Source organism: Triticum aestivum, chromosome 6B, assembly GCF_018294505.1.
Source record: "Triticum aestivum cultivar Chinese Spring chromosome 6B, IWGSC CS RefSeq v2.1, whole genome shotgun sequence".
Classification (NCBI taxonomy): domain Eukaryota; kingdom Viridiplantae; phylum Streptophyta; class Magnoliopsida; order Poales; family Poaceae; genus Triticum; species Triticum aestivum.
In genome coordinates this window covers 29,524,420-29,596,508 of record NC_057810.1, presented here as the reverse complement: position 1 = coordinate 29,596,508, position 72,089 = coordinate 29,524,420, and the positions used below count along the sequence as shown (strand labels likewise).

The window sequence follows — 72,089 nt, the reverse complement described above, 5'->3', positions numbered from 1 at the left end:
AAAGTCAAACTTTATAATCAAGTTTGATGAGAAATATATCAACACGTACAAACACCAAATCAATACCATACATACATCACCTGAACCACATAATTATTTCTATGCGAGACATAAATTTCCAAGAAACATAGTCAAAGTACTATCTTCAAGACCGTGTCATGTCATAAAAGATTTTGGGGATTCACATTTGATTTACAATCAAGTAAAATAGACATATTATGTCAGAAATAAGTAAAAATACATTACCTATTTTTATTGTTAAGATCCATTTTATGGTGCTCAATAATAAATTAAACAACTTAAAACATTGCTCTGAAAAAAATCTATCTTATATTTTAGAGACTATATCCATATCTAAATTGACAGGGTGTTTAAAATCGTGAATAAATTAGAGTAGAATGTGAAAGATCTAGGTAAATTAAAATAATTATTTAGTTTACTTACCTGTCAAAGTCAATTTGTTGTTTTGTTGATTTTACTTCAATATAAGTAATTCCTTCTGTTATTCAATTGAAACTATTATTTAAAATTTTAAATGGTTCCATAGGTATCAAAACAAGTTTTCTTATAATTGTATTATAACCTTAGGGCATTTGTCATGTGAACCCTAATTATTAATGGACCATAAGTATCCATATTCATAAGTATACATCTAAAATCGCATAAAAACTAGCTATATATATAGGATCTTAATCGGAAATTTTGCCTAGTGTATTGATACAACATCAGATATAACTATGGAGATCTGTACTTAACTATGTGTTCTTATACCAATACCAAGCGCAAACAATACACATGATCACCATTAATATGGTGTCTTTGTGTAAGGTGTAATTATCAGTTTATCACTAGCCGCTCAGTTGTAGATGTCCTTTTTTCCAAGGACTCGATTTCTTTAAGACATTGAATATATATACTCAGTATAAATATTTCAATTGGATACTTTGAAAGTACGAATGTGATTTGCGACAAAAAGTACTCTCACAATATACATCTCTTTTCAGATTTGATATAAATAGTAATAGGAGTTGTTGGTCAAAGTTGTATTTTGATGATCTTGCAAAAGTTCAAAATAACAACTTCTAGATTACCGGACAGAGGTCTACACAACTAACTGAATTGTATTATTTTCGATCACAACATATAAATATCTATGAAAGCACAATTTATATTTCAAGCACAAAATAAAAAAACTTACAGTGATGCCCTAGCATTGTTAGGGCCACTGTCCTAGTTTTCAAAAACAAAAATAATAAGGAATCTTACCCGCAAAAGAACAATAATTTGGAAGCTATAAGTAATGTGACCATGAACATGCTGAGTTCGATCCTGCGAATATGTGGAGTTCGATCCTGCACTAGGAGAGAATTAATGGTTGCCATCATCTTTGAGTTAACTCAGCATATGCATGATGCTTCCATTCATCTGATTCATTCTAGTGCAAGCAACAAGGCGTGCTCGAATTTTTGTCTTTCCTCGTCGCCGTCCCAACAGGATGCCGGCGGTGCCAAGGTGAGAGGCGAGAGCAGGCTGGGGCGATAGCCCGCGAAGATGTTCCATTGGCAGTTGGACGGCATTTGCGGCAGCTTGATTTGTCGGTCACATTGCGGACAATCAGCGTCCGGAGACGGCTCCGGTGAGCGTCCTCTTGTGCCATGCTTGAACAAGACATTGTAATCCCTGTAGCACAGTGTCATCTCACCGTCATCGAACCAGACACTCCTCGGTTGGAAGAAATAGTAGTTGCCATCAACGCGGAAGCTGTAGCGTAGGTCCCAACGAAGGTTGTCGCTCTCGAGCTGCTGGTCGTGGTGAGCAGGCGGTGACGAAGACATGAGTACCCAGAACTGGATCTTCCGGGCAGTGGTCTCCGTGCCGCTGAGGATGTCCACGGCGAGGCACAGCCTCCCTCCCATCTCGCAGGAATTCACCAGCGGGTCCCAGGCCGAGTGGTACTGGTCGGCCTCGAACGGGAGGCGGTGCGTTCGGCGTGCCTCGGTCGCGACGTCGACCTCCAGCAACCCGTCGGGGTTCCGGCGCTCCCCTGGGCCTGTCTTGCCGGTGGTCACCAAGTAGAGCTTGCCTTGGACGAGCACCGGGAGCAAAGTGGACAGCAGGGGGCACTGGGAGCGGAACGAGCTCTGGCGCCATCGGCCGCCGCCTGCAGCGCCGTCTAAGGTGCACACGCACAGGTCGATGTCTTTCCCATGGATGGAACTGAAGGGCGAGCACGTGAACCGGAACAGCTTGTGCTCTGTAGTGGAGGGGCTGAACCCCAGGGCGAAGATGTGGTAGATGGTGCCGCCCGTGAACCCCATGGGTGGAGGCGCCTTGGGGACCCTCGCTGTCTCGCCGGTAATGGGGTTGCAGATGAACGCCGGCGCCTCGGCACTGTCACGCGCGAAGCAGAGAAGGCCATTGCAGACGTTGGATAGGCTGTAGCCGCTGGGGATAGTGACGCGGTGCGGCATGGCCGCGGGCTTGGACGGGGAGGAGACCCTAAAGAACGTGGCCTCGTCGGGCCTGCCGGGCTCCCGCGTGAACCTGACGAGCAAGGCCTCCGGAGGCGCGGATTCCGGCGGCGGAGCTGGAGCAGGTTCCCCCATCGTTGGTATAGATCGAGATCGGTTTTGCTGCTGGCGGTTTCCCCGGGGAGGCACGTACGTCTGAAGCTCACAACCACAATGGAACAACATATATAGGCACAACTAGTCGCCGACATAGATTTGATTACAATATATCTGAATCCGTGATCGTTTTCCGTCAAAATCTGAGTCGGACAAGGAATCAAATCTACTGCACGTCCCGTCTGGACAAACTACATGGGACACGTAGTATTCTGACAGAAAAAAGGTTATACAACAAACTATGGGGTACACAAGTATTATCATCATAGTTCCTGTGAATAATAAGCCAATAATGCATCAGTACACGTGAGGTTAGGGCATCTCTAGCCGATCCCCTAAACAATAGAGGCGTAAATGGCCGAGTAAACTTTACTGAAGTATTTTTACTCTTTTAAGTTTTGGTCGTTTCTAGTTGATCCCATACATTTAGATTTTTTTTTGTCAAATTCATTTAATTTTCGGCCACCGAAATAAACTTCTCTCATGTATTAACACACTTCACCAATTCTTCGCTAAAGGACCCATCCAAAGAAAACTATATAAGAAAAATTGGACACTTCAATCGGAACCCAAGTGCCCTAAATGCTCCCACTAGTTCATTTAATACTTTCTCTATATCTCCATAGCCCACATTCTTATTTTTCTTTATCGGCTTCTTGAGTTTGCACACTTCGTTCTTCTTCACCTCGACACAATTGGACATTGGGTCGTCTCTAGTCTCAACTCTAGCAAGTAGTGAATGAACATCTAGCAAATGTGTCTCTAACAATAGATCGATGTATTCTTTTTCCAAATACCAAAACTTGCATCCTTCCTATAATTTTGGATAAGTCCCAAATTGCGACGAATCCGAAGAACAACCGCAAAATAGCACTACCCTATCCTTTTCGCATTTGAAGAACACCCATCCGGGATGTTTCGGAGTGCTCGGTACAAGACCAGCCGCGGGGAGTGATCACACTTGATGACTAGCATCAGCGAACCAACGAGCCACTGTGCTAGTGCCTAGCCGGCCGATGTCCGAACGTGGCTCTGCCAGTGGTAGGTCGATGAGTAAGATCCCAGCGCCGAGAGGAGGAAGACATACTGAGATGTGGTGTGGAGTGGTTGAGGGGGCTGCGTGGTTCAGTCCCCATCAGATCCATTAAAAACATGATGGCCCCGGCGGCTGGGGTGCGCCAAATCCCCCAACAGCGGCGAGGGCCATAGATCTGCTGATTTAGGTGCCGTCGTCGGTGAGAGAGGACGAAATACAGGAGGTGGAGCAGCGTGGTGGGTCCTTGGGCGCGGGTGGGGGGGGGACGCGTGATGGCCAACGGAGGCTAGAGGAGAGCCCCCAGAGTAGATGCGGCGAGAGTGGGGTGGGTGTGGCCGAGGGGAGTGGGGGTTGCTTTTGCTCGGGTGGCCGAGTAAATATAGGAGCCCGCGGTGCTAAGGAGTAATTTTTTACACCTCTATCCAGTTTACGACTTCGGCTAGGTGCTGGTTAGAGGAGTAAACTTAAAATTTTACTCCTCTAACCAGTTTTAGAGGTCAGCTGGAGGTGCCCTTATACACAAGAAACAAGATAATACTGACTAGAGGTGCAATGGCCAAGCTATTTTCAAAGCGGGTGGAGTAGTTAATCTTAGCGTCAGCAACTCTACTGCTATGTACAGAGTAGACTGACTGCTTTGAGTTAACTAATCTTGATGGAAAGTGATCTAAGAATTTGCAGCATGGCCGAGATGAGATATATCCTAAAATATACAGGAATGAGCAGGGAGAGAGAAAAATGCTATTTTCATGTGCTTGGAAGTTTGAAGTTAAGGCACTTGCTGAGGAAAAAGTAAGAAATGGTCATAACTTGGAAGTGGTCCAGTCAAGTCAAAATGATGTTGAGAAAGAAAGAAAGACTGTAATAAGGGAAGTCCAAAGAAAGGGCATTGGATAAGCTAAATTTTGACAACTTAAATCAGGAAGAGAGATGAATGAGAGAGATCCCAGTCATAGCAATTTAAGGGGGGAGAAGAGAAGCTTGATTACAATGCTAGTGATTCAATAAACTGCAATGCATGGCCCTCTAGTCCTTTCTCGCATCCCTCTCCTCTCCCCCGCTCCGCCTGCCGGCGGCGCGGCCGTTGCCCCCCTGATGGCCGGCTCTTCGCCGACCAGTCGTGCCCCCCACCCCCGCCTGGTCCCCCGCCTGCGTCGGCAGTCCGCTACCCCGTCTCGTTCAAAGATGCGCTGCTCTCCCCACCTACTCCTGTAGATCTGCATTCAAGCGAGCTTGCAGCCCGTGCAGCTCAGATTCACTCCATCATCGTCTCGCATTCAAGGCAGGATGGGCTAAGCGCTCCGTCGGGGCATTGCCATGCTTCTGCTCGCAATCAAGGAGGGCTGAGATGGCAGCAAGTCAGGAAGAAATACTGGTGGCGGGACGAGAGGAAGCAGTTGGGATGCATTGATGGGAGGGGTTCGCGTGCTCCTCCGCCGCGTCATCTCTCCCGCATCCAGCACCTCTTCTTAACGAGGGCCGCGGGCTGCTGTTTTCGCTGCCTCTCTTCCCGGCATCGAGTTGCTTCCTGTACCAACCCGCCTAGGTGCCTTCTCTGTTCAGTTTCCGGCCACGTCTCCAGCCAGTGTGAGCTGAGATCAGGCGCCCCAAGCAGCTTCCGCCGGCTGCCCGGCCGCCGCCGGTCATCCCCGCCGTCCCAGGTTGCCCGTCGTCTCTGCCTGCCGGTGCGGGAGTTCCTGGGAACGCCGCTACCAGCGCCGCTTTCCTCGACGCGGTGGTAGCTGCTCCCGCCGCAATGGTGAACCCTGTGAGTGATGTCAGCCTCCGCCCCAGTATGGTGTCGGCGTCGGTTCCCTGGACGCCGGCGCTGGCGGGCGCGGAGCGCGACTTTGAGCCGCACGCGGTGGTGGCCACGGTGCTGGGCAACAGGCCGTCGTTCACGGTCCAGGACGTCTCCGTTGCTTCCTCGATGCAGTTTGGCATCACCCGCGACAGGATGCACGTCCCCGTCTTCTCTTCGGGGGGACTTCCTCACCCGCTTCACCGACAGCTGCATTCGGGATGTCGCACTGAGCCATCCATCGCTCCTGCGCATGGCGGCGTTGTGCTACTGCTGTCTGCCTGGTATAGGCGGGCCGGGGCAACCTTCATCAAGCTTCCCTTCAAGGCAAGGGTTTGCTTGGAAGGGCCGCCGAGGGATGCCTGGATGATGGCTGGGGTGGAACAGCTCTTCCCGCGCCGGCCATCGTCGACCATATCAAAGACGGCGTGGCCTTGGACGAGGAGTCTGCCTGCTGCTGCGCTTGGGTGTGGGTGCAAGATGCTTCGAAGATTGCGACGAGGGGCAACCTGACGGTGGAGGAGCCACCACACCCAGCCATGCCAGAGTTCCACAGGCAGTTCCTCTCCGGCTGCCCGGACAAGTCTTCCACCGCCCACCCCGATCCAGTAGGCATGCTGGCCTACCTAGTGTTGATCCACCTCGACCGTGTCCACGACTACCTACACCGCGCAACCTGCATCCAGTGACGAACGCATGCGCAGCTTCAACCGCGACTTCAGCGGCATCCCGTCGGTGACGTCACCGGTGCAAGAGGATTGCACCAAGTGGCACTACCGTTGTCCGTTGGAACCTGTACTTTGAAGATGGCACCTTTCCACCCCGGCGAGGCCCTGTTGACTCGCGTCTGACCTTTGGAGGAGGAGGCGGCGGGCAAGGTGGTGGCGGAGCTGCTAACTCGGCTGGTGGAGGGACCGCCTGCGGGAATGGGCTGCCATGAGGCAGGCTGGGGATGGGCTGGCTTGCCAGGCCATGACTGTGCTGTGCATGCTGGCGAGCCACCTCAGTGCTCTTGTATAAAACTGCTGCTTGGGGCGACCTGTTCCAGCAGGCGGTTGGCGGACAAGCCAACAAGCAAGATGTCAACCATGGACAAGGTGCTCCATGTGCTTCTGAAGGAGGGGCTCACCGCCGCCATGGACCCCGGGGATGTTGCCTTGGAGAGGCTCTGGGTGGCCTGCAAGCAACCCTTACCCTCTGGCTTTGTTGCGGCTTTCTCGTCCCTCCTGGCGGCCACTGGTTTAGCTAAGGGGGCCATTGGGCTTGAGAAATTGCTGCTGGAGGCAGCCGCTGCCTGACTAAAAGTTAGTTTGCAAGTGTTGGTCGTTCTTCTAGTTTCCAATGTTAGTTTTCTTGCCAATTGCTGTGTGGCTTGAAGTGCTGCCAAAGATCCTGGGTGGCTTGATTACGTGTTGTGGCTCTGTTGTGGTGATCTATCTAGCTATTCTGAAGTTCAAGTTCAATCCCTGCTTTTGCTTTGTCCGCCTGGCCCATGAGGGCTACCCTGTTGATTGCTATTTGCTGGTACTGGTTCCCCCAATGGATTACAACTTATTGAACTAGAATGTTCGCGGCATTAATAGTCCCACGAAGCGCAGGGCCATCCTCATGTTCCTTGCTGAACACCAATGCAACATAGTGTGCCTCCAGGAAGTCAAATTGTCAGCCATCACCAAGAATATTTTCAGTGAAACTCTTGGCCCCCGGTTCAGGGATAATTTCATATACAAGCCTACTGTAGGAATAAGAGGAGGGATTCTGATTGCCTGTACATCTGATTTCATCATCACACATGAGCCTCTGGGTGATGGAGCCAACTCAATTACTAGGCAGATAGTGGATAAAAACAACAATGACATGTGGACTATCTCGGCGGTTTACGGCCCACAAGAGGATTCAGACAAGGTGATGTTCATTGATGAGCTCAAAGGTTTAAAACAGTTTGCTTTGCCTTGCTGGATGGTGGTAGGCGATTTCAACTTGATCAAGAAGGCCGATGAGAAGAGTAGAGGCAATATAAACTTGCAAATGATGGGAAGATTCAGAGGGGCCGTTGAAGACCTGGAGCTAATTGAATATCCCCTGATTGGTCGCAAATTTACCTGGTCTAATGAGAGGGACAATGTTGACAGGGTGCTCGTGTCGAAGGATCTTAAGTTCCCGGCGTATCAGCTCACACCGACATCTTCATCCATCTCTGATCACTGCCCTATGTTCCTCAAGCCTATTCATCAGAAGCATTTCAAGGGGTTTCGGTTCGAAGCTTTTCGGCTGAAGAAACCAGATTTGGTTGACGTAGTTAAGGGTGCTTGGGACAGAGGGGTTTCTTCGACTGATCCGATCTGAGTGCTCCACACAAAATTGTCAAGAACAGCTCGGGCACTGAAGAAGTGGGACAGGAAGGAAACCAGGCATTCTCGTGAGCTCTACAACGTCGCCACTCAGTTGATCTTTTTACTTGATTTGGCGCAAGAGGATAGGGAACTCACTGAGGAAGAGAGGAAGCTGCGGAAGGAGATTAAGCTCAGATTGCTGGGACTTGCGGAAGTGGAGAGAATGAGGTGGCGCCAAAGATCAAGACTCACATGGATTCGAGTTGGAGACGCCAATACAAAACTCTTCCATATAAGGGCCAATGGACGAAGGAGAAAGAACCACATCCCAGCGCTTAGAGGTCCAGCCGGGCTGGTTCACGATCACCAAGACAAGGCTGGAATGCTTCTCAACTATTACAAGTCACTGATGGGGACTGTTAGGCAACGCCAGCTGCAAATTAACTGGGATTTTTTTGGAGATGCCAGCACTCGATTTGTCCCACCTTGATGGCATCTTCTCCATGGAGGAACTCAAGGCTACGATTTTTGATTTGCATTCCGAGAAGGCGCCTGGGCCAGATGGATTTATTGGTGGTTTTTTTAGGCAGTGTTGGGATATAATTAGCCATGATTTGCTTAATGCACTAAACCAGCTCCATAGTTTGAGGGGAGCCAACTGGAACCTGCTGAACGCTGCCCATATCGTGCTACTGCCCAAGAAGGATGGGGCTGAGCATGCGTCTGATTTCAGACCCGTCAGCTTAATGCACAGTGTTGCAAAGATTGCTTGAAAGATCCAGGCAACCCGCCTTGCTCCCGAGTTACCACGGCTGATTTCTGCTAGTCAAAGTGCATTCATCAAAGGCTGAAGCATCCAGGATAACTTCCTTTATGTACAGAATGTGGTGAAGGAAGCACACTCTAAGAATTTGCCTCTGATATTTCTTAAGTGAGATATTGCCAAAGCTTTTGACTCATTCAACTGGGGATACTTATTGGATGTTCTGAAGGGCTATGGGTTTGGGCAGCGCTGGATGGATCTCCCGGCCATTATGCTTTCTTCTTCAACTTCCAGAGTTTTGCTCAATGGAAACCCATGAATCCCCTTTTCCCACAGGCAGGGTTCGAGGTAGGGCGATCCCCTCTCACCCATGTTATCCATCCTAGCAATGGAACCACTGCAATGGATGTTCGCCAAGGCCACCGAGGAAGGAATCCTTTCCCAGATCAAGCAGAAGGATATTGGGATTAGAACTAGCCTGTATGCAGATGACGCGACACTATTCTTAAACCCAGTGAGACATGAAGTGGTGGCCACTCAACGGATTATAAGAAGATTCGGAGACATTACTGGGCTAATGATTAATCTGGAGAAGTGCGTAGCCTACAAGATAAGATGCAATGATACTGACCATGCACAAACTTTGGTGGATTTTGGGGGTTCGGAGGGTTCTCTGCCATGCAAGTATTTAGGCCTCCCACTTAGTACAAGGAAGCCGAGGCGGGCAGAGATGCAACCAATCCTTGACAAGGCCAGGGCGAGGATCAAGCCATGGAAAGGAAAGATGGTGAATAGGACTGGAAGACTAGCCTTGATTAACTCGGTGCTCACTGCAATCGCGACTTATTACCTCACTTGCTTCGCTGCGGACAAGTGGGCTTCCAAAAAGCTGGACATATTCAGAAGAAGCTTTCTTTGGGCCGGAGAAGAGGAGGTTAGCAGAGGGAAATACATGGTCAATTGGAAGCAATGCTGCACCCCCAGAAAATTTGGAGGCCTGGGCATCAAGAACATCGAGTTGTACAGCAGATCGCTAAGGTTACGGTGGCTGTTGTATGAGTGGGACTTGGTTGAGCTACCTTGGAAGGGAAAGCAGGTTCCCTGGGATCGCACGGACAAAACACTTTTTACCGCTTGCACTTCAATCACTCTTGGGAATGGGAAAATCTCCCGGTTCTGGCACAATCGTTGGCTTGCGGGAGAATCTCCAAGAGACATCGCACCTGACATTTTTAAGCTGGCCTGGAGGAAGAACTTGACGGTCTCTGAAGCCTTGACTGAGGGAACATGGATGCGAGGCGCTCAACGGATAACTGCAGAAAATCAAATCCACCAATTCATTTTGTTGTTGGAGAAGGTTCAGACAGTACATCTAAATAATAACAGAGTTGCGATCTCTTGGAACCGTTCATGCAACGGATCATACTCTGCCAGGTCAGCTTATGAAGCACAGTTCATTGGCCGCATCGAACAACCACACCTGGCGATGGTCTGGAGGACAAAAGTTGAGCCCAAAGTGCAGTTTTATACATGGCTGCTGCTGCAAAATCGGAATTGGACTACCGACAGGGTCGGCCGTCGTGGATTTGTGACTAGGCTCCAGAAACAACGCTGCATCTCCTACTCACTTGCCCCTATGCTGAAGAGCTATGGGTTGCTGCCCGGAGTCTCCACTCGCAAGTTGCTGAAATTGCACTGGGTGCAACCTCCATCCGCTCTTGGTGGCACAAAATCAACACCAGTGTTCCCAAGGATGCACGCCACGAGCAGATCCGCTTTGCTGTGTACATTGCCTGGAACATTTGGAAGGAGCGGAACCGTCGCGTTTTCCAGGCGACAAATGCGCAGGTCCCAACCATTTTGCAGCTTGTGAACGATGAGATTGGCCTCCTGCAGGAGGCAGCTCGGGAATAGTTGTTGTGCGTAGTGGGCTGGTCAGCCCCTATCTGATCATGACTCTCTAAACCTCCCCCCCTAATAAGAACTTCGGTTCACCTTTCTCTGTAACTCTGTAACTCTTTCCGATCTATAATGCAATGGAAGAACTCCTGCCTTTTCCCCTAAAAAAGAGACGGGAGATGATGTAGACTCGGCTAGACGACGAGTCACTGGTAGGTCCGATCCTTCACGGTACTTGCAAAATAACAACGAGCAGTGACAGTCGTAGAAAAATAAATAGCACACGTAGAAGAAGAAGAAGGGCCTTTGGATCAAAGGAGATATCAAGAAACCAAAGGAATAGACTTGCACCGAAATTAACCCAAGGTTAATCACGGCGGCGTAGCAGCAACAAATCCCCAATCATGAAGGATTGCAAAAACTCATCGTTGGTGCCCCTCCACTCGAGACGTTCCGTGTTCTTTGTTCAACTAAACTTTCCAAAACTAATCTAGTACTCTTTAATTCTGAAACTAATTAATCTCTCCGGCCACGCTGATCACGAGCGTAAACTAAAATAAACTTGGTTGCTTGCACACCTGGGACTACTTCACCGTACATGAAAAGCCCAATATTATTTCACCTTGGCGGAGTCCTGAAGTTTGGCTTCACCGTGTCCTTCTTTGGCTCGATTGATGAAATCTCAATGGAAAATGAGCCAAGTTTTAACATGTTCGGGGTCGCACATGGTTCTTGTCCAATACTTGGAGCCGGCCCGAGTAAACCAGCAGCAGGAAGGATAATGGCGGCATTGATGGGCACATCATCCTCTCCCTCTTGAATCGAAGCCATCCTCGGTTTCGAAACAAGCGATTGCAATCTTTTTTCGAGGAGAAACATTAACATCTACCTTGATGGCATTAGCAAACATTGGTCGCAGCACATGTCGTTTACCATTATTCCAAAACGAATAAATGTTGGACCTCCCGTCATGTGTGGCACCACGATCATATTGCCATGGCCTTCCCAACAATAGGTGGCATGCATCTATTGGCAAAACATCACATTTCACCATATCAGTATAGTCGCCAATCGAAAAATTAATGTGCACCTTGTGTGTAACCTTCAGTTTTCCAGTGTGATGCATCCACTTGACACGATGGGGCTGTGGATGTTTCCACACATGTAATCCTAAAGAATCCACCAATCCTCTGCTGACCGTATTTGTGTAGCTTCCACCATCGATAATCAACTTGCAATTGGTGTCGTTGATTTTGCACCGAGACTGGAAAATATTCCAACGCTGTCCTTTATCCTCGATACGATCCTCTTGCACTCGCTGCACCATTAAGGATGGATATGATTCGGCAGCTTCAAAACTAGCAGTCACCTTTTCAGCATCTTCAAATTTTTCACTAGAAGTGTCAGAAACTGCATCTTCATCACTCGCCGATGCATAACCATCTCTTGTAAGCAACACTCTTTTCTCATTAGGACATTCACGCCTTATATGTCCCCTTCCTCCACACTTGAAACACTCTATGCCACTAGCATGTGTGGTCGACTGCACACTAGAATCAACCCTCGAAAGTCCTGAGTTTGAAGCATCTTTTTGCACAGAACCATGAGAGCGATTTGATGTTGTCGTCCTGGAGCTAGGTCCGACATCCTCACTCTTATGCTGCGAGCATCGCCATGTATTCAAAGTGGCACTGGGAACTGTGCTAACTTGGCGTCGCTTAATCCGTTGTTCTGCACGCACAACTTGGTGCACAAGGTCTTGTATGTTGTAGTAGACCACCATCTCAACACGATCCTGCACCTCAACATTTAGTCCATTAAAGAAACGTGCCATGGTTGCCTCCGGATCCTCTATTGTCCATGTACGTATCATAAGCAACTCCATCTCCTTGTAATATTCATCAACACTCATATTGCCTTGAGAGAGCCGCTGCAACTTGTTATACATATCTCTTTTATAGTGCTCGGGAACAAAACGTCGCCTCATGAATTCTTTCATACCTCTCCAAGTCGTCGGGCGATGTCTTGAACGACAAATTTGACTCCACCAAATTAGTGCGTAGCCGGTGAACTCAATTCCAGCAAGTTGAACTTTCTTCTCCTCGAACAGGTTCAACAGCGGGTCGGCCCAGCCGCGAACTGAAGTACAAGAAAAGAAAAAAGAAGAAGTAAACAGGCACAATAATTAGGATGTCCTAATTGGTTAGTGTGGTTCTTCTTAGACCAAGAGGTCTTGAGTTTGATTCACGTTGCCTGTGCTATTTTTTGAAGTTTGATAAGAAAGTGGGGTACGGTCCCTCGTACGTGTCACATATGTAGATGGGTATACTGTTTGACGAAATGACAATACTGCCCTTATATGGTTTGTGATTGGGGAGGGGGGGGGGGGGTTGTAGCGAAGTAGGCCTCTTTTGCTATTTACTCCACCGTGGATGAAAGCAGCCCACCAATCCTTTAGCTTGGAGTTGGTCCATGGATTTGATTTTCAATGGAATGTTTTAAGCTAGCGTTGATATACACTCAGACGGTTGAAAAAGGCATAACCGACTCTAAAATCCATCATGTCGGGTTCAAATGAAAAACTGCCTGCCTAACAGGCAGGTCATATTACAAAAAATATATTCAAAAAAATTAAATGTTTATCCAAAAAAGAAACATTAAATGTTCTAAGGTATAACTTTTTTGACGTATAATTCATGTTACATATTAATAAAATTAGCGACCTAGAGATACACTCATGAGGGAGTATAAAGCAAATGCATGTGATGCCTCCGTCCTAGAGCTGATCAGATGTTCGCTTGCATGGACCATTCCCAACAACTGAACGACATCTACTTTCACGTGCGTATTAATTCCTCGCTTCCTCGTGTCTCCGCCAGCGGCTCCCGTAGCATCTTGATCTCCCTTTTGCCTAAAGCCTGCAACTTCCGATCATCTCGCAGCTGTAAAGACTACATGCAATGACATAAATTGACCATGACCCCTTCCTCACAGTAACATAATCCTTTATATAAGGTGTATTATTTTCGGTACGGTGACCAAGGCGCATAATTATAGAGGTGTTAGGACGGAATTACCCTTGGCAAATCCGTTGGTTAGTGGCAAGTAAATCAGCGAGTCCATGAAAGTAAGAGATACATACAATCGAGAGAGAGATAGTTTCCTTTTTTTCATACAAGGATAGATACAGGAAATCAGGAGAGAGATACTTTCCTCTTTTTGGAGGGATAAAAAGGGAATTATGAGGATTTAGAAGAAATGCACCTTACATTATGAAATTTTATCAAAAAACAAATACACCTTATATAAAGAAAAGGAGAGAGTACATTATATATCATATGAGGTGTGCTACGCGTGTCGCTCAGCGGATCTTTCATGAGCGTCAGATCTGGCACAAATCTAACGTTGAGTATCGTTCTTCACTTTTGAAACATAGATTGCTTTACAGAACTTTTTTGCAAATGTTGCAGAAGATATTTGTTACAAAGGTTGTATGTATAACAGAGATTATGTTGTCGAATTTTATTTGCAATAGAGATTATATTACAGAGATTTTTCGCATGCACCGTCGAGCTGCCACTACAACATTACCCATCTTTCAGAAACATGGATGATGTTGCAAAAACCTCGAGACTTACGTTGTGTGGGACTAGGCCAACACGTGGTTGGCTCTCGACTCGGTGGGCGCCGAGCTAGAATCGTCCCGATGATTCTAATCATTTCCCATATCATATAACCAACTTTTAAGAAAAACTTTCGATCTATTAATCCTGAAAACAAATGAACACTGACAAACAATGTTGGAGACAGATCGGCGGCGACGCCGGTGGGAGGCGGGAAAACCCTAGTCGCTGTGTGGGGACGAGTTGAAAGAACATTTCCGCGTGAACCTTGCAACCCATATATCCACTAGTAGAAAAGAGGGCTTTGGTCCATCCCGGGTTAGCCCATTAGTCCCCCCATTAGTCCCGGTTCGTGCGCCCAGGGGCCACGTGGGCCATTTGTCCCGGTTCGTCTGGACCTTTTAGTCCCGGCTGGTGCCACGAACCGGGACTAAAGGGTGCGATGCCCATTAGTCCCGGTTCGTGGCACCAACCGAGACTAAAGGGTTAGACCTTTAGTACCGGTTCGTGCCACCAACCGGTACTAATGGGGTTTGAGGCATTAGTACCGGTTCATGGCACGAACCGGTACTAAAGGTCCCATTTTCAAAGTCCACCCCCCCCCCTCGTGGATCGCCATTTCAGTTTTAAAAAAATAAAAGAAAATGATGAAAATGTCAAAAAAAATAAAAGAAAATAAGTTTCCGATGTGATATGTGGTCTAGTTGTTGGGAAAATTTACAAATATGAATTTCGACTTTATTTGCAAAATCTCTCTAGAATTTAGTAAAATGGGCATAACTTTTGCATACTGACTCGGATGAAAAAGTTTTTTATATGAAAAATCATCTACTCAAAAAGTTACATCCAAATTTAACCGGGAGAACCTCGTTAAACATTTTTAGAATCCTCAAAAACCTAACAGAAAAAAAGTTACGGGGCTTTTAAGATCTAGAGTGGAAAAAATCGAAAAAATTTCAAACTGTGGTCAAACAATGGTCAAACTAATTATTCTAGAATATTAGTGTTACTAAATAATTATTCCAGTTATTTTGAATTTTGGTCAAATCTGGTCAAACTGTGGTCAAACAATGGTCAAACTAATTATTCAAGCAATATTAGTGTTACTAAATAATTATTGTTTTTTAAAACAATAGTTTCAAACTCAAACAGTGAAATGTGTCACTTCATGCTCATGCAAAATTCCTGAGGGTTAATAGGATTGACATCTTACTATTGTCAGCAAAACAACAAGTGCAGACTTGAAAACGAGGGAGAATAGAACCCGGAAGTTAAGCGTGCTCAAGCTGGAGGAGTGGGAGGATGGGTGACCGCTCGGGAAGTTAGATGATTAGGAATGATGAGGGGTGATTAGAGATCAGAGGATAAATTGAGCAGTGATGAGGGGTGGTGATTAGAGATTAGAGGTTAAAATAATTCAGAAATTTGAAAATAAAAAAAAAATTCAAAAAAAATTCAAAAAAACCAACCGGGACTAAAGGTGGAGCTCCACGTGGCCGCGACCTTTAGTCCCGGTTCCAGTTTGAACCGGGACTAAAGGGAGGAGGCATTAGTAACGACCCTTTAGTCCCGGCTCAAGAACCGGGACTAAAGGCCCTTACGAACCGGGACTAATGCCCCCTTTTCTACTAGTGATCATATAGCCTAATATAATAAAATATATGACCATGTACTAAACTGCATGCGATTTACCATGGAGTGAAACAAGGGGACCTGCACCAGATAATGGAATAGGACCAGCATGCGTGCAAGCACATGACATGAACCTCTTTTTGTACGTACACACCTGTCTAGCACGCGGAATGTGGCATGCAATGCAACTTATGCAAGTAACGTATCTCTCTACGCACATATATATAGCGCCCTGCGCTCTGCATCAGCATCCACAATTCCACACGCATGCGCAGATCAGTACTGCCTGACCATTATCCTAGCTATAGCAACCATATATCTTGCATAAATAAATCAATCGTAATGGCGGCGGACGGCGGCAGCAGCAGCAAGAGGACGTGGGTGGTGGACGTGGCGAAGAGGCTCAAGGAAGCCGACAAGTCGGCGGATGTGTCGCGGTGGGAGCGTCACTGCATCTACCAAGTGCCGCCCTGCATGACCAACATCAAGAGCAAGGCGTACCAGCCGCAGGTGATGTCCCTTGGCCCATGGAGGAGCACAAGCAGCGGGCGCTGCGCCAGCTGCTCCTGCGCGCGAACCGGCCGCTCGACGACTTCGTCGCCGCCGTGGAGGATGTCTTGGGGGAGCTGGAGGGCGCGTACATGGACCTTGACGGCGAGTGGCGCGACGGTGGTGGCCGGGAGCGGTTCCTGGCCATGATGATCTTCGACGGCTGCTTCCTGCTGGAGGTGATCAGGTGCACGGCCGCCGATGGGAAGCAGGTCGGCGACTACGCACATAACGACCCCATCTTCAGCCCCCATGGGATACTATACATGGTGCCCTACATCCGGCGAGACGTGCTCAAATTAACCAGCTACCTCTACTCCTGCTTCAGAAGCTCGTTGAGGTTGAGACTGGAAAGCCTCCGGTAATTATTAACTACTCTGCCTTCCAAATACTGTTTTTGTTAAAAGTTAGAAACAATGAAATTTGCACAGAAATAATTAAAAAAACAAATACAAATGTAACTTATAAATCCTGAACGTTCGGATTTTAAGCATATCGTCGCAAACGGTTTTTCATGGCAACTTTACTTGAGTGAGGTGGCAACTTTAGTTGTTAAAACATGGAAACTTTATCCTAGTTCATTTTTTTGTTAGAAAATTGCTATGTTTACCAACCTCGAGTGAAATAAAGTTGCCATGCTTCTGGTTATTTTTTTTTAAATAATACACTTTTTATTAATTTACAAAAATAATATGCCGATTAATTATTTTTTAAAAATATATATAGTCGGCCAGGTGGCAGTCGACTGACCCCTAATTGGCTTCCCTAAAACCGATTAATACTAATTGATTTCCCTATAGCCCATAGGTGCATGCGTTCATTTTCTCACCCTCAATGTTTACCCATTCTTGGTTTCGGCTTATATCTCGGGTGCACACCTAATATATTTCACATCAAAACATATTACCGAATATTACCGGAGGAACTCGGACGGAGAAAATGTCTATTGAATTATACCCTTGAAGCGTGCGAAGCAACAACGAACGACGGCCTTCGATCGCAGTAGCCGGAGCCGGAGACTCCACCACCCTGCCGGAGCTTCGCCGGAGCCAGCTCCGGTTATTGAAGGTCACCGTTCTTTATTGCTTCACACGTTTCAGGGGTATAATTCAACATACATTTTCTTTGTTGTCGTTGCTTCGCAGGCTTCAAGCGGGAAACGTTGGGGGTGAGAAAATGTGTGCATGCACCTATCCGCTACAGGGAAGCCAATTAGTACTAATCGGCTTCGGAGAAGCCAATTAGTCCCAATCGGCCTCCCCGTAGCCGACGTGAATCCAATCGGCTTCCCTATAGCTGACAGGAGCCAGTTGGCTCGACCTGGCTGACTATGTATTATTTTTGAAAAATAATTAATCGGCGTATTATTTTTGTACATTAATAATATATATATAATTTTTAGAAAAATTAGCTAAAATCCGAACGTTCAGGATTTATCATGTCCGCAAAAATATTCCTTAAATCTTTTAAAATATGACATTAAGTAATTAAATCTATGCTAATTAACATATATGCAATAATAGTCTTGTTGTGAAGGTCTCGTTGCCAAAATTTCAAATATATAAAAGAGGGCACATAGTTGTACATAAATTGCCCGAATTTGTAGTTTGGGTAAGTCAGTTTCGTGGTAGAACAAAGAAGGAGGAAAGGCCGAGCTTCGAGGACAAGCCAGAGGCGACGTAGTTCACCGCGGCGGCTCAAGCGGATTTAGGGGGTGTTTGGTTGCAAGGTACTAGATTTTTTTGGTGGACCAGGGACTAAAGAAAAAAGACCCTTCAAAAGAGTCTTTCTCTAGTCCGGATAGAAAAAGTCCCTCCTGTTTGATTACATAGGGACTAGAAGGGACTTTTTTTAGTCTAGTCCCTGTAATCAAACACCCCCTTAGTATTAATTTCCACTTGATTTAGAGAGCGCCCTGGCTGGAGGTTTTAGTAGAACTTTTTAGTAGAACTACTTACTACGTCGAGCTGACTTCGGCAGGATGCCACCTTGCTTCTCTTGCTACCCGCTAATCTTCCACCCGTGTGGCCAGTTTTCTCTTTATTTTTTGGCATGTTTGCCTTTTTTTTCTTTAAAAGGGATTACCTCCCCCGATTTCATTAAAGAAACCAAGTCGTTTCCAACCAAAACGCATCCACCTACCAAACAAATACCACAAAATCTGAGCACTAAGGACCTAGCTGATCAAAACTCTCTTACAGGACTGCAGATATTAACTTGGTGTAATTGTCTTGTTACCCCAACAAACTTATATTTACTTTTGTTGCAATTGGACATTTTATATGGACTCACCATGGTTGATTTATCTATAAAGCGGGATAAAAGACTGTTTCTACGGTGTCTATTTCTCTTCTACTAATGGATGTTGATGATTGCATGCATGGATGACGGCCAGAACGACGACTTCATCAACCGAATGGTGCTGAAATTTCTGGCCCAATCATCCGGGACACTACCAGCAGGCATCGGCCTAGGGCTCCACCCGCTGGATGTCTTTCGCCGGAGCATGCTCACTGGTAAGCACCACAAAATCCGGAGCCCCCAGGACATTGAGGACGACAACGCCATCATCCGGTCAGCTGTGGAGCTCTACGAAGCCGGGATCCAGTTCAAGCCGAGCAAGACGTTGAGCCTGCACGACATCCGGTTCCGGCGCGGCACGCTGAGCATGCCGACGGTGTCGGTGGACGACTCCACCGAGTACATGTTCCTCAACATGATGGCGTTCGAGCGGCTGCATGCTGGAGCTGGCAACGACGTGACCGGCTATGTCTTCTTCATGGACAACATCATCGACTCGGCCAAGGACGTGGCGCTGCTGAGCTCCAAGGGCATCATCCAGAACGCCATCGGTAGCGACCAAGCCGTGGCCAAGCTGTTCAACACCATTTCTAGGGACGTGGTGCTCGAGCCCAACAGCGCGCTTGATGCCGTGCAGCGACAGGTCAATGGCTACTTCCGGCAGCCATGTGGCGCGCCAACCTCATCCGCACCTACTTCAGGAGCCCGTGGGCGTTCCTCTCCCTTGCGGCCGCCGTCTTCCTCCTCGGCATGACCATCATGCAGACCGTCTACACCGTGCTGCAGTTCTACGGTGGTGACAACAACAGCCCGCCGCCATCGGCACCATCTCCTATGTGAGCCAGCCGGCAGCAAAAACTTAATAAGGAAGTACATGCTACTCGATCTTGCTGCATGAATTCGTTTTGTTTTCTGTTTGAGGTTTTGTTGTTGTCGTACATCGTCAAGCCTCTGGGTTATCTGCACTATGCAGGAGTGAAGATAGCATGTGTTGTGTTTGTGACTTTGTGTTGCGTTCGTCATGATTCAACTTATTTTCACAATTGTACATGAAACACGGTCGTTGCTGAGTATTTGGGCGTGTTCCGAGTGTAAATGTTACGCCCTATGACCAATGGATCATTCCTCCCCTAGCGATTAAATTCGCCAGGGGAACCTCCCCATCTGACGTTCGACATTCATGAACTGGTGGGATCCTTTTTAAGCTGCTAGCTAATTACCTAGTGTTGTTGCTTGAGTTCATGTTCGTGATGGTGATCGATCGCCACACAGTGGAAGTGGCTGATGATCATGGGACGTTATTGACCGGCTGATGATGTAGTGTTGGCTAATAAGACCGCTCTCAATGCTCCACCGTGGCACTATCTGTATGCAATACTTCTTTTGTTTATATGTCATCAGAAACATATGATCGAAAATTCTTTCAAATGTGCATCCAATGACATACTTTTTGTGGTGTATGAACAATTCTTCATAATCCTTGTAGCATAGTAATATGGTCTCAACCAACTTTTGATGGCAGGTCAGGAATTTATTCTCCAAAAGCTTGCCTGTTCTTAGTGAATAAACTCTTGTGATCATTTCGCGACCTATCGGATGTTGTGGCTGGAGTAGAAACCGCCGAGGTTGCTCAAGCAAGGCGTTTCCCTTTCTGCCTTTGTCGAGGTAGCCGAGAGCGTGGGGCAATGTAACGGTGTAGTTAGGGGCGCGACGGTGTGCCGGGAATAAAACAGTGATGCGATCGAGGCAATCATTATGGAGGGTGTCGATGCCGAAGGCGATGTTATCAAACCGTTGTAGACGAGGTGCCGTACAGGGGTTGCCAAGCTCGGGGACGTGTCGGGATGAAGGCACGCGACAGTGTTGCTAGCACCGGGCATGCGTAGACAGGAGCAGCATGAATTGTACGCCATGTCAGAGGACCAACGAAGGAGGCCTCCAAGAGAGAAATGGTGCAAACAAGCATGGGGATAAATGGTGGTGATGTTTCTCACGGTTTCCAGAGTAAACAAAGTGGTTGGGGATGAAGATGACGACTCTGGCGACAAGCATGTGCTAGACGAAGATGAACCGTGGTGTAGCGACCCGACTCGGTAAGAGTCGAAGTCTCTGTGCTTACCGTGCTAGTCCCCGGATCGACTTGCTAGCACACACAGTACTCGATGAAATAACAGAAATAACACACATCTCTTTATTACATCGATAGTCCAGGAGCAATACATTTATTACCAAATAGGGCATAGAGCCAATAAACAAATACTGCGGAAGCAAAGTAGTAAATGAGTCCAACTCCACGAGCAAGGCTGAGTGTAGAACATCGACCTATCGCACCTTAATCCTCGTCGGATATATCTGCAACGTGATAAGTTGCAGCCATATAGGTCAGTACATTGAATGTACTGGCAAGTCACATCATAAGTGTAATGAACCTACTTGTACATGCAATTTGGCTGGTGGAAAGCTCTAAGTTTAACTTTTGCATAAAGCTAGTTTTTCCCTATTAGAAAAGATGTTATTCTACTACTACACATTTGCTTAGGATGAGTTGGCAAACCCAACTCCATCCGTTCCCAAGTTTCATTTAAATCCCAACTGTTTAATTAAAGGTGAGGAGATCTCCCAGCATTTTCACTACTAGATGCTCAAGATGTCCGTAACCGGGGACACGGCTAATCGATTAGGTTGACACTCTGCAGAGGTTGCGCACTTTTCCCCACAAGACTCGACCACCTCCATGATCGGAAGATCGAGACATAGTCTTTCGAAAATGCTCCCCCTTAACCCACGGATAGGCCGGTACACCTACATCCTTCTACATCTGCTAGCCCATCCCGGAAGGGGTCACACTAACTACTCAACTAAGCCAGAGCCCATATTGGCTTGTGGCTGCACACGTAAGCTTCTAGACATGAGAATACGATTGATCTCTTTGAGCCTGAGCGGACGGTCCACTAGTGGTGCACCACCATGGATTTCCCATGCGTGCCCCACTGTACTTCGCCACCATTCCATCAAGTTTCCGCCCAGGTAGTTCATTAATTATCTTAGGTCCTACTTACTACATTGTTACTCATACTTTACAATGTTCACTCCCCAATCCACGTCTATTTAGCGAAGCAACATAATGTAAAACGATGGCGACAATGTCATATGGTTCAGACCTACCTCAATGAACTACTGGGTGAAAAGCATAGTCATGCGGCAACAATTCCTACCATGCAGTCCTACCGCAAAGAACTAAGTGCATAATAAAAACATAGGTAATGAAACATGATCAAGATGCAACTTGCCTTGGTACTGCTGGTTGAACTCTAAAGACTGAAAATATTCTGCTTCGCACTCCGGGCAATCTATCGCAAAGGAGATAAACAAACATAAACAAACATTCAAGAGAACCAAGAAGAACATGCAAAGCAAAAGTCTCGGAAAAACCAAATGAACAACATCACACTTAACTAGCATGAAAAATATTCTAGATGCAAAACAACATAGGCCTATGGTTCAAAGAGTGATGTGAACTATAGTGCGTACTATGCATACTAGTAAAAAATATTAATGGGCAGATTCTAGTGTGTGAAAAATTATTGTGACAAAGGTCCAGGTGATAGGGTTTGGCTACGGTGACAAAGTGCAAAAAGAATCAACTTAATCGGAGCTACGGTTTGGGAGATATGGCCATTTGAAGTTCGAATTCAAATCTGAATAAATTCAAATTTGAATCTGTCAAAAGTTTGCAAAAAGGATACCACTGGATAGAGCTAAACAATACGAAGAATTTGCCGCTGGTTTCATCGAGTTTGGATCTACGGTTAAAAAGTTGTGGCTATGCGAAGTTTAGGGACTAATCTGCTAATTACAGGGACTAAACAGAGAAGAAAACTATCGCAAACAAGTCCCTGGCCACGTGGTGGCTCGTGGCTGGCCGAGCAGCGTCCGCTGCGGAGGCTATACGGCGAACGGCCGCTAACTAAGAAAACCAGTGGCGGCGGCTAACTAAAGAAAAACCGACGCTCGGTTTAAATAAAACCGGCCGGTCTAAGGGAACCGCGGTTAACCGCGTACCTCTTCGCAAAATAAAAAAAAACCGAACCTAATCTAATCTGGACCGTTGGGGTCCGATCTAACGGGCGAGGGTGGGGCGGCGGCTTACAGTGGGCTGGAGGTGGTGGCCGGCGACGACGAAGACGGCGGCGCGGCGTCGGTGGCGGAGGGGACGGCGGCTACGGCGGTCCTCGGCGTCGGGGAAGAAGACGGGGAGGTGCGGCGCGTCGAGGGCGTCGCGAAGGTGGTGGCGGCGTGCGTCGGCGACGTCCGGACGGGGCGGGGCGAGGACGGCGGGGCTCGGAGCTCCGGCGAGATGCGAACGGCGACGACGAGCGGTAGGGGCGGCGTGGGAAGGTGCGGGTCGGCGAGGATGGAAGAGGGGGCCTTGGCCTTTATATAGGCGAGGGGAGGGCGTCGGGGAGCAGCGGGATAAGCTCTATCCCGAGAGCTTCGGCCGGCGGGTTCGGGAGTGCGGCGGCGGGCTCATCCGAGCGGGAGAAGCGGGAGGTTGGGGAACGAGCTGACGAGCGGGGCCCGCCTGGCAGCGGCAGTGAGAGGAGGCGAGCGAGGGCGGCGCGGAGCGGTCGACCGGTGCGGGGGGTTCTGGCGCGCGGCTCTGGGGCTGGCCTTGGGCCGAATGGCCAGTGGGCCGGTTGGGGCGCTCCTGGGCCGAACCCAGTTTCGGTCCAGGCTGCGGTGAGTGTGTTTTTTTTTTTTAAAACAGAACACTAAAGTGGTCATAATTAATTCAAAAGAATTAATAAAAACACCACAATAATTTATAAAATAACTATGCAATATTTAAAGCCTAATGAACATTAACTTAAGCACAGAACATTTTGAAAATATTTTCCTAATGCAATTAATGCACTTTTTGCAGATAAAATAAATACCAAATAAACTCCAAAACTTCAAATAATATTCAAAATAAAATTTCCCACTCTTTTATATTTTGAGGAAGTCATCTTATCCCCTCTCATTTGTTTTTTTCTCGAGTGGAAAATATTATTTGAATATTTTTTTTTAAAACTCCAAAAATGCAAAGAAATATGATATGCATTGAATGATTCTATTAACATCCGAATTTAATAAAAATTGGGATGTTACAAACCTACCCCCCTTAAGATGAATCTCGTCCTCGAGATTCGGGTTGGCCAGCAAAAAGGTGTGGATGGTCCTGCCTGAGATCTTCTTCTCTTTCCCAGGTAGCTTCCTCCTCGGTGTGGTGACTCCACTGAACTTTGCAGAACCTGATGATCTTGGTTCGAGTGATTCTCTCTGCAGTCTCAAGAATCTTAATAGGCTTCTCCTCATAAGTCAGATCGCTCTCTAACTGAATTGCCTCGAGTGGCACTGTATCCCTCAAAGGAATATCCGCCATCTCTGCATGACACTTCTTCAGCTGGGAAACATGGAACACATCATGAACTCCTGTCAAAGCCTCTGGTAATTCCAACTGGTATGCAACCTCTCCTCTGCGTTCCAGAACTCTATATGGTCCCACAAATCGTGGTGCTAACTTTCCTTTGACTCCAAATCTCTTAATACCTCGAAGTGGAGACACTCGAAGATATGCTCTATCTCCCACTTCATAGATCACTTCCTTGCGTTTAGCATCAGCATAGCTTTTCTGCCTTGACTGGGCTATCTTAAGTCTGTCACGAATCAACTTGACCTTCTCCTCTGAATCCCTGATCAAATCAGGTCCAAATAATTTGCGATCTCCAACTCCATTCCACATCAAAGGTGTCCTGCATTTCCTGCCATACAATGCCTCGAAAGGGGCCATCTGCAAACTGGCTTGGTAGCTGTTGTTATACGAGAACTCTGCGTAGGGTAAGTTATCATCCCAACTAGACCCATAGTCTAGCGCACAAGCTCTCAGCATGTCCTCCAGAATCTGATTGACTCTCTCTGTCTGCCCATCAGTCTGTGGATGGAAGGCTGTACTAAACTCTAGCCTGGTACCCAAAGTTTCATGCAACTGATTCCAAAACTTTGAGGTAAACTGTGTTCCTCTATCTGATACGATGCTCCTCGGAACTCCATGCAGACATACAATCCTGGTCATATATATCTTTGCCAGCTTAGCACTTGTATAGGTGGTCTTCACTGGAATGAAGTGAGCAACCTTGGTCAAACGATCCACTATCACCCAAATGGAATCATAACCTGAACGGGTCCTAGGTAACCCCGTGATAAAGTCCATACCAAGTTTATCCCATTTCCAATCAGGTATTGGCAACGGCTGAAGTAAACCTGCTGGTTTCTGATGCTCTGCCTTTACTCTCTGACATACATCACATATTGCCACATACTCGGCAATCTCTCTCTTCATACCGGCCCACCAAAAACTTTCCTTCAAGTCCAAATACATCTTGGTGTTGCCTGGGTGTATCGAATATGGTGAGTCATGAGCCTCCTGAAGAATCAACTTCCTGATCTCTGGATCATTGGGTACACAAATCCGTTGCTCAAACCATATGGTTCCATTTTCATCCTCACGGAATCCTTTTGCTTTCCCTTTTCTCATCATTTCCTTTATCTCAGCAATACCTTGGTCCAACTTCTGGGCTTCTCTGATTCTTCCCAACAAGGTGGACTGTACCTCGAGTGCGGCAACATAACCTCTTGGAACTATTTCTAACTGAAGGTCTCTAAGCTCATCACATAACTCCGGAGGTAAATCTCCTGCTGTAAGGGTGTTAACGTAACTCTTACGGCTCAAAGCATCCGCCACAACATTGGCTTTTCCTGGGTGATAATGCAGACTCATGTCATAATCCTTTATAAGTTCCAACCATCTCCTTTGCCTGAGATTCAACTCCTTCTGCGTGAAAATGTACTTCAAACTCTTGTGATCCGTGTAAACATCACAACGATTCCCAATAAGATAGTGTCTCCATGTCTTGAGTGCATGCACAACGGCTGCTAACTCCAAGTCATGCGTGGCATAGTTCAACTCATGAGGTCGAAGCTGTCGTGAAGCATAAGCTACAACTTTTCCCTCCTGCATAAGAACACCTCCAAGTCCCTGACGTGAAGCATCACAATACACCTGAAAGTCCTTGTGTATGTCAGGTAGGATTAGCACTGGGGCTGTAACCAAACGCTTCTTCAACTCTTGAAAGCTGGCTTCACACTCTTCAGTCCAAACGAACTTGGTGTCCTTCTTCAACAACGTTGTCATGGGCCTTGCAATCTTAGAGAAATTTTCAATAAATCTCCGGTAATATCCTGCAAGTCCAAGGAAACTGCGAATCTCGCCAACTGTGGTGGGTGCATTCCATTCGGTGACTGACTCTACCTTGGTAGGGTCCACTGCAATCCCTTCACCTGACACAACATGTCCAAGGAATCCGACTTCCTTGAGCCAAAACTCACACTTGCTGAACTTGGCATAAAGTTGATGTTCTCTGAGCTTCTCCAGAACCAAGCGCAGATGTTCAGCGTGTTCCTCCTCATTCTTGGAGAAAACCAATATGTCATCAATGAATACCACAACGAACTTATCCAAGAACTCCATGAACACCTTGTTCATCATGCTCATAAAATAGGCAGGGGCATTAGTCAAACCAAAGGACATGACTGTATACTCATAAAGCCCATACCTTGTGGTAAAAGCTGTCTTGGGTATATCCTTCTCACGGATCTTCAATTGGTGATAACCCGATCGAAGATCGATCTTGGAGAAAACACTAGCTCCTTCTAGCTGGTCAAACAAGTCATTGATCATCGGTAGGGGATACTTGTTCTTGATGGTCACTTCGTTCAAAGAGCGGTAATCCACACACATCCTCAAGGTTCCATCCTTCTTCTCTACTAAGAGTACTGGGGCTCCCCAAGGTGATGAACTCGGGCGAATATACCCTTTCTCTAGCAACTCCTTAATCTGTTTCTTGACTTCCTCCAAATCATTAGCGGGCATCCGATACGGCCTCTTGGAGATAGGTCCTGTACCTGGCAGCAACTCAATCAAAAACTCAATCTCCCGATCTGGCGGCATACCTGGTAACTCCTCCGGAAATACATCGGGATAATCCTTCACCACTGGTACTTCTTCCTGGACAACTCCCGTAAGAGAGTTCACCTGAGTCCTCTTAGGCTTAAGCCTGGATACATACTTGATCCTCTTCTTCTCTGGGGTGGTGAGAAAAATCGATCTACTAGCACAATCGATGGTCCCCTCATACTTGGACATCCAATCCATCCCTAGGATTACATCCAACCCTTGTGACTCTAGTATGATCATATCCGTAGGGAAAACATGTCCCCCTATGTTCAAAGGCAACTGGAAACATCCCTGACTAGCCATAGACTCGGCTCCTGGGGAACTCACTAGAATGGGTGCCTTAAGAGCTACGGTAGGCAACTTATGTCTATCCACGAATCCCCTCGATATGAATGAATGCGATGCACCAGTGTCAAAAAGAATGAGTGCTGGAAATAAATTAACCAAGAACTTACCAATCACTGCGTCAGGCTGTTCATAGACCTCTTCCACATTGACATGATTCACATGCCCCTTAGTGAAAGGATTAGGCTTCTTGCCTCCAGAATTCCCATTGCCATTTCCATTTCCATTCTGCGCCTCAGGACACTCATTGGAGTAGTGCCCTGTCTTCTTGCATTTGAAGCAAGTGATGTGACTCAGATCTTTCTTCATTGGTGTAGAAGAGTTGAAATGCGGCTGGTTGCCATTCCCTCCATTGCCATTTCCATGCTTGTGACCATGGTGGTTGTGTCCATTTCCTCCATGCTGAATGTGGCCTCCATGGTTATGATGATTCCCTCCAAACTTGCTAGTTCCTGATCCAGAACTTCCTGAGTACGGGCTATAGCGGGGTTTTTGTTGAACTCCAGAGTTATACTTCCCATGACCGTACTTTCTCTTACGATTCTCCATCTGCTGGTGCTTGCCCTCGAGAATGGTAGCCTTATCAACCAACTCCTGATAGTTCGCAAAGGTCACCACAGCCAACTGAACTCCCAACTCATCGTTTAGTCCCTCCAGAAACTTCTCCTGCTTGGCTGCATCAGTGGCCACGTCCCCTGGTGCATAACGGGCCAACTTACTGAACTCCTCAGCATACTGGGATACCGTGCGTCCTCCCTGGCGCAAGCTGCGGAACTCCTTCTTCTTCAGACTCATGGCTCCAGCTGAGACATGAGCAGTGCGGAATGCCTGCTGGAACTGAGTCCAAGTCACATTCTCCAAGGGGTATGTGGTGGTGTAGTTCTCCCACCAAGCAGCGGCCGGGCCATCCAGCTGATGGGCGGCAAACTTCACCTTCTCAGCATCATTGCATCCTGCCGTGGCTAGCTCCCTTCCTATCTTGCGGAGCCAGTCATCTGCGACGATTGGCTCCGTGCTGCTGGAGAACACGGGTGGTTTCAGCCTCAGAAAACGGGTAAGACTGTCAACTGGGGGTGGCGGCGGTGGGTTGTTGTTGTTCTGGTTCTGGTTCTGAATGAGCATCTGCATAAGAGCATTCTGCTGCTGGATCAATTGCGTGAGCCCCGGCGGAAAGTTGAATTCGGGGTCACGTCTTGAAGGCATCTGATGGGTTTAGAGTGGATGAGAAGTCAGAATAGAATAAGGCCTAGGGAGTAAAATCATACTACCCATATGCACATGATAGCAATAAAACTTCAAATCACTCCAATTCAATTTCACTCAAAGGGGTTCACATGAACAATCAAACCTAAGGTAAGCCATGTCACAAGATTTGACAAGGTCTCACAAATGAAATAAAACTAATCGGATAACGAAACCAAATTTCCAACTCTCATGGTGGTATAAAATCTAACTCTCGTCGGATGAAGACCAGTCAACCATGTTGACATCAGGTGTTCTTGCATCACTGTCGGTGTCATCATCTCCAAGCTCATCACCCTGGTCCTTGTCCTGGCTGACATAGGCACCATACGAGTGATCCTCCTGAATGTTTTCTCCCTCATCCAGCTTCTCCTCGGCCTCCTCAAGCTCAAGCTTCAGATCGTCGATCTTCTCCTGTAGTGCGTCCAGCTCTCCCTCATGCTCGATGCGAGCGTCTTGGAGTTCCTCCTCGAGATCGGCCTTGCGAGTCATGAGGTTCTTGATGACGATCATGTTGTCAGACAGCTCCAGCTCCATCATACGAATGTGATCCTCCATGTCCTGGATATGGGATGCTATCGTCTCGTCCTCCAGGGTACGCACCACATCTCCTTTTGCGTCACGGCGTCCGTACATCACGAAGGAGGTCCTCTTGAGGTCTTCGTCATACTCCTCCCGAATGCGTCCGAGAGCAATGTGAGCAGCGATGCCCCTGCCCAAGCCCCATGTTGCAGTATCCACATGGAAATCAATGGGCTTGGTGCGGTTTCCGAGGATGCGTCCAGGGATATGGGCATCGATCCTCCAACATGTCTCCTCGGGCAGGGTGGCGGTGAAGGTTCCAGTGAATGTGGGAAGCCCAATCTTCAGGTGCTTCACGATCTTCACCAGCTGCCGTCCAAAAGGCATGGTCTCATCGGGCTGCTCAAACTCGACAATGGCGGACGACATCTAAATTTTGAAAGAGGGAAGAAATTAGTACAGAAGTAAAGAAGGTACGAGACCAAAGGATATATAGGGAAAGTGAAAAATAAAGTTTTATCCTATGGCTTTTCCATTTTCTAGGGGTCGCGTCCTACAGTCAACGTGTGCTCTGATACCATCTTGTAGCGACCCGACTCGGTAAGAGTCGAAGTCTCTGTGCTTACCGTGCTAGTCCCTGGATCGACTTGCTAGCACACACAGTACTCGATGAAATAACAGAAATAACACACATCTCTTTATTACATCGATAGTCCAGGAGCAATACATTTATTACCAAATAGGGCATAGAGCCAATAAACAAATACTGCGGAAGCAAAGTAGTAAATGAGTCCAACTCCACGAGCAAGGTTGAGTGTAGAACATCGACCTATCGCACCTTAATCCTCGTCGGATATATCTGCAACGTGATAAGTTGCAGCCATATAGGTCAGTACATTGAATGTACTGGCAAGTCACATCATAAGTGTAATGAACCTACTTGTACATGCAATTTGGCTGGTGGAAAGCTCTAAGTTTAATTTTTGCATAAAGCTAGTTTTTCCCTATTAGAAAAGATGTTATTCTACTACTACACATTTGCATAGGATGAGTTGGCAAACCCAACTCCATCCGTTCCCAAGTTTCATTTAAATCCCAACTGTTTAATTAAAGGTGAGGAGATCTCCCAGCATTTTCACTACTAGATGCTCAAGATGTCCGTAACCGGGGACACGGCTAATCGATTAGGTTGACACTCTGCAGAGGTTGCGCACTTTTCCCCACAAGACTCGACCACCTCCATGATCGGAAGATCGAGACATAGTCTTTCGAAAATGCTCCCCCTTAACCCACGGATAGGCCGGTACACCTACATCCTTCTACATCTGCTAGCCCATCCCGGAAGGGGTCACACTAACTACTCAACTAAGCCAGAGCCCATATTGGCTTGTGGCTGCACACGTAAGCTTCTAGACATGAGAATACGATTGATCTCTTTGAGCCTGAGCGGACGGTCCACTAGTGGTGCACCACCATGGATTTCCCATGCGTGCCCCACTGTACTTCGCCACCATTCCATCAAGTTTCCGCCCAGGTAGTTCATTAATTATCTTAGGTCCTACTTACTACATTGTTACTCATACTTTACAATGTTCACTCCCCAATCCACGTCTATTTAGCGAAGCAACATAATGTAAAACGATGGCGACAATGTCATATGGTTCAGACCTACCTCAATGAACTACTGGGTGAAAAGCATAGTCATGCGGCAACAATTCCTACCATGCAGTCCTACCGCAAAGAACTAAGTGCATAATAAAAACATAGGTAATGAAACATGATCAAGATGCAACTTGCCTTGGTACTGCTGGTTGAACTCTAAAGACTGAAAATATTCTGCTTCGCACTCCGGGCAATCTATCGCAAAGGAGATAAACAAACATAAACAAACATTCAAGAGAACCAAGAAGAACATGCAAAGCAAAAGTCTCGGAAAAACCAAATGAACAACATCACACTTAACTAGCATGAAAAATATTCTAGATGCAAAACAACATAGGCCTATGGTTCAAAGAGTGATGTGAACTATAGTGCGTACTATGCATACTAGTAAAAAAATATTAATGGGCAGATTCTAGTGTGTGAAAAAATTACTGTGACAAAGGTCCAGGTGATAGGGTTTGGCTACGGTGACAAAGTGCAAAAAGAATCAACTTAATCGGAGCTACGGTTTGGGAGATATGGCCATTTGAAGTTCGAATTCAAATCTGAATAAATTCAAATTTGAATCTGTCAAAAGTTTGCAAAAAGGATACCACTAGATAGAGCTAAACAATACGAAGAATTTGCCGCTGGTTTCATCGAGTTTGGACCTACGGTTAAAAAGTTGTGGCTATGCGAAGTTTAGGGACTAATCTGCTAATTACAGGGACTAAACAGAGAAGAAAACTATCGCAAACAAGTCCCTGGCCACGTGGTGGCTCGTGGCTGGCCGAGCAGCGTCCGCTGCGGAGGCTATACGGCGAACGGCCGCTAACTAAGAAAACCAGTGGCGGTGGCTAACTAAAGAAAAACCGACGCTCGGTTTAAATAAAACCGGCCGGTCTAAGGGAACCGCGGTTAACCGCGTACCTCTTCGCAAAATAAAAAAAAACCGAACCTAATCTAATCTGGACCGTTGGGGTCCGATCTAACGGCGAGGGTGGGGCGGCGGCTTACAGTGGGCTGGAGGTGGTGGCCGGCGACGACGAAGACGGCGGCGCGGCGTCGGTGGCGGAGGGGACGACGGCTACGGCGGTCCTCGGCGTCGGGGAAGAAGACGGGGAGGTGCGGCGCGTCGAGGGCGTCGCGAAGGTGGTGGCGGCGTGCGTCGGCGACGTCCGGTCGGGGCGGGGCGAGGACGGCGGGGCTCGGAGCTCCGGCGAGATGCGAACGGCGACGACGAGCGGTAGGGGCGGCGTGGGAAGGTGCGGGTCGGCGAGGATGGAAGAGGGGGCTTGGCCTTTATATAGGCGAGGGGAGGGCGTCGGGGAGCAGCGGGATAAGCTCTATCCCGAGAGCTTCGGCCGGCGGGTTCGGGAGTGCGGCAGCGGGCTCATCCGAGCGGGAGAAGCGGGAGGTTGGGGAACGAGCTGACGAGCGGGGCCCGCCTGGCAGCGGCAGTGAGAGGAGGCGAGCGAGGGCGGCGCGAAGCGGTCGACCGGTGCGGGGGGGTTTCTGGCGCGCGGCTCTGGGGCTGGCCTTGGGCCGAATGGCCAGTGGGCCGGTTGGGGCGCTCCTGGGCCGAACCCAGTTTCGGTCCAGGCTGCGGTGAGTGTGTTTTTTTTTAAAACAGAACACTAAAGTGGTCATAATTAATTCAAAAGAATTAATAAAAACACCACAATAATTTATAAAATAACTATGCAATATTTAAAGCCTAATGAACATTAACTTAAGCACAGAACATTTTGAAAATATTTTCCTAATGCAATTAATGCACTTTTTGCAGATAAAATAAATACCAAATAAACTCCAAAACTTCAAATAATATTCAACATAAAATTTCCCACTCTTTTATATTTTGAGGAAGTCATCTTATCCCCTCTCATTTTTTTTTCTCGAGTGGAAAATATTATTTGAATATTTTTTTTTAAACTCCAAAAATGCAAAGAAATATGATATGCATTGAATGATTCTATTAACATCCGAATTTAATAAAAATTGGGATGTTACACGTGGTCGGCAGAACTAGAGGTAGCCTAAAGGGGCGATCTTGGTTATCTGTAGAAGCGCGGAGCACTAGTAGAAAAAGGGTCAAACGTGAAGCATATTAGTGCCGGTTTGTACTTGAGCCGGCACAAATGTGTATATTAGTGCCGGTTCCAACGGCTAGCCGGGCCGCTCTCATTAGTACCGGTTCGTGGCCAACCTTTAGCACCGGTTCGTGCCACGAACTGGTACTAATGAGAGTGGTGGCAGGATGTTGTCAGTCTGGGCCCCCTCCAGCACCTTTAGTACCGGTTCTTGGCACGAACCGGTACTAAAGGTCGTCCTACATAAACCCTTCGTCCATCCGAGCTCGCTTTGTTCTTCCCCTTTCCCCTCTCCTCTCTGTTCTTCCCCTCTTCCTCTCGAGCTCATCACACATTTTGCCCAAAAATTGTCAAGATTTGAAGGCCCCCATCCATTCAAATGATCACAAAGGTTATCAACTTTGTCCTTTCATCTCTCATTGCTAGATTAGCTCTTGCAATGCTTTATATAGTTATTAATTTGTGAGTTTAGTAATTTAGGAGGATATATATATATGTGCTAGATTTGATTTATATGCAATTTGAGGTTAAAATAACACTTAGTTTGCATATGTAGGTGTGGTTTACTTAGTGCCTTCTAAATCTCCGTCGTAACCACCGTCGATCGCCCGCACCGTCCCGTCGCCGACACCACCTTGTGGTGGCCTCTTGTTCATGAAATTTTATATAAAAAATTGATGTTTGTGTGATTTGGATATATAGTTACTCGTATAATAATTATCTTACCCCTACGTTATTTGTTATACATAGTGCCATGGTTTTGATATCCGTCCCCGTCGGCCCTCGTCCTTGTTATGATTCGGATGTGGTATATTCTCTTTTAAAACTATTTGTTGCATTTTGTATTTATGACAAATTATGCCCATCAAGTTGACATAGATATTTTTATCTAGGAGGTATGTGAACCGGAAATTCCAACCGACCCTATTGTCGAGAGGTTAAATTTAGTTGAAAGAGAAAACGAGTACTTGAAAGAAAAATTGAAAAGAATTGAGGGGGAGAAGATGGAATTGGAGTTGCATGTTGCCGATGTCGTCGATGATCACAAGATCAAGAAGGAGAAAATGCGCTTGAAGATTAGAAAGATTAGAAAATATGCCATCGATAGTGAGGCTTGGTATCATTATGCTGTTGGATCAATTGTTACCTTAGTTGCGATCTTGATCGCATTTGTTGTTGCATTTAAATGCTTTAGCTAGAGAGTTATTTGTTTGTTGCATTTAAGTGTTGTATGAACTTTATGTATGAACTTGTATTAATTTGGTCTATTCGGTGTTGTGTAATGAAGATGAGCCGGCAATGGATGTACGATGACCGATGCTCTCCCCAGTTCGTTGAGGGCGTGCATATTTTTCTGCTTGCGGCTGAGGCAAACAAGCGGGCGGATGGTTTTATGCCTTGTCCATGTGCTGGTTGTAAGAATGGTCGCAATTACTCTACGTCAAGAACCATTCACGTCCACCTGTTTGAGTCCGGTTTCATGCCCCACTATAATGTTTGGACCAAGCACGGAGAAAGAGGGGTTATGATGGAAGACAATGAAGAAGAAGAGGACGATGACAGCTATCCTGGCCATGGGTTCCCTGAATACGATGATACAACAATGGGGGAAGAAGCTGAGCCGGTAATGCGGGAAGAAGCTGAGCCGGCAATGCGGGAAGAAGCTGAAGAAGAGACATCAGATGAGCCCGTTGATGATCTAGGTCAGGCCATTACCGATGCAAAGAGAAACTGCGCAAGTGATTTGGAGAAGAAGAAGTTGCAGCGCATGTTAGAGGATCACAAAAAATTGTTGTACCCGAATTGCGTAGGTGACAAGAAAAAGCTGGGCACCACACTGGAATTGCTGCAATGGAAGGCAGAGAATGGTGTATCTGACAAGGGATTTGGAAAGTTGCTGGTAATGATAAAGGATATGCTTCCAAAGGACAACGAATTGCCGGAGAGTACGTACGAAGCAAAGAAGGCTGTCTGCCCTCTAGGGTTAGAGGTGCAGAAGATACATGCATGCCCTAATGATTGCATCCTCTACCGCGGTGAGTACGAGGATTTGAACGCTTACCCGGTATGTGGTGCATTGCGCTATAAGATCAGCCGCGATGAGCATGGTGATGTCGAGGGCGAGCGCCCCAGGAAGAAGATTCCTGCCAAGGTGATGTGGTATTCTCCTATAATACCACGGTTGAAACGTTTGTTGCAAAACAAAGAGCATGCCAAGGCGATGCGATGGCACAGAGAAGACCGTAAGAAAGACGAAAAGTTGAGAGTACCCGCTGACGGGTCGCAGTGGAGAAAAATCGAAAGAAAGTACAGGTAGGAGTTTGCAGATGACGCAATGAGCGTATGGTTTGGTCTAAGCGCAGATGGCATTAATCCTTTTGGGGAGCAGAGCAGCAACCATAGCACCTGGCCTGTGACTCTATGTTTGTATAACCTTCCTCCTTGGTTGTGCATGAAGCGGAAGTTCATTATGATGCCAGTGCTCATCCAAGGTCCTAAACAACCCGGCAACGACATTGATGTGTACCTAAGGCCATTAGTTGAAGAACTCTTACAACTATGGAATGGAACAGGTGTACGTGCATGGGATGAGCACAAACAGGAAGAATTTTACCTAAAGGCATTGCTGTTCATGACCATCAATGATTGGCCTGCTCTCAGTAACCTTTCAGGACAGACAAACAAGGGATACCATGGATGCACGCACTGTTTGGATGATACCGACAGTATATATTTGAATAGTTGTAAGAAGAATGTGTACCTGGGACATCGTCGATTTCTTCCGAGCAGGCATCCCGTAAGAAAGAAAGGCAAGCATTTCAAAGGTGAGGCGGATCACCGGACGAAGCCTCGCCACCGTACTGGTGCTGATGTACATGATATGGTCAAGGATTTGAAGGTGATATTTGGAAAGGGTCCTGGCGGACAACCTGTTCCAAAGGACGCTGACGGACGCGCAACCATGTGGAAGAAGAAATCTATATTCTGGGACCTGCCATATTGGAAAGACCTAGAGGTCCGCTCCGCTATCGACGTGATGCACGTGACAAAGAATCTTTGCGTGACCCTGCTTGACTTCTTGGGCTTGTATGGAAAGACAAAAGATACACTGAGGCACGGGAGGACCAGCAACATATGCACGGAGAAGACGACATACATCAGGGTCATGCAAGCTATGCTCTTACCAAAGAAGAGAAGGAAATTTTCTTTGAATGCCTGCTCAGTATTAAGGTACCGTCTGGCTTCTCGTCGAATATAAAGGGAATAATAAACATGGCGGAGAAAAAGTTCCAGAACCTAAAGTCTCATGACTGCCACATGATTATGACGCAACTGCTTCCGGTTGCATTGAGGGGGCTTCTACCGGAAAACGTTCGATTAGCCATTGTGAAGCTATGTGCATTTCTCAATGCAATCTCTCAGAAGGTAATCAATCCAGAAATCATACCAAGGTTATAGAATGATTTGGTGCAATGTCTTGTCAGTTTCGAGTTGGTGTTCCCACCATCTTTTTTCAACATCATGACACACGTCCTAGTTCACCTGTGCGAAGAGATTAACGTTTGGGTCCTATATTTCTACACAATATGTTCCCCTTTGAGAGGTTCATGGGAGTCTTAAAGAAATATGTTCATAACCATGCTAGGCCAGAAGGAAGCATCTCCAAGGGCCATCAAAATGAGGAGGTCATTGAGTTTTGTATTGACTTTATTCCTGACCTTAAGCCGATTGGTGTTCCTGAATCGCGGCATAAGGGCAGACTGGATGGAAAAGGCACGATAGGAGGGGAACAAATAATATGTATGGACGGACATTCTCTCACTGAAGCACACTACACAATTCTACAGAATTCCGCCTTGGTGGCTCCGTATATGGATGAACACAAGAATTTACTACGCTCCAAACACCCGGAGCGGTCTGATGACTGGATTACACGTGAACAAACCAGGAGTTTCGCCAGCTGGTTGCAGACACGTACCATGCATGACACCTCTATTGAAGATGACCTGTACTTGTTGTCCCAGTTACCATCTTCGAATATAATGACTTTCAAAGGGTACGAGATAAATGGTAATACATTTTACACGATCGCCCAAGATAAGAAGAGCACCAACCAAAACAGTGGTGTCCGCTTTGATGCAGAACCAAGACGGGAAAGGAAACATATTATGGTTATATACAGGACATATGGGAACTTGACTATCGACGTGGTTTAAAGGTCCCTTTATTTCGGTGCAAATGGGTCAATATGACACGAGGCGGGGTAACGGAAGACCCGCAGTACGGAATGACAACAGTGGATCTCAACAATCTTGCGTATGCAGACGAACCATTCGTCCTAGCCAATGATGTGACACAGGTTTTCTATGTGAAGGACATGTCTACCAAGCCAAGAAAAAAAAAGATAAGGAAGCGAATGCATCGTACGATGAGCCAAAGCGGCACATAGTTCTTTCTGGGAAGAGAAACATCATGGGAGTGGATGACAAGACAGACAAGTCAGAAGATTATGAAAAGTTTGATGAAATTGCTCCATTCACAATTAATATTGACCCAAGCATCCCGTTAAATGATGAAGATTTTCCATGGTTACGACGTAAAGGGACACACGCGAAGAAAAAGTTTCACACCCAAAGATCTGGGATATGATCGGCTTCACTAGCTATCATCACTTTCTTCTGTGTTTCGCACCGAGAGGGGAATCTCTGTAATAGTTAGGGTAGTTATGTGTTTTGGCATTTGAAACGCGAAGAAATTTTATGTGCAAACAAATTCACACTAATTTCAAATAATTCAAAATTTAAACTATTCAAATTTGAAAACTACGGGCACTAACAGAAAAAATAGCAGAAAAGAAAGAAAAACTATAGCTGAAAAGAAAAAAAACTATATAAAAAACTACTCAAAAATAAATAGAAGAAAATAAATATAGCAGAAAAGAAAAAACTACGCAGAAATAAATAGAAGAAAAAATAAAGCAGAAAAGAAAAAAAAATTATATTTTCTATTTTTCAATCGTTTACAAAATGACCGTGAAATTGAAAATCACTACAAAATGAACTCTGAAAATGTTGAATTTTGGCAAACTAGATGAAAAACTACTCACAAATAAATAGAAGAAAATAAATATAACAGAAAAGAAAAAACTATACAAAAAACTACGCAAAAATAAATAGAAAAGAAAAAACTATAAAAAAAATTGGGGCGCTGCCCTGTGGGCCTGATAGGCCACAGGTGTGTAATTACAGGCCTTAAAGGCCCAGCAGACTCACAGGGCAGCGCGCAGAGTTTAGGCCCACAAGCCTGCTAGCTATATAGAGGAGTTCGAAGTGGTAGCCGTGGCTGGGTTTATAAACCAGTGCGGCTGCCCTTTGCCCGGCGAGGTGGGACTAAACTTTGGGGTGGCAGCGCGACCCCTTTAGTACCGGGTGGTGGCAAAAACCGGTACTAAAGGGGGGCCTTTAGTACCGGTTTGTGCCACCACCCGGTACTAAAGGGGGTCGCTTCCCGCCGCTTGGCCTGGCCAAAACAGGCCTTTAGTACCGGTTGGTGGCTCCAACCGGTACTAAAGGTACCTTCTATATATACAACAGCTACGAAAATTTCAGTTTCCCTCTCTGTTTGTTCCTCTGTTTCCGTCTCCGTCGCCGTCACCGCTGCCCTCGATCGTCTCCGTCGCCGCTCGTCTCCGTCGCCGCCCCCGTCCCCGTCACCGCCCCCGTCCCTGTCGCCGCCCTCGTCTCCGTCGCCGCCCCGGGCCCGTCCCCGTCGTGCCGTCCCCGTCCCCGTCCCCGTCGCGCCGTCCCCGCCGTCGCCGCCCCGACCGTCGCCTCGCCGTCGCCACGCCGTCGCCATCGCCCGCTGTGAGCTCTCCCCCTCTAACCCCTCTCCCTCGCCCCCGACGGCCACCATGGGCGCCGCCCCTCCCCGAGCCCATACACACACACACAAGCGTGCATGAACACACACACACACACGTACATATGTATTTTGTATGTTTAATTAGTTTAGATTATTTAGTGTTTAATTAGTATATACGTATTTTGTATGTTTAATTAGTTTAGATTATTTAGATTATTATTTTTTCGCTATTATATATGTATGAATGCATGTTAGATGGATATAATTAGTGTTTAATTAGTATGGAAATTTTTTATATAATGTTGTTTTTCAGTTTTTTAATGGATGTATAGAAGTTGTGTTTTCTGTTTTTAGTGTTAGATGCTTAATTAGTATGAAATAGTATATAGATTTTTGAAATAGTAGAAATGTTAGAAATTTTAGTTATCAAAATCCAATCATTAAAAAAATATTACTTTTTGCGGGCATATAGCTAGTATTTGTTCTCGACGATGCCCGGCCCGCATTCTCGTCGTCGACCCGTCCGCGACGACGTCCAGCCGACCCATGTCCGGGACTGGGCTCCGCCGGGCTGGCACTGGGAGGTGCTGCCTGGAGGGGCGCGCCGCTTGATGAGGAACCCGGCCCCGGGTCCCGTCGTCGACCCTGACACGCGGGCCAGATGATGATCAGAATGAAGAAGATTATGATGGCTCCGAATTTCTAAACAACACCGGAGAGGGTGATATGATATTCGATCGCGACGACTGAATTGATGAAGTCATGAACTACGATTATGACGATGATGAAGAACATGTTGATCCTAAAACAACAAAGACCGGCAAGGTATATATATTTATATAAGCAGGTATCTGGTGATCATCACATCTTTTAAATGACTTGAAGATATATTAACGAATCGATCTTTGTTCTTTCAGCCATCCGAATCGAGCAAATCTTCAGGCAAAAGGACGAAACGAGGCCCGAACAAAAAGTTGAAGGAGGGCGTAAAGTACAATATCGAGGCAATCAGACCTAATGGCGAACCATTAGCGCCTAAGAAGATTGCGGACAAGTTCATTCGTCAGTGCGGAGCTCTTGTGAAGGACCAACTCCCGATCTCCCTTCAAGAATGGAGAGAGTCAGCAAAAGACAAAAGACAAAAAGACAAAGAGGACGCTGCTCCACGTCCAGATGTTACTTTGGTCGACAAGAATCAAAAAGATCTGCTTTGGGATACTCTCATGGAACATTTCACCCTACCAGATCATTTCATAGAAGCAGATGTGCAGAAAGTCAAGGACGCTGCTCTTAGGAAGATGGCGGTTGCATTCAAGAACCACAAGAATCGTGAATGGGACAAGTATGTCAAGGGAGGAAGGAAGACTCCAGTATTCGAGGGAACACTAGAGAACCAACGTGCTCATTAGGACGATTTCGTGAAATTCAAGGATTCAGAATTAGCTAAGGAACGGTCGAGAATAAACAAGAAGAATGCCGAAAAAAAGGATAAGTTCCATAAGCTGGAGCCAGGTGGCTATGCGGTGGCAATGCCTAAGTGGGATAAGTCTGAGAAAGAGATGGAGTATGCAGGTGCCACTCCGGTTACTAAGAGCTGGCCCCCCAGCGTCAGGACTTGGTTCTATGCGCATGTGGGCGAGTTGGACCCGAAGATAGGCAATGTTTCGATGAGGGCAAGTCTGAAGGGAGCCGACGATGCGATACTTGTTGCAATAGAAGAGGCACGATCGGGGGTGTTCCAGCCCAACAGAGAGAATGAAGAGCTTACGCGTGCCCTGGGAAATACTGAACACCCGGGAAGAACACGAGGCAAGGGCGCTATTCCGTGGTATGAGGGGTTTTCAGACTGGAACACCGACTACAGAACCCGTGCGAGAAAGAAGATTGCGGAGGAGAAGAAGAAGAAGAAGGAGGAGGAGCAGAGGAAGCGGGACTATGAACGCCTTCAAGGCCTAGAAGCAAGTCAAGCAGAATTGGTAGTCAAATTCCAGCGGCAGCAGGAGCAGATCGACTCACTTACCCAGCAAAGGGGGTCTCAGCAGCTGCAGCAGCTAGCGAATGATCCAGTTGGATAGCACCGCCCCATCCATGCCGAGAAGCAGTGTGGGTTCCGCCCCGGACGACGCAATGCTGGGTAGATACCCCGTGGATGACATCACGGAGAACACTAGCTGCGAGCTACACGTCAAAATGAAGAACATATCCATGAAAGTGACGGACGCCGTTGCTTTTACAAATCCCCCCGAGGCACCCTTCCATTGCAACCAGATTCCAGCGGGCTATGCTCGTGTCTTGGTTGATGAGGTGGTGGACCCATATTCGGAGCTAGAGCTTGACTATCCTGGAGGTGACGACGAGCGCTTTCTCGGAGACGCCAAACATTGTATCATCCTATGGAAAAAGGATTGCATCATCTTTCGAAGGCCACCGACACCGCGTCAGCCGACTCCTCGTCGAAGTCCGCCACCAAGTCAGCAGTTTCCCGCTCCTGCAAGTCCACCAAGTCCGGCAAAGTGTCAGGCCACTCCTCCTCCAAGTCCGGCAAAGTGTCAGGCCACTCCTCCTCCTCCAAGTCCGCCACAGCGTCAGACGTCCACTCCTCCTCCATGTCCGTCACAACCTCAGGCCACTCCTCCTCCAAGTCCGGCACAGCTTCAGGCGGCCACTCCTCCTCGTCCAACTCAGCCCCGTCAGCCGTCTCCGCCGCCTCAGCAATCACAGAAGAGACACCCCGCAGCTATGGTGCGTAGCGGTACGAGTCGAGATAGTACAGGAAGTACAGGCGGAGGCAAGCGATATAAATATGGTCCAAGCCTCACGCCTCTTTCGCAGAGGGCTTATGACAGGTCCGAGGAGGAAATCGCAGCCATATCGAAGTCCGAGGTGGAAGCCCATTTTGCACCGAAACCGCCACCGCCGCCAAGGGAGAAAGTGCCCGAGGAAACGATTGACCACTTCATTCGTATGGCTCAACCACCAGCTCCCAAGCCTATTGACACAGACTATGAGCGCCACATCAGGATGTTAAATCGAGCACGTCTACGTAAGGAGGCGAGCTCGGGATCGAGCAAACAAGAAGCAGCTGTCAAAAGATGCGGGAAAACCATTCCCCAGCTGGGAGAACAGGCGGCGCAATCGATCCCCTCGCTTGTTGTGCCAACAACACGTGACAGTACGCGCGCCCAATATTATTGTGGGCAAACAGTTTACGTTCCCGAGGTGGGCAATGTGGTAATAACGGAGGAGCATATAATGCAGGCTGAAGTTCTCAAAATCACTGTTGGACAACTCCTCGAGATCGAGCCCATGCCTGTGCTTAGAGAGGATGAAATAAAACGGAAATATGTCCGGGGCCAACCTTTGGTCGAGCCAGACAAGGTCAAGAACCTCCCAACGAGAATGTATGAATTGCATCAATGGTACATGAACATTACCAAGATTTCCGATCGATTGTCCCTCATGGTGAATGTCAAGGAGGGGCATTACTACCATGAGAAAGTTGTGTCCGTTGAGTATTCTGAACTGTTTCAGTTATACAATCAAGACGCACTCGACAAATCTATCGTCAGTTGCTATTGTCTGTAAGTGATTTCTTTCTGTAATTTAAGTCTCAAGCTAGCTGTAGTGATCCTTTTGATCAATCATTACCTGTAATTATCCTCACTATATTCTTTTCTGTGGTATTATATGCAGGATGAAGATGTATGAAATGAGAAAAGGTTTACGCTATGGCATTGGGTTCATTGACCCAAACACCGTTAATGAATACACATGGAAAATAGATGCACGTCATCAAAAGGCCGTAGAGGACAGCATGCTAGAGTTCTTGAAGCGCCTCAAATACAGTGAAGATATACTACTTCCTTACAACTTCCAGTGAGTCACACTGTCTTGTACTATAAATTCTCTGTTTTTGCCTACTAGCTAGTTACATGTTTTTTCCTTACATATGCCCGTTTAATTAAGACATGCAAACGTGTGTGCATGCAGATATCATTGGGTCTTGTGTATCATTAAAGTTGACGCCGGAACAGTTGAAATACTGGACTCACTACTCAAAAAAAACTGACTATAACATCTTGTTTGGGATAGTCAACATGTAATTTCAATCATTATTAACTATATATCTCGGCCTATTTAGTTCGTCATTTCATGATATGAACTATTTAATAACCCCTTTATTCATTTTCTTTGTCGGCGGGCAGGGCTTGGGCAAGGTTCATCAGCGTCACGGAAGACGAATGGAAAGAAAAGCTTAAATGGGGAAGACCCAAGGTAAGTAATTAAGTAGTACTAGCTAGCTAGTTAGCTGCCATCTCTTTAATTATCATGCTTGATTAATTATTATCTGATCAAATTCCATTCTCGTAAAGGCCCTGAAGCAGGCGCAGGGGACTGATCTGTGTGCATTCTGCGTTTGCGAGAACATTCGCATGATGGCGTCCGAAAGGAGCAGATCTCAAAGACAGGAATGGGTACGCTTGTCAAAACACTATTCACAATTTTTACACTATTATCGATATCTAGTCACACAACTAATACACATGCATATTGATCTCCTTCTTAACAGTTCAGACAGGTGCGGGAGAAGCTCCTAGAAACGGAGCGCGTAGAAGCAATTCAAGAGGAAATAGCGGGATTTTTGCTCGACCAGGTCATAAATCCGAAGGGAGAATACTATTACCCGCTATCGCCCCCATGAAAACCACTTCCAATTGTCATCGTGCTCCGAAGGCACCAATTAGGCTAATGCCACTGGCTCTGAAGGCAACATGCATATGTAGGAGAAATTGTATATAGCTATACATGTGTGTATGTGTGAATTAATTAATATGATGATTTGTGAGACATTGATGATATATATATGCATGATTGGTTCTACTAGAAATTCTATTTATATATATATATATATATATATATATATATGTGCATAACGTGTACAATGTGTAGTATCGTAAAATACCAGCAAACGAAAAAGAATTAAAATGGAAACACAAAATTAAATGAAAAAGAAATCATAAAACTAAAAACCCCTCAAACCTTATAGTACCGGTTGGTCTTACCAACCGATACTAAAAGGCTTCAGGCCCCTGGAGCTGGCTCGTGCCACGTGGTTTTCTTTTAGCACCGGTTTGTGCTGAACCGGTACTAAAGATGAGGGGGGCTTTAGTGCCCACACTTTAGTGCCGGTTATGGAACCGGCACTAAAGGGCCTTACGAACCGGTGCTATTGCCCGGTTCTGCTCTAGTGGAGGCTGTGCTCGAAGTACACAAGAAAGAACCCAAAAGTGTGACGAAGACCATGTGCCGACGGTGGTGATCCTGTGCCTAGACAGACGACGCGGCACGCGTCACAATAGATGTCAAGGTGCGGGAACGACGAGGTAGACCGCATGTGGCGACCCTACGGCTCTTAGGAGCGACATAGCTGCAGTCGTTTATTGGAATAGTTAGGGAAGGACCTCGGGGCAGCGACACTGCGATACGAAGAAACGACACACCAACAACCCATTGCTCGATCGGTGAAGAATTATGCGTACTTGATAGACTTTCAAGGAATCCTGCAAAGACGCGCACCTGCAACTGATCAGACCGGAAGTGTGAGGTGCGGGACAGGATCTTGCCACGCTGCAATCTTTGACTAGCGGCAGGCCATGCAGCGCGGGGCGGTGGTCCATCGCAGGAGGACGCGGGCGGTGGCCGCCAACACGTCCAGCTTGGCTGCATCACGTTGTGCGGGAGGCTGATCAAGACATGTACAAGGACGTGAGTAGCCACACCTACAAAGGACACAACCTCGGCCAAGACCTGCGTCGCATGAGTGGCCCGGGCCATGTTGTGCGGACGAGAAGCCAGTGGAGGACCGTGCAAGCGCCCACCACACCAGTACACCAGTGCCATGCGTGAAGCCCAGGCTGCCATTGAAGATGATGTTAGGCGCGAAGATTCGACAGGTGATGGGCAACACAAACCGATCTTAGATCAGAAAATGCAAAAATAATAATAATCAAACAATCTACGAGAGAGAAATCCTGATCGATGGATCGGCTAAAGACTATATAGAGCAGCCGATCAACACAATCGGTGAACGAACCCTAGTTACGAGTTGTGCAGCCCCCAGGGGAGATCATGGAGGTTGACCTCACCGGGGCAGCACAACGTGGAAACTATGGTGGAGCTAGCAGAAATTTGCGATAGATGCCATTTAAAAGGATTAGAGGGAGGAGAATGGTGAAAGCATTGTTGTATTGCTGAGCCCCGCGAGCGAGTATATATCCTATATACATAAGAAGTTGATCCCCACTATCCTATTTATCTCAACATGCACACATGCCACCTCATCAAAGACCCACCACTACATGCATGAGAAAAAAATCATTATTAGTTGATTTCATGCACACCTTTCACCTCACCACACATGCCACCTCATCAAAGGTCCACTCAAAATGCATGAAAAAAGTTTTCCATTACATTATGCCACTTATATTCAATATATTTTATGACTACACAATAATCAAATACTCCCTCCGTCCCAAAATAAGTGCCTCAACTTTATACGAACTTTGTCCAAAAATAAGTGTCTCAATCTTAATACAACTTTGTACTAAAGTTCGTATAAAGTTGAGGCACTTATTTTGAGACAGAGGGTGTACAATATATAATATTTATTTTTAGCTTTAGTTCATATATTATTAATTCAACTATGGAAACTTCATACAATCAAATCACTGAAATATATTGCAATTGATTCCCGCAGCAACGCGAGGGTATTCTCTAGTTGTGTAGATGTCTTGGAGGATATGAAGACATCATAGAGATAAGGCAGGAGAGAGATATGAATCTTGTACTGTCAAATACACTAATTATGTATCTTGTCGCATTTCATCATGTTCAAGTCATGTCTATGAGGTGATGGATACCAACACCTGTTAAGAGTTGAGTTAGTTCTAGGATTTGGTCTGTGTGATAGTCAGCATCCTTGTATTCAGGTTGGAGTTTGCCAATTAATTATCTAGTGTTGCCGCTTGAGTTTATGTTCAAAAAAATTCCATGTAGATGATGCAGTTTGTCGTGAATTAAAAGTTGAGCTAGTTGTCCATAGGCTCAGGTCCGTGTAATATTCAGTACCCAGTATCTTGTTTGGAATTTGCAAGCTAATTACCTAGTGTTACCGCTTGAGTTCATGTTCAAGTCCAGTCTGAGTAAATGATGGAGATGTCACCTCTTAAGATTTGAGTTGAGGTGACTAGGCTCAGGTTCATGTATATAAACACAGACTTGTGTGTGAGTTGTATAACTTTGATTGTTCAGGGTTTAATAAGTAAGAGGAAAAGGGATAGTGGCTACAAGTTTATACCATGTGTGTTTGTGTTATTTTGATTGATGTTATCGGTCTGTCAGAAAAATCAAACAATGAGACACCACACTCTTGATGAGATGCACAGGATGACAAGAGGCTCGGGAGGATGCGATGCCACGATCTGGACAAGAGAGCGACTTAGAGAAGAACCTCCGCAGAATCGTCAGAAAACACTAGGGCCACAAACCTAAAAACCAAACCTACCCTAGATGACGATGCTAACTGATTTGATTGCATGAGGCAGTGGAACTGGCTGATAATGGGACGTTATTGACTTATTGGCCAGCTGACGACGTAACCTTTTTGTGGCCCTACATGCTGTTTGGAACCTTTTTGTGGCCACGAGCTGTGCTACATGCTGTTTGGAACCTTCTTGTCTTGTTCATGGTCTGGGTTTGCCGTTTGAACTTTTGTGTATTTTTATATGGTCAGCGAATATATCTCTCCAAATTCTTCACTTATTTCAGCAAGGGAAGTGATGTCCAGAAAGTCTGCATGCTAATGTGCTCTCAATGTGTAACAGAATCTTTGTCTAAGTATCTGGGGATGCCATTTGATGTTGAAAACTCAAAGATTTTTGTCTATGTAGTACAGAATTAATGAGGAGAGAAGGTATGAGTTGTCTCTTTTATATTAATGTAGTACACAATAATATGCATGAATGATTAAATTTTAATTAAGCTATCAGCCAATATGACTCATTCAATTTAGTACTAGGAGTAAATAAAAGTAGCTTATACTACTGTGCTAAATTTATACCGAGTAGTACTGATTTCTAAAAAAGGAAGACCATATGAAAATCTATACTGATTCTTAGACAAAGAATCTATACTGATGATGCATTGGGAACTTCCCAAGAAATCTATATTGATTTCTAAAAAAAGAAGACAATATGAAAATATGTAAGGCAAACTATGAATATTGAGTTCGATGCTGCACTAGGAGAGAGGTAATGCTTGCCAGCAGATTTGAGTTACTTGTCTTTCTTCGCCTTTCTTGTCTTTATGTGCGATGTTTTCATTCGTATGTTTCTCGTCTTTCTTCGTCTCGGCCGCAGTGTATGTAACAGGCCTTCCTCGAATTCTTGTCTTTCTTCCTCAAACTTTTGCCTTTCTTCCTTGATGTCCCAAGACGACAGTGCCAATGTGAGAGGTGAGAGTAGGGTGGGGCGATAGCCCCCGAAAATGTTCCATTGGCAATTATGCGGCGCTCGCGGCAGCCGCAGTCGACGGTCACATTTTGGGCAATCACCGTCAGGAGACAGCTCAGGCAAGTGTCCTCTTGTGTTGTGCTTGAACAAGGCATTATAATCCTTGTAGCACAGTGTCATCTCGCGGTCGTCGAACCAGGCGCTCCTCGTCTGTAAGAAACGGTACTCGTCGTCAACATAGAAGCTATAGCGCAGGTTCCAGCTCACATCGTTATCGCTGCCGCTCGAGACGAGGACCCAAAACTGGAGCTTCCGGACCAAGGTCTTCTTCTCCCCGAAGATTTCCACGACGAGGCCCAGTTGCCCGCTCATCTCGAAGGCGATCACCTGTGGATCCCAGGCTGAGTGGTACTCGTCCTTCTTGAATGGAAGATGGTACGGACGGTGCGCCTCTGTTGCCACATCGACCTCCAGCAACCCATCAGGGTTCCGCGGCTTGCCTGGTTCTGTACGGCCGGTTGTGACCAAGTAGAGTTTGCCTTGGACAAGCACCGGGGGCAATGTGAGCAGTGGAGCACACTCGGAAATGTACGAGCGCTTGCGCCATCCGCCGCCGGCAGCAACACCATCTAAGGTGTACACACACTGGTCCACGTTGACCCCAAGGATGAGGCTGGGGCCCGAGAAGGTGAAACTGAATAGTTTGTGCTCCTTGGTGGAGGGGCTGAACGCTAGGGCTAAGTGATGGTGCATGGTGTGCCGCCGTGGCGCCCTTGGGAGCGTCGCCGTCTCACCGGTGACGGGGTTACAGATGAATGCAGGCGCCTTGGAGTCATCATGGCACACAAAGCAGAGAAGGCCGTTGCAGACGTTGGAGAGGCTGTAGGGGTTAGGGATGATGACACGGTGTGGCATGAGCGCCGGCCTCGACGAGGAGACGTTGAAGAAACTGGCCTCGTCGGGCCAGTCGGACTCCCGCGTTATCGAGACGAGCAGGGCCTCCGACGCCGCGGAGACGTGGTTGGCCTCGGCCTCGGCGTGGAGGCTGCGGAAGTTAGGATCGGCGACGACGCAGCGCCATAACCTGGAGACGCCACAGCAGCGGATCACGTCCCTGGTGGGCAGCTTGAGCAGGATCTCTTGCACCATCTCTGCCGATTCCGGCGGCGGGGCAGGAGCTGCTCTCCTCATCATCGTCACCAGATCGGATTGGCCGCGCGGCTTGAATATAATAGCTAGGGCAACGAGTCGCTGACCTAGCTTTGTTATGTAAACGTATATATACATATTCTGTGATGTCTGTATACACGGCAAGCGGTGCTTAGCAAGACCTAGGACTCTGGGAACATCCGTGTAATGCACGCCCGCACGCCCGAGTAATTTTTCTTTGGCGGTTGCTGTTCCGCCTATCTAAGAAATTGTAGTATCTCAATCACATCCACTACCGTTAGTTGGAGTCAAAATGAAGAATTGCACGTTTCTGCTACCTAAAAAGTTTTTCTTTGGCGGTAGCTAATCAGCCAGTAACACCTGACCTTGTACAGTACATTGACTCGTGTGTTGTATAAAAAGTTTCCCTATGTTTATGAAATATTGGTATTTCAGCGTCCAGTCCACCACCAGAGTACTATTTTCATTAGTATAGCGGGCCCGGAGCACTCCTTTTTGTTAGACATGGATATGCATGCACCTGCCTCTTCTCTCTCCCATGCAAACAAATTCATGTGACTTTATTTCATCTTACCCAATTGAAAACATTCATATCTTTTAAACCTAAGTTCGTATTTGAAATAATTTGTACATTTGAACTCCTGGCCCCAAGTCCTTTAGAACTAGACCGATGTTGGCTATATTTCAAACACATTTAAATTTCAATGTTTCACATTTCGTATATGAAACAAACATTTCAATTGAAAAACAAACTGAAATAAACCTTTTCCAGTAGTAAAACGTGGAACCAACCTATTTCACTAGAAACATATCTTAACCTAAATATGAAACTGAAACGATAATTTGTGAAACCGATTATTTGGAAATGTGTAACAGTTTACTTCAAAGTGTGTGCAAATGTGTCATTTCACAAATCTGAAGATAAAATTGATGCCTTGCAAAACAAGCCGGTATCATATTTCAGAATTATGATAAATAACTACAGAGAGTGAATTTGTAATGTATGATTTTGAAACAAAAATTGGAAATGTGAAATAGCCGTCTTCAAAAGGGTAAGATATGTCATTTTACAAAAGTCAGTTCAAATAGGTGTGATGCTTTTTAAACAAGCCACTAACATATTTCAGAATTATGAAATAGTAACTACAGAAAATGAAATTGTAATATACGATAGTGGAATTGATTATTTGAAAATGTGAAACAGTTTATTTCAAAAGAGTGAAGGGTGTTTCCGTTAACATACATTTCTGTTTCATTTTATTTTCACTTTTGGTAAAGGGCATTTTTATTAACTCAAAACGAAGCATCTAGCGGATACAAAAAATGATGAGCAACACCCGGCCTCTGCATTTCTAAGACGCATACAGTCAACACCAATAGTCTAGTAGAAATAAAATGAAGATCGGCAACAGAAGAATCATATGACCGACACTATGTCTAAGTCGAGGGAGGTGATGAACCGATCAGGAGATTATGCTGCCACCCATGTTGGGTAAAAATCTCCATGCTCACCCGCTCCAACCGCATACACACCACCTTGAACAGCGGTTGGTACTCCATTCGGTGTAGTATAAACCACATACGAAGCAAGTACGCACAGCGGAAAATAACATGCAATGGAAAGCAATTTTTGCTATCAAAAACCAAATCGTTTCTACATAGGCAAAGCGATCATAACAAGGCATACGCTCCCACCCTTATTAGCCTTTCGAACCTATTTCGAATACCGTCCAACCAATGACCAAACATATTGGTAACACTTGTGGGCGGATACAAATTAGACGCTACTTGGATGACTGACCATGTAAAATGTGCAAATTTGCGCTGAAAAAAAGATGTCTAATTGTCTCGCCGTGAGCACAAAAACTAAACTTTTTTGCTTCCTTGCCAGTTATGGCGGGCGAGGTTGTCTTTGGTTAGCACAACTCCCCTTCTAAGATCCCATCTTAAGATACCACATGAATATTTTAGCTTTTAGTGGAATCTAGGACTTCCATATTTTCTTATTCTTATCCACTGGAACGTCTGAAAACGTGAGTGCCCCGTACATCGAGTCGACTGTCAAGGACCCAGACGTAGTGAGACTCCGAGGAAACTCATCTCGTCCTTGTGTCAGGTTAATTGACTCCAATCTGGATAACATATTTTGCCATGACATAAGACGAGGGCCAATTAAATCCCGCCTGAAAGCAATATCTGGCAGGGATGAATTGAGCACCTGCGCAAGAGTATTATTCTTATGGCAAACAATACGGTACAAAGCTGGATATTATTCTCGAAGGCTCACATTTCCTAGCCACTTATCCTTCCAGCAACGAATCTCTGACACATCTTTTATCGCAAAAGATCCAAACCGAAAAAGATGTTTATTTGCCATCATTGGCCCAGCCCAAAAATGAGAGTCGCCATGTTTTCAATAGACCCGAGACAAATTTTTGGCCTAAATACTTATTACACAGCAAGCTTTCTCTCTCCCTATTTTGTCACCGCATGCTTTCTCTTTCCCTGTTCTGTCACCGCTCCTCTCCCCCTTTCGCTCTCTCTCTCTCTCTCCACATGGCTGATGGTGCTGACGGCAAAATGAAAGTGCGGGCCCATACCACGTGCTTCAATGAAGTGGAGATATGGGCCATATAAGCTGGACATCTGGGCAGCACTATCGAGGGCTGTGTAACCGTGGACTGTGCTAAAATCTCAACACAACACGACCCGATCTATACTGCCGGAAATACAGCCGACTGACATGCTAGAAGTTGGGCGCGAGGCAGACGAACAGCCAAGATATCGGGCTACCCATAGCCCAAGCTCTAAACGGCATCTTCGGATAGATAGATAGATTGTACGGAATCTAAAAAAATAGATAGATTACTCTGAATATTGTATGTAATGAACTACTACTAGAGTAGATGAATTAAATTCTCCATTTTAAGTAAAGCAAAATATTATTCCAGAGATTTAACTCTTCATTTATTTTTTCCAATACTCCTAGCCTGTGCAGTTGCACGGGTCGACTAGCCTTAGTTTGGGTACTGACAGTCACGGCGTATCTCGCCGTCAGCGGCCGTCTTGACCCCAACCCTGCCGAGCTTCGTCATGGCAATGACGAAGTCGGAGAAGAAGGTGCCCTGGTTGGCCGCGTAGAAGTCCACGGTGCCGCGGGACCTCTCATCCGTGTACAGCACCTGGTCGGACCCCAGGAGGCCCCTGCCGTTCTGCAGGTTCCGGTAGTAGAAGTTGTCAAACCCTACCGGTGTAACGTCGTCCAGGAACGCAAAGTTCTGTTTGGCACAGGTGCCCTGGAGCTGCGCGTCGAAACTTGGGTTCATGCTCTGGTCGTTGCCACCGATCCTGTACTTGAAGAAGCCGCAGTCCGCCGCGCCCAAGGTGTGGCCACCTGAAGCGATGCGATATGGTGGTCATCTTATACTCTCAACAACAGATTCAAGAATCATAAGTCCATGGCAAGTTGAGTTGAACTGAATCACGTTCACGTACCTGATAGGGCGATCATGTCAGTCTGGGAGAGGCCCAAGGTTGAGAAGTAGGCATTGAGGCTGTCGAGGTTGTCGCCGGGGTGCGGCAGCCTGACGCTTCTGTCCGTCGACTTCTTTCCATCGTACCTGCCGAGCTCCACTGTGTAGTTCGGCCCTCCGCTCTACAGAGTGCAGACAAATTCGTTCAGGGAAGAGAGAAGTTCATATTACAACCTCAAACTACCTCCAAAGTTCAAAACACAACCCTAAGGTACAAAATCATCTAATTTACAACTCTCAACTTTCCATACCGGACAAACAACAACCTTGAGGTGGTTTTTTACTCTCTTTTTTTTGACTGGTTTTGACCAATCAACATCCAAGTCAGCGCCTTAGTCGTCATACCGCCATGTCACCATCTGGTGAATCCAAAATTTACTTGTAGTTTTTTATCCATCGGGCAAAACTTCTTGAAACTTTCACAGATTGAATCTAAGGATTGTCTCATACGCCATGTCACACATTCGTTCAGCGAATAGTCATCCTACCTGGGAGACGGACTCTCTTGTGGCAAGGGCGATTATGTCGGCGCAGGACACCTTGTAACGGCACTGCGGGTCGCTGTCCACGGCGGCCTTGGCGTCCAGGATCGTCTGGAACCCCTCCGGCTTCAACGAATATTTGTCGGGGTTCTCGTCGTCTCCGGTTGAGCCCATGATCATGACCGACGCATCACAGCCCTGCACGCATGACGTGCGTTGGTCTGCCAGTCTTGCACAACAGCCATCAATTTATTACTTGCGTCAATGTGTACCAATACCGTGGCGGCGCAGTCGTGGAAGAAGAGCCTGAGGGTAGCGGGCGCGGAGATGGGGGACTTGACCATGGACTGCTTCACGGAGCTCCGGACGATGCCCTCCAGGTTGGGGCAGACGCCGGCGTAGTAGTCCGGCCTCAGCTGCGCGGCTGCGGACGACGAGAGGACAGCCACTTTTAGGACGACGACGAAGATGATGGCGGCGCGATTCGCCATGGAATGCATCGACCGACGCCTTGAGCTGCTTTTGTCAATACTACTACCTCCGTCCCGGTGTATAAGTCATTCGCGTAGTTCTAGGTCGATAATTTAACTATCTAAATATGTATTATATGTGACAAAAAATATATATTTAGAAACTACATCCGTGTGGAAATCTAGTGGTATACTTTTCATGACATATAACACATATTTAATTCCTCAAATCGATGACCTAGAACTACGCAAATGACTTATACACCCGGACGGAGGGAGTACTATTCCGAAATTAGCTGTTGGAAAGTGATGGCTTCTGCCCTACTCCAGTCCTGGTAATAATGGTACTGTTCGACGGTAGGAGTCGCGCGTCCACCGGCCGGCGGTCGCTGCCCGTCCGGCGTGACTAAAGCAAAGATGCACTGAAGCTCACGTACGCTACGGTTACTTGTCACGCTACGATTACGTTGGTGTCTCGGTGATGTTCAAGTAGTACGTCGGATGCTTGGATATACATATGGTGCTGGAGAATTTTCGACCCGGAGTGTCCCACTCACTCACATGACATCCCAGGATTCATATGGAAAGTGACAACCGGATTTTCCTTTTCTCAGGCTGGATCTGCCGCCGAGGTTATCCTAAAAAAGCACACACATGCATGCCCACGCCTCTCCACGAGGTTTAAGCCTCACACAGCTTGAACTCCACTGCCTCCCATATCTGTCTAAACTCTCAAGTGGCAGACTCCAAGCTCTCCCTCTCTCATGCGGCAGACTCCAAGCTCTCCCTCTCACCGTTCTGGAAACGTACAAGTCAAGGACGATTTCTTTGGATGTGAACGGCCGGGCACGAGGTTTTGGGAAGCTGCGTCGTCGCGGACGCTACACCCAGCCAACGCCGCCCCGAAAACCGTCCCAAAAACCGTGGTTGGGGCATCTCCAACACCGTCCCGAAAACGCCCGCAAACATCCGGACCGACATGTCTACACTACTGAAAATTTCGTTGCCGGGTGTCAGAGTTTTCGCCAAGAGCCAAAACACGGCAGTCGGCAAAGTAATGAACGCCGAGAGCCGCACTCGGCAAACACATGATAATGCCGAGAGTATGACTTGGCAAAAAAGCAACACCCGGCAAAGGCATTATTTGCCGAGGGCCAACAGGTCACCACACGGCAAAGTTTTGCCACGTGGCACCTCCGGCGGCAAATAACAGCATGGTCACGGTTGCAACTCTTTACGGAAAGTGCCTCTCGGCAAATATTTAGTCCCACCTCGCTAAGAGACAAGCAACATGACCTGTTTAAAAAGTCGAAAGTACTTCGGTGGTATACAATTATGAATATGTACTAATTTTATGATCCAACAATACCTGTTCCGAGAGTTGCTCTCTGTAAAGGAACTGTTGCCGAGAGTTGCTCTCAGTAAAGATAAGGCTACCATCAAACTTTAGTCCCACCTCGCCTAGAGTCAAGCAAAATAACATGTTTAAATAGTGGGATAATCCAGATGCGCAGTAAGCTTCGGTATTCATTACACTTTTATTAAAAAGATGAACTATCACTTTGAATCTTCACCTGTTTCGGGCAGAGAAGATTCAAAATGATAGACCATCTTCTAAATGGTGGATGCCGGCGTTTTTTTATTAATTCAACTATTTTTTCCCTGAGGCCGCTTGTAAACCGCACCGTCTCTGAGCTAGCCTCTGGGTATCAAGAGAGAACGTGTCTGGTTTGTGCAGGAAGTGCTGGTTCTGTTGCTCCGTTGGCCTCGAAACTTCTCGTGCTCTAAAAGGGGGCAACCGCATGACATTTGCCACGCCCCGCATTTTTCGGGCATGCGTGCAATATTCGAGAAATTTATTGCTCTACTAGGGTTTCATCGCTGGAAGTTGCAGATCAACAAAATGGCACATGAAATGCCCGGTAGCGGCATGGGAAATCCTTTCTGATGCCCTTGTGGAACAAGGTCAAGTGAGTAGAGCAGTCCGTTTGTTGTACATGATAATTTTTTTCATGTATAGAATAAGCTCTTAAGGTTGCTTGTGGAATAGACCCGTCAGTAAGGCATGCATGAACTTGACATAATTCAGAACAGATCGACCATTACATGTCACTGAAAATTTTACCATATCCCCATATGCCATTTAATCCCTCTTCAAAATACGTCATCAAAATTTTGCACCAAGTGCATATATTCCAGTATCGTAAGTTGACCCCTCTTTGCGAACCAACATGTGCTGGATGGTTAGGAGGAGAGTGGTATTCCCAGCCCATCAGGGTTTAAATTCTGGTGCTCATATTACTCTAGATTTATATCAGGATTTCCGGTGATGCACGTTCAGGAGGAGACGTTTCTGTCGACTACCAGGCGCCTGTAGTGACTCCGTCAATCTCAAGATGATTTGTCAGCTCAATCTCTCGGAGGTGCTCATAACGATAGGGTGTGCATGTGTGTTCGTAGGGGTGAGTGTACGCGTGTGTATATGAGCGCCCGCGTCTATACTGTGTTTTAGAAAAAAAATTATTTTCATAATCCCAATCTTTCCCCTGGACCCATCTGTCAGAAAGAAATAAAAGAAAAATAAAACCTACGTATGTCCCGCGCACTAGGCACAACCTTCTTCCCTTGACTCTCCTCCCACGATGCAGGCGTCGTCGCCATTCCCTCTTCAGCTGCCACCAGTCCCGGTCACCCTCCCCAGCCGGTGGCCGCCGCACTCCTACAGCAGATGGCCCTGGTCTCCCTCCCCTGCCACTGGCCCAAGTCCCCCTCCCCCCACACCAGCGATCGCCTCCTCGAGCAACCGCTTGTAGCACGGCACACAGGAGGGCCGTGGCGGCAGCAAGTACAAGGGTCGCTCCGGCCTTGCCCTCTTCCCACACTGCTTTAGCAAGGTCCTCCTCCGGCCGCTTCTTCCACCATCTCACGCTCGGCGTCTTCCTGCGCAACAGCCATGGCCACGACGGCAACAGCTTCATGCATTCTCTCTTTGCCCGGTCCCTAAGCAGCAAGGACTGCCTAGGGTTATACACATCAGCTCACACCGCCGCCGTTGGGCTCCACCTTTACAGTGTGAGCCACACCTACAACCACTGCAGCTACACGGCGATCCGGTGCTACTCCTCGACCCCCACTGTGCTCCATCTTGCTCCTCGAGAGCTCCGATCTGAATTAGTATTCGCCTAGTTGTATAGAGGCTGCATCAATTAAATTGGATCAGAGGGAGTACAAAATTACACTGATTCCTGGGATGTGGGTGGAGATTTTGGATGAGTGCTTGATTCTCAGATCTGTTCTTCCCTCAACGTATGAAATGCTGAAATCATTGTTTAACAAGGAGTGAATCTTATTTGTTCTTGAATATGGACTATCCATCAATGAAATTTTAAAAAGTGAGCTAAGTCATGCACAGAATTGCAGTTATGATCGGGTCCCATGTTCCTATGTGTTTACTACGCTGCAAAATTCAGTCATTTGGCTAAATCACCACAAGATATGACCAAGGGCGAAATTATATTTTTCAGCTGCCACTTGACGACCACTACCAGTCAAGCGACAGTAGTGTAATATGTATACATGTTGCAAAATTTCAGTGACATATTTGGAATAACATATGAGGGTAGGCGTAAATTTACAATGGCATATATGGAATTCACCCCTACACATTTTATAGTCCATTTATAGACAGCGGTATGTTTGGACAATGAGCAATCTTCATATGCTATAAGTATCTAATTTGGATACCGACAGTCACGGCGTATCTCGCCGTCAGTGGCCGTCTTGACCCCGACCTTGCCGAGCTTTGTCATGGCGATGCTAAAGTCGTAGAAGAAGATGCCCTGGTTGGACGCATAGTAGTCTATGGTACCGCGTGATCTCTGGTCTGTGTACAACACCTGGTCGGAGCCCAGGAGGCCCCTGCCATTCTGCAGGAGCTTGAAGTAGGAGTTGTCGAATCCCACCGGTGTCACGTCATCCAGGAACGCAAAGTTCTGTCTGGCACAGGTGCCCTGAAGCTGCGCGTCAAAGCTCGGGTTCATGCTCGGATCCTTGCCCCTGGTCCTGTGCTGGAAGAAGCCGCAGTCGGCCGCTCCCAAGGTGTGGGCACCTGAGGGGGTGGTAGATGGTGGTCAACAACAGGCCGGCCGACGTGATCAGATTCAGAAGTCGACGATGTGATGAGATGAATCATGTACCTGATAATGCGATCATGTCGATCTGGGAGAGGCCTAGGGTATAGAAGAAGGAATTGAGGCTGTCGAGGTTGTCGTCGACGTGCGGCAGCATGACGCTGTTCGTCGTCGAGATCTTCCCATCGTACCTGCCCAGCTCTACTGTGTAGTTGGGCCCTCCGCTCTGCAACACATTTGTTCATGGTCGTCTCATGGCAGAGGACTCCTACTACTTTATTTTATTTTAAATAATGGGCTATTGCGCAAAATTAAAGCTCAACATGTTATGCACTAAATTGATTTTTTTGCAAATAATGTGCTATAGTGTAATTTACTTAGCACTATTAAATTTGGACCTTAGTTTAGCGTCACGCTAAAGCTATATACTATATGTCGTGCTTTGCTTTATAGTGGCTGGATATTTTCTGCTATGCCTTTGTTATGGCTCACTGATTTGTTGCTATAATTGGCTGTATGCGTCAACCTTTACTTTGTTATTAAGGCTGGGTATACATCAAGTATATCATATACGAATGCGTGTCAATTGTCAAGTATATCTGTATATATACGATATTTATGGATTTTCATAGCTTTTGGCTAGACCAATACTACCTGGGAGACGGACTCTCTTGCGGCGAGGGCGATTATGTCGGCGCAGGACACCTTATAGCGGCACTGCAGGTCGCTGTCCACGGCAGCCTTGGCATCCAGGATCGTCTGGAAGCCCTCCGGCTTCAGCGAATAGTCGTCCTGGTTCCGCCACTCGTCGTCGCCAGTCGGGCTGATGATCATGACCGATGCGTCACAGCCCTGCACGCATGATGTGCTTCGGTCTGTCAGTCTTGCATGATACTAGCCATCAATTACTTGCGTTAATGTGTAACATAGCCATACCATGACGGCGCAGTCGTGGAAGAAGAGCCTGAGGGTGGCGGGCGCGGAGATGGGGGACTTGACCATGGACTGCTTCACGGAGTACCGGACAATGCCCTCCAGGTTGGGGCAGACGTTGGCGTAGTAGTCCGGCCGCAGCTGCGCGGCCGCGAACGAGGACAGGACAGCGACCTCGACGAGGACGAGGATGAGGATGGCGGCAAGTGAGGCTAACGATTCGAGGTTCGCCATGGCATGGATCGACCCTGCTTCAATCAACTGCTATTTTTGTTAAGGCTGTTGCGTTGCGTGATCTTCTACAAGATGCAGTACGAGAGAGTGATGGCTTCCGCCCTACTCCAGCATATATATTCGACGGCCGATCGGAGCGGCGCGTGCGTCCATCCGCTGGCGGCCGCTGCTGGTCCAGCGTGACTAAAGCAAAACTGCACTGAGGCTCACGCCAGGATTACTTTACACGCCACGACAACGTTGGTGTCTCGGTGATGTTCTAGTGCGCTGGATCCTTATCGAAAGTGACCATCGAATAAGGGTGTACACATGCATGAACATACTTTCAAACTGCCGCGTCGTCACCTCCAAAAATGTTCACGTCGTTATTGCATGTGTCGCTCGGGCTCTAGTAGTCCAGTGCACAGCAACCTGTCATCGTCACCTCCGCATATCTGTCTCAAGTGGCAGGAGTTGCTAAGTGACAAATATATCCACTTCAAAAATCTGTCTCATGTGACAGCTCACCATTCTGGTAACGTACAAGGACGATTTCTTTAGTGCAAGGTTCACTCATGGATGGGAATGGTAGAGACACGAGGTTTATATATCATCGCTCAACGGCAACACGCTTTAATTTCGAATTACCTAGGGATAATCTATGTAGTCTAGTGATAATCTCAGTAAAAGGAGTATTTAACCAAAAACTAACACAATTCGTGGAACCGTGCCCACAAACTACTACTTTACGAATTTGTGCCGAAAACTACCTTTTTTGCTAATCTATGACTAAAAACTACCATGTAAATCAACCGATTCGTCCAGTTTAAACACGCTTATGACAGGAGCTGGCTTCTTCGCACGGAGGAGACCCCACACGTCAGCATCACCTTCTTCCTCCTCTCTCTATATCTCTTTGGCATTTCAACAAACACCTTACCAGCACACCGGCGATAGCTCTTTGGACTGCAACACCCCGGCGAGCTGCTGCTGCCTGGAGCGCGACCTGGCCGCGCCGAGTCACCGGCTCCATTACTCACGTGCTTGCGTTAGTGGTGGTAGTCCAGAGGACGAGCGTCGCGGGGTGGTGGTGGGTGATGGCCTCGGGAGAGCTATGGGGCGGCGTAGGCAGGAGGACGCTGGGAGGAGGCGGAGCTGGATGGCGCACGGGGCAAGGAGGAGGCCACCGATGACGCACTCGACAGCGAGGGCCAGCAGCATCAGCAGCAGGAGGGAGGCGGCGGAGCTGGATGGCGCACGGGGCAAGGAGGAGGCCACCGACGACGCACTCGACAGCGAGGGCCAGCAGCATCAGTGGCAGGAGGGAGGCGGTGGTGGCGGACAACAAGGGAGGCAAGCAGCTCGGCCCTGGCATCAGGTAGGGGTCGCGGAGGAGATGCAAGAGGACTGCGGGCGGGGTAGGGAGGAGGCGCTTGGGGGCGGCCATGGCAGGCGGTGGACGGCGCAGAGGCCGAGGCGCCATGGCAGGCGGTGGATGGAGCAGAGGCCGAGGGCGCCATGGCAGGGGGAGCTCACGCGTGGGAGAAGAAGAATGACATGTGGGCCCCAACATGTCATGATCAAGTTTAATTCTTGCTAATCAGTCATTAAGTCGATGTGCTAGTTTTTAGTCATATATTAGTGAAAAAATGGTAGTTTTCCGCGAAAATTTGTAAAGTGGTAGCTTGTAGGCACGGTTCGACGAATTGTGGTAGTTTTTTGTTAAATACTCCAGTAAAAGGGAGGCATAGATAACGATAACTGCTTATTTTGTGATGAGAAAAATATGTGGATCACTTGTTCCTTCATTGTGATATAGCCAGGTATATGCATGGAGCATTGTTAAGTTATTGTTGCGATTATTTGATTGATATGGAAAATTACAAATAATGCTCATTTCCGGGGTAGATTCCGCATGAGCCTATTGCAGCGGTATCTTTAGCATCTATTTGTTTCCGTATTAGTATATGGCATACCGTACATAATGGAGCATCAAGCTAGCGAATAGGGGAAAAAAAACCATCAGAGAACTGTTGAAATTTTTCGAAGGAGAAAAGGCTGGGGGCCAATGGTGCAGCGGATCGCTGTGTAAGATTATTGTGGGAAGCATAGAACCCTTCGTCTGGGCTGCATTGCATTATATAGAAGATATGCCGTGGCTTACAAGGAAGGAGGGTCGATCGAGAAGAGGAGATTGAGACCCCATCGGTTACAGAGAGGAATAACAGAAGAAGGGATAGAGAGAAAGATTACAATTCAAACTAACCTCTCCTATCCCTATACAACTTATTCTTACACTCCCCCTCAATATGAACCGTACGCACTTTGCTAAGGTTAAGATTGTACTTAAACTCATCCAATCTCCTTGTAGTGAGAGGTTTTGTGAAGCCATCAGCAAGTTGATCTACAGTTGGTATAAGGCGAATATCAAGTAGCTTGCGAGCTACTCTTTCTCTGACAAAGTGGAAATCAACTTTGATATATTTTGTGTGTGCATGAAAAACAGGATTAGCTGAGAGATAGGTTGCACCAATATTAACACACCATAACCTCGCAGCCCGAGGAGCCTTAATTCCAAGCTCACTGAGTAATGTTTGTATCCACATTACCTCAGCAGTAGCATTTGCTAGAGCTTTATATTCAGCTTCCATACTAGATCTTGAGACAGTGGCCTGTTTTCTTGCACTCCATGACACAAGATTTGTACCCAAAAACACAGCAAAGCCACGTGTGGATCTTCTGTCATCTGCACACCCTGCCCAATCTGCATCAGAATATGCAGTAACAACCATGGAGAAAGACTTGTGATTTGAATTCCAAGTCCTTCTGAATATTTAAGATACCTCAAAATTCTCTTAACTGCAGTCCAATGAGTTGTCCTAGGTGCATGTAAATATTGACACACCTTATTCACAGAATAGGAAATATCAGGATGTGTAAGAGTCAAATAATGTAAAGCATCTCTAACACTTTTGTAATTTGTTGCATCTTCAAGTCCAAGTGCTTCCCCACTCTCAATTGTAAGTTGTTCTGAGGTTGACATTGGTGTACTCACAGGTTTACAATTTTTCAATCCTACTCGCCTGAGTATGTCAGTGGTGTATTTTTCCTGTGTGAGAAGTATACCATCCTTCACTTGTTTGACCTCTATGCCAAAAAAATAGTGAAGATTACCCAAGTCCATAAGAGCAAACTCCAACTTTAAATCCTTAAGCAAACAAGTAGTAGCACCTGAACTTGAGCTAGCAACAATTATATCATCAACATAAACAAGGACAAATATAGTGATACTATCTTTATTGTAGAAGAACAACGAGGTATCTGCTTTAGATGGCGTAAACCCAAGTTGTTGTAACTGCATGCTCAACCTTGAGTGCCAAGCTCTTGGGAACTGTTCCAAACCATACAGAGCTTTATCCAACTTACAGACATAACATGGTGTGCTTTGATCCACATATCCTGGTGGCTCCCGCATGAACACTTCTTCCTCAGGAACGCCATGAAGAAACGTGTTCTGAACATCTAGCTATCGTAAACTCCATCCTATGGAAATAACAATAGATAACAAAAGTCGAATAGTGGCACTTAACAACAGGGTTGAATGTATCCTCATAGTCAATACCAAACCTCTGTTTAAAACCCTTTGCAACTAGCCTAGCCTTATATCTGTCTATACTTCCATCAGATTTTCTCTTTATTTTGTATACCCACTTGTAGTCTATTACATTACTCCCCTTCCTCGGTGGTACTAAATGCCAAGTTCTATTTATCAGGAGTGCATCATATTCACCATCCATAGCCTTTTTTCAATCCTCATGAGCAAGAGCATCATGCAAGTGAGTTGGTTCGCCAACACTGCTAAGAAAGGCATGTTTGATTCTATCATACCTTATCGTACCATCAATGTATTCTTTCCCTTTGAAAATACCTGCATGTCATCTAGTGTGTCGACGAAGCGGTTGGTGAAGAGCTGATGTTGTAGGCGCAGAAGATCCTGGCTCAGAGGACTCCGTGTTATTTGGCACAGAAGATCCCAGCTCCCGATCCGAGGGAGATCGTCGCGCAGGCGATCCAGGTTCTCGATCCGAGGGAGATCCACCTGACACCTCTCTGTCAGCGGCTAGCTCGATCCGCGGGCCTGCGATGCGACTCGGCGATGCGCTCCTGACCGTGCCTGGGCTGACGGGGTCCACCCCGCGTGACGACGCGCTCCTGCCTGCGCTTGGGCTGCCGGGATCCACCACACATGGGCTGTCGGACACCCCCGCAGCTGGGCTGGCAGGTTCTGCCCACACGCAGTTAGCTGCATGCAGAGGAAGGCGACCCGCCTCGGATCGCTCGTCGATGGAGTCAGCGGGGATGGTGCGGGAATCAACATTGGATCGCGCACCGCTGTCAGGCGAATCCACCTCAAAACCTGTGCCTGCCTTTGAAGGAAATATGCCCTAGAGGCAATAATAAAGTTATTATTTATTTCCTTATTTCATGATAAATGTTTATTATTCATGCTAGAATTGTATTAACTGGAAACATAATACATGTGAATACATAGAAAAACAGAGTGTCACTAGTATGCCTCTACTTGACTAGCTCGTTAATTAAAGATGGTTATGTTTCCTAACCATAGATTAACGGGATCACATCATTAGGAGAATGGTGTGATTGACTTGACCCATTCCGTTAGCTTAGCACTTGATCGTTTAGTATGTTGCTATTGCTTTCTTCATGACTTATACATGTTCCTATGACTATGAGATTATTTAACTCCCGCTTACCGGAGGAACACTTTGTGTGCTACCAAACGTCACAACATAACTGGGTGATTATAAAGGTGCTCTGCATGTGTCTATGAAGGTACTTGTTGAGTTGACGTATTTCGAGATTAGGATTTGTCACTCCGATTGTCGGAGAGGTATCTCTGTGCCCTCTCGGTAATGCACATCACTATAAGACTTGCAAGAAATGTAGCTAATGAGTTAGTTATGGGATGATGCATTACATAACGAGTAAAGAGACTTGTCGGCAACGAGATTGAACTAGGTATTGAGATACCAACGATCGAATCTCGGGCAAGTAACATACCGATGACAAAGGGAACAACGTATGTTGTTATGCGGTTTGACCGATAAAGATCTTCGTAGAATATGTGGGAGCCAATATGAGCATCCAGGTTCCGCTATTGGTTATTGACCGGAGATGTGTCTCGGTCATGTCTACATAGTTCTCGAACCCGTAGGGTCCGCACGCTTAAAGTTAGATGATGACTATATTATGAGTTTATGTGTTTTGATGTACCGAAGGTAGTTCGGAGTCCCGGATGTGATCATGGACATGACGAGGAGTCTCGGAATGGTCGAGACATAAAGATCGATATATTGGACAACTATATTTGGACACCGGAATGGTTCCGGGTGAGATTGGGACAATACCGGAGCTTCGGGAGGTTATCGGAACCCCCTGGGAGGTATATGGGCCTTAATGGGCTTTAGTGGAAAGGAGGGGAAAGGAGCAAGGGAGGGCCCCCCCCAAGCCCAATCCGTATTGGGAGGGGGGCCGCCGCCCCCCCTTTCCTTCCTCCCTCCTTCCTCTTCCTTCCCTCTCCTTCTCCAAATAGGAAAAGGAGGAGTCCTACTCCCGGTGGGAGTAGGACTCCCCCCTTGGGCGCGCCTCCTCCTCTTGGCCGGCCTCCTCCTCCACTCCTTTATATACGGGGGAGGGCGGCACCCCATAGACACAATAATTGATCCTTGAGATCTCTTAGCTGTGTGTGGTGCCCCCTCCACCATAGTTCACCTCGATAATATCGTAGCGGTGCTTAGGCAAAGCCCTGCGTCGGTAGAACATTATCATCGTCACCACGCCGTCGTGTTGACAGAACTCTCCCTCAAAGCACGGCTAGATCGGAGTTCGAGGGACGTCATCGAGCTGAACGTGTGCAGAACTCGGAGGTGTCGTGCGTTCGATACTTGATCGGTCGGATCGTGAAGACGTACGACTACATTAACCACGTTGTGCTAACGCGTCCGCTTCCGGTCTACGAGGGTACGTGGACAACACTCTCCCCTCTCATTGCTATGCATCACCATGATCTTGCGTGTGCGTAGGATTTTTTTTTTGAAATTACTACATTCCCCAATAGTGGCATACGAGTCAGGTTTTATGCGTTGATGTTATATGCACGAGTAGAACACGAGTTGTGGGCAATACAAGTCATACTGCTTACCAGCATGTCATACTTTGGTTCGGCGGTATTGTTGGATGAAGCGGCCCGGACCGACATTACGCGTACACTTATGCGAGACTGGTTCTACCGACGTGCTTTGCACACAATTGGTTGCGGGTGTCAGTTTCTCCAACTTTAATTGAACCGAGTGTGGCTACGCCCGGTCCTTGAGAAGGTTAAACAACACTAACTTGATGAACTATCGTTGTGGTTTTGATGCATAAGTAAGAACGGTTCTTGCTCAGCCCGTAGCAGCCACGTAAAACTTCCAACAACAAAGTGGAGGATGTCTAACTTGTTTTTGCAGGGCATGTTGTGATGTGATATGGTCAAGGCATGATGCTATATTTTATTGTATGAGATGATCATGTTTTGTAACCGAGTTATCGACAACTGGAAGGAGCCATATGGTTGTCGCTTTATTGTATGCAATGCAATCGCCCTGTAATTGCTTTACTTTATCACTAAGGGGCAGCGATAGTCGTAGAAGCAATAGTTGGCGAGACGACAACGATGCTACGACGCAGATCAAGGTGTCGCGCCGGTGACGATGGTGATCATGACGGTGCTTCGGAGATGGAGATCACAAGCACAAGATGATGATGGCCATATCATATCACTTATATTGATTGCATGTGATGTTTATCTTTTATGCATCTTATCTTGCTTTGATTGACGATAGCATTATAAGATGATCTCTCACTAAATTTCAAGATAAAAGTGTTCTCCCTGAGTATGCACCGTTGCCAAAGTTCGTCGTGCCCAGACACCACGTGATGATCGGGTGTGACAAGATCTACGTCCATCTACAATGGGTGCAAGCCAGTTTTGCACACGCAAAATACTCAGGTTAAACTTGTCGAGCCTAGCATATGCAGATATGGCCTCGGAACACTGAGACTGAAAGGTTGTGCGTGAATCATATAGTAGATATGATCAACATAGTGATGTTCACCATTGAAAACTACTCCATTTCACGTGATGATCGGTTATGATTTAGTTGATTTGGATCACGTGATCACTTAGATGATTAGAGAGATGTCTATCTAAGTGGGAGTTCTTAAGTAATATGATTAATTGAACTTAAATTTATCATGAACTTAGTCCTGTTAGTATTTTGCAAATTATGTTGTAGATCAATAGCTCGCGTTCTTGCTATCATATGTTTATTTTAGTATGTTCCTAGAGAACATTGTGTTGAAAGATGTTAGTAGCAATGGTGCAGATTGGATCCGTGATCTGATGATTGTCCTCATTGCTGCACAGTAGAATTATGTCCTTGATGCACCGCTAGGTGACGGACCTATTGTAGGAGCAGATGCAGACATATGAACGTTTGGCTAGATCAATATGATGACTACTGGATAGTTTAGTGCACCATACTTAATGGCTTAGAATCGGGACTTCAAAGACGTTTTGAACGTCATGGGCCATATGAGATGTACCCGGAGTTGAAGTTAATATTTCAAGCAAATACCCGAGTTGAGAGATATGAAGTCGCCAACAAGTTCTATAGCTAAAAGATGGAGGAGAATTGCTCAACTAGTGAGCATGTGCTCAGATTGTCTGGGTACTACAATCGCTTGAATCAAGTGGGAGTTAATCTTCCAGATAAGATAGTGATTGACAGAGTTCTCTAGTCACCATCACCAAGTTAGTAGAACTTCGTGATGAACTATAGTAGGCAAGGGATAATGAAAACGATTCCCGAGCTTTTCATGATGATGCAATCGATGAAGGTAGAAATCAAGAAAGAACATTAAGTGTTGATGATTGACAAGACCACTAGTTTCAAGAAAAGGGCAAAGGGAAAGAAAGGGAACTTCAAGTAGAATGACAAGCAAGTTGTCGCTCCCGCGAAGAAGCCCAAAGCTGGACCAAAGCCTGAAACTGAGTGCTTACACTGCAAAGGAAATGGTCACTGGAAACGGAAATACCCTGAATATTTGGTGGATAAGAAGGATGGCAAAGTGAACAAGGGTATATTTGATATACTGGTTATTGATGTGTGCCTTACTAGTGTTTATAGTAGCCCCTGAGTATTTGATACTTGTTCGGTTGCTAAGATTAGTAACTCGAAACAGGAGTTACATAATAAATAGAGACTAGTTGAGGGGAAGTGACTATGAGTGTTGGAAGTAGTTCCAAGATTGATATGATCATCATCACACACTCCCTATACTTTCGGGATTAGTGTTAAACCTAAATAAATGTTATTTGGCGTTTGCGTTGAGCATGAATATGATTCGATCATGTTTATTGCAATACGGTTGCTCATTTAAAATCGGAGAATAATTGGTGTTTTGTTTACATGAATAAAACCTTCAGTGGTCATACACCAAATGAAAATAGTTTGTTGGATCTCGGTCGTAGTGATACACATATTCATAATATTGATGCCAAAAGATGCAAAGTTAATAATGATAGTGCAACTTATTTGTGGCACTGCCGTTTGGGTGATATCGATGTAAAGCGCATGAAGAAACTCCATAAAGATGGATTTTCGAAATCACTTGGTTATGAATTATTTGATGCTTGCGAACCGTGCCTTTTTTGGCAAGATGGCTAAAACTCCGTTCTCCAGAACAACGGAACGAGCTACTGACTTGTTGGAAATAATACATACTGATGTATGCAGACCAATGAGTATTAAGGCTCGTGGCGGGTATCATTATTTTCTGACCTTCACAGATGATTTGAGCAGACATGGGTATATCTACTTGATGAAACATAAGTCTCAAATAGTTGAAAGATTGAAACAATTTCAGAGTGAAGTGGAAAATCATCGTCACAAGAAAATAAAGTTTCTGCGATATGATCGTGGAGATGAATATTTGAGTTACGAGTTTGGCCTTCAGTTAAAATAATGTGGAATAGTTTCACAAACTCATGCCACCTGGAACACCACAGCTTAATGGTGTGTCTGAAGGTCATAACCATACTTTATTGGATATTGTGCAATCTATGATGTCTCTTACCGATTTACCTCTATCGTTTTGGGGTTATGCATTAGAGACAGTTGCATTCATTTTAAATAGGGCACCATCAAAGTCCGTTGAGACGACGCCTTATGAACTGTGGTTTGGCAAGAAACCAAAGCTGTCGTTTCTTAAAGTTTGAGGTTGCGATGCTTATGTGAAAAAGTTTCAAACTAATAAGCTCGAACCCAAATTGGAGAAGTGCGTCTTCATAGAATACCCAAAGGAAACTGTTGGGTACACCTTCTATCACAGATCTGAAGGCAAAATCTTTGTTGCGAAAGAATGGATCCTTTCTAGAGGAGGAGTTTCTCTCGGAAGAAGTGAGTGGGAGGAAAGTAGAACTTGATGAGGTAACTATACCTGCTCCCTTATTGGAAAGTAGTTCATCACATAAATCTGTTCTTGTGATTTCTACACCAATTAGTGAGGAAGCTAATGATGATGATCATGTAACTTCAGATCAAGTTACTACCAAACCTCGTAGGTCAACCAGAGTAAGATCCGCACCAGAGTAGTACGGTAATCCTGTTCTGGAGGTCATGTTACTTGACCATGGCAAACCTACGAACTATGAGGAAGCAATGATGATCCCAGATTCCGTGAAATGGCTTGAGGCCATGAAACCTGTGATGGGATCCATGTATGAGAACAAAGTGTGGACTTTGGTTGACTTGCCCGATGATCGACAAGCCATTGAGTATAAATGGATCTTCAAGAGGAAGACGGACGCTGTTAGTAGTGTTACTATCTACAAACCTTGAATTGTCGCAAAAAGGATTTCGACAAGTTCAAAGGGGTTGACTACAATGAGACCTTCTCACCCGTAGCGATGCTTAAGTCTATCCGAATCATGTTAGCAATTGCCGCATTTTATGATTATGAAGTTTGGCAAATGGATGTCAAAACTACATTCCTAAATGGATTTCTGAAAAAAGAGTTGTATATGATGCAACCAGAAGGTTTTTTCGATCCGAAAGGTGCTAACAAAGTGTGCAAGCTCCAACGATCCATTTATGGACTGGTGCAAGCATCTCGGAGTTGGAATATATGCTTTGATAAGTTGATCAAAGCATATAGTTTTATACGGACTTGTAGTGAAGCCTGTATTTACAATAAAGTGAGTGGGAGCACTATAACCTTTCTGATAAGTATATGTGAGTAACATATTGTTGATCAGAAATGATGTAGAATTTTTCTGGAAAGCATAAAGAAGTGTTTGAAAGGAGTTCTTTAAAAGAAAGACCTCAGTAACGCTACTTACATATTGAGCGTCAAGATCTATTGAGATAGATGAAGAAGCTTGATAAAATTTTCAATGAGTACATACCTTGACAAGATGTTGAGGTAGTTCAAAATGGAACATTCAAAGAAAGAGTTCTTGCGTGTGTTGCAAAGGTATGAAATTGAGTAAGACTCATATCCTGACCACGGCAGAAAATTGAAAGAGAATGAAAGTCATTCCCTATGCCTCAGTCATAGGTTCTATAAAAGTATGCCATGTTGTGTACCAGACCTATTGTATACCTTGCTCTGGGTTGGGCAAGGGAGTACAATTTTGATCTAGGAGGAGATCACTGGACAGCAGTCAAGAACATCCTTAGTGAGGACTAAGGAAATGTTTCTCGATTATGAAGGTGATAAAAGAGTTTGTCGTAAAGAGTTACATTGGTACAAGCTATTACACCGATCCAGATGACTCTAAAGTCTCAATCTGGATACATATTGAAAGTGGGAGCAATTAGCTAGAGTAGCTCCGTGCAGAGCATTGTAGACATAGAATATTTGCGAAATACATACGGCTCTGAATGTGACAGACCCATTGACTAAACTTCTCTCACGAGCAAAACATGATCATACCATAGTACTCTTTGGGTGTTAAATCACATAAGCGATGTGAACTAGATTACTGACTCTAGTAAACCCTTTGAGTGTTGGTCACATAGCGATGTGAACTATGGGTGGTAATCACATGGTGATGTGAACTATTGTTGTTAAATCACATGGTGATGTGAGCTAGATTATTGACTCTAGTGCAAGTGGGAGTGAGGGAGTCCTGGACTAGGGGGTGTCCGATAGCCGAACTATCATCATCAGCCGGACTCCAAGACTATGAAGATACAAGATTGAAGACTTCGTCCCGTGTCCGGATGGGACTTTCCTTGGCGTGGAAGGAAAGCATGGCAATATGGATATGTAGATCTCCTACCATTGTAACCGACTCTGTGTAACCCTAGCCCTCTCCGGTGTCTATATAAACCGGATGGCTTTAGTCCATAGGACGAACAACAATCAGACCATAGGCTAGCTTCTAGGGTTTAGCCTCCTTGATCTCGTGGTAGATCTACTCTTGTAATACCCACATCATCAATATCAATCAAGCAGGACGTAGGGTTTTACCTCCATCAAGAGGGCCCGAACCTGGGTAAAACATCGTGTCCCTTGTCTCCTGTTACCATCCGCCTAGACGCACAGTTCGGGACCCCCTACCCGAGATCCGCCGGTTTTGACACCGACATTGGTGCTTTCATTGAGAGTTCCTCTGTGTCGTCACCGATAGGCTCGATGGCTTCTTCGATCATCAACAACGACGCAGTCCAGGGTGAGACCTTCCTCCCCGGACAGATCTTCGTATTCGGCGGCTTTGCACTGCGGGCCAATTCGCTTGGCCATCTGGAGCAGATCGAAAGCTACGCCCCTGGCCGTCAGGTCAGATTTGGAAGTTTGAACTTCACGGCTGACATCCGCGGGGACTTGATCTTCGATGGATTCGAGCCACAGCCGAGCGCGCCGCACTGTCACGACGGGCATGATTTAGCTCTGCAGCCGGACAGTAACCTGGAGGCCGCACACGAGTCCGCTCCGATCTTCAATTCGGAGCCGGCTGCGCAGATCGAGGACGGGTGGCTAGACACCGCCTCGGGGGCTGCAACCTCTACGGCGATAGAGCCAAACACTGACCTTGTCCCTCATGAAGCTCGTGACTCCGAGGTGCCGGACTCCTCTCCAGACTCCGAACCTCCCGCGCCCCCTCCAATCGAATCCGATTGGGCGCCGATCATGGAGTTCACCGCTGCGGACATCTTTCAACACTCACCTTTCGGCGACATCTTGAATTCGCTAAAGTATCTCTCGTTATCAGGAGAGCCCTGGCCGGACTGCGGTCAGGACAGTTGGGATGCGGACGACGAAGAAATTCAAAGCCCACCCACCACCCACTTAGTAGTCACTGTCGACGATCTAACCGACATGTTATACTTCGACTCCGGAGACATCGACGGTATGGACGACGATGCCGGAGACGACCAAGAACCAGCGCCTACTGGGCACTGGAAAGCCACCTCAACTCACGACGTATACATGGTGGATGCGCCAAAAGGAAGCGATAACAAGGAACAACGGGACGTGGCGAAGGACAACTCCCCCGACAAACAACCAAAACGGCGACGGAAGCGCCGCCCGAAGTCCTGCCTCGATAACAACGGCACCCATACTGACCCGGCCTGAGAGCAGGGCGAAGCAGTGGACGACGAACATGCCACCAAGCAACCATCGAACAGGATGAATTGGACAAGCAACCCATCCCCGGCGAAAACAACAGTCCAGACGATCTCACGCCGGACACATCACAGGAGCATAAGAACCTTCATAAAAGGCTCATCGCCACTGCAAGAAGTTTGAAGAAGCAAAAGCGGAAGCTCAAAACAGCGGAGGACGCACTCAGAATGAGATGGAGCAAAGTACTCAATACCGCAGATAAATATGGTGATAGTCACCAGGCAAAGAGCTACCCGAAGCGCAAGCTGTTGCCCGAATTTGACGAGGAGGCCGTAGAGCCCCCACAGTCAAAAAAGAAAGAGGCCGCCTGGCCGGATAGACGACCAGATGACAGGCTAAGAGCGGCAAGGGGCGCCGCACACAAGCCGGCACACGATCCACATAAGGATCCTCGCAAAAAGGATGACCCGGTCAGGTCCATCTATGGGCCAAAAAAGAAGACTCCAGGAAGCAACACAACCCGCCGAGTGTTTGAAGACAACGGCACACCCAAATACAGGGGCGCCGCACACCCACTATGTTTCACCGATGAGGTACTGGATCATGAATTTCCAGCGGGATTCAAACCCGTAAACATAGAGGCATATGACGGAACAACAGACCCCGGAGTCTGGATTGAGGATTATATCCTACACATACATATGGCCAGAGGAGATGACCTCCATGCCATAAAATACTTACCCCTCAAGCTCAAAGGGCCAGCTCGGCATTGGCTCAAAAGCCTCCCGGAAAACACCATTGGAAGTTGGGAAGAGCTCGAGGATGCGTTTCGAGCAAATTTTCAGGGGACTTATGTCCGCCCTCCGGATGCAGACGATCTAAGTCACATAACTCAACAGCCCGGAGAGTCAGCACGCAAATTCTGGAATAGGTTCCTCACCAAAAAGAACCAAATAGTCGACTGTCCGGACGCCGAAGCCTTAGCAGCCTTTAAGCATAACGTCCGAGACGAATGGCTCGCCAGACACCTCGGCCAGGAAAAACCAAGAACAATGGCCGCACTAACAAGCCTCATGACCCGCTTTTGCGCGGGGGAAGACAGCTGGCTGGCTAGATGCAGCACCAGCGACCCGAGTACATCCGAAGTCAGGGATGGAAATGGGAAATCACGACGCAGAAAAGATCAGCGCCGGAATAAGGAAAATGGCCCAAATAGCACGGCGGTCAACGCCGGATTCAAAAGCTCTCGGCCGAATAATAAAACACTGCCCCTCAAGGACAACAGTGACGAGCTATCCAACCTAAACAAAATTTTGGATAGGATATGTCAAATACATAGTACCCCCGGGAAGCCTGCAAACCATACCCACAGAGATTGTTGGGTCTTCAAGCAGTCCGGCCGACTTAACGCCGAACGCAAGGGGCTCGACACACCAAGCGAAGACGACGACGAACCCCACAAGCAGCACGCCGGAAAACAGAAGACTTTCCCACTAGAAGTCAAAACAGTGAACTCACTTCATGTGATAACACGGAAACATAGTGCGGCACCTGCTATACCAGGACACCGTCCGCAGAATGGGGATAGACCCTACCAAAATTCACCATAGCAGCACTTCCTTCA

The 72,089-nt window shown here is 46.6% G+C and overlaps 2 protein-coding genes and 1 pseudogene across 2 annotated transcripts; 1 reads left to right on the top strand and 2 right to left on the bottom strand.

Annotated features, from left to right (window-relative positions):
- Nucleotides 1-15,990: 15,990 nt before the first annotated feature.
- LOC123138698 (UPF0481 protein At3g47200-like) lies at nt 15,991-19,404 on the top strand (annotated as a pseudogene).
- A 31,478-nt stretch (nt 19,405-50,882) lies between these two features.
- On the bottom strand, nt 50,883-52,567 carry LOC123135533 (peroxidase 45-like). The gene is made up of 4 exons (XM_044554638.1): nt 52,299-52,567; nt 52,027-52,218; nt 51,501-51,660; nt 50,883-51,399 (listed from the first exon to the last, which is right to left on the bottom strand). The coding sequence occupies exons 1-4, from the start codon at nt 52,518-52,520 to the stop codon at nt 51,023-51,025; spliced, it is 951 nt and encodes a 316-aa protein (XP_044410573.1). The 5' UTR covers nt 52,521-52,567; the 3' UTR covers nt 50,883-51,022.
- Nucleotides 52,568-55,986: 3,419 nt separating this feature from the next.
- Nucleotides 55,987-57,886, bottom strand: LOC123135532 (peroxidase 45). Its single transcript, XM_044554637.1, has 4 exons — nt 57,557-57,886; nt 57,275-57,472; nt 56,687-56,846; nt 55,987-56,598 (listed from the first exon to the last, which is right to left on the bottom strand). The coding sequence occupies exons 1-4, from the start codon at nt 57,785-57,787 to the stop codon at nt 56,222-56,224; spliced, it is 966 nt and encodes a 321-aa protein (XP_044410572.1). The 5' UTR covers nt 57,788-57,886; the 3' UTR covers nt 55,987-56,221.
- Nucleotides 57,887-72,089: the final 14,203 nt, after the last annotated feature.

Bases quoted from the DNA above. Each gene is read 5' to 3' on its own strand.
- LOC123135532 (XM_044554637.1), bottom strand. From the start codon at position 57,787: ATGGCGAACCTCGAATCGTTAGCCTCACTTGCCGCCATCCTCATCCTC. The intron at 57,473-57,556 runs GTATGGCTATGT...TCATGCGTGCAG, and splicing joins TCCACGACTGCGCCGTCATG to GGCTGTGACGCATCGGTCAT. The intron at 56,847-57,274 runs GTAGTATTGGTC...AATGTGTTGCAG, and splicing joins CAAGAGAGTCCGTCTCCCAG to AGCGGAGGGCCCAACTACAC.
- LOC123135533 (XM_044554638.1), bottom strand. From the start codon at position 52,520: ATGCATTCCATGGCGAATCGCGCCGCCATCATCTTCGTCGTCGTCCTA. The intron at 52,219-52,298 runs GTATTGGTACAC...TCATGCGTGCAG, and splicing joins TCCACGACTGCGCCGCCACG to GGCTGTGATGCGTCGGTCAT. The intron at 51,400-51,500 runs GTACGTGAACGT...GCATCGCTTCAG, and splicing joins TGACATGATCGCCCTATCAG to GTGGCCACACCTTGGGCGCG.